At 28.5% G+C, this 72,089-nt stretch overlaps 4 protein-coding genes across 4 annotated transcripts in view; 3 read left to right on the top strand and 1 right to left on the bottom strand.

Annotated features, from left to right (window-relative positions):
- The first annotated feature begins 21,483 nt into the window (after positions 1–21,483).
- Positions 21,484–33,532, top strand: LOC129981983 (vascular non-inflammatory molecule 3-like). The gene is made up of 3 exons (XM_056093058.1): positions 21,484–21,962; positions 27,040–27,224; positions 32,019–33,532. The coding sequence occupies exons 1-3, from the start codon at positions 21,947–21,949 to the stop codon at positions 33,402–33,404; spliced, it is 1,587 nt and encodes a 528-aa protein (XP_055949033.1). The 5' UTR covers positions 21,484–21,946; the 3' UTR covers positions 33,405–33,532.
- Positions 33,533–43,143: 9,611 nt separating this feature from the next.
- On the top strand, positions 43,144–54,990 carry LOC129981872 (pantetheinase-like). The gene is made up of 3 exons (XM_056092911.1): positions 43,144–43,271; positions 47,498–47,682; positions 51,896–54,990. The coding sequence occupies exons 1-3, from the start codon at positions 43,244–43,246 to the stop codon at positions 53,384–53,386; spliced, it is 1,704 nt and encodes a 567-aa protein (XP_055948886.1). The 5' UTR covers positions 43,144–43,243; the 3' UTR covers positions 53,387–54,990.
- Positions 54,991–58,676: 3,686 nt separating this feature from the next.
- Positions 58,677–68,184, bottom strand: LOC129981939 (10 kDa heat shock protein, mitochondrial-like). The gene is made up of 4 exons (XM_056093001.1): positions 68,026–68,184; positions 65,426–65,587; positions 63,510–63,599; positions 58,677–58,917 (listed from the first exon to the last, which is right to left on the bottom strand). The coding sequence occupies exons 1-4, from the start codon at positions 68,026–68,028 to the stop codon at positions 58,867–58,869; spliced, it is 306 nt and encodes a 101-aa protein (XP_055948976.1). The 5' UTR covers positions 68,029–68,184; the 3' UTR covers positions 58,677–58,866.
- Positions 68,185–68,920: 736 nt separating this feature from the next.
- LOC129981010 (heat shock protein 60A-like) overlaps positions 68,921–72,089 on the top strand; it is a 7,363-nt gene continuing 4,194 nt past the window's right edge. The window contains exons 1-5 of the mRNA XM_056091599.1: positions 68,921–69,075; positions 69,757–69,925; positions 70,011–70,263; positions 71,195–71,277; positions 71,372–71,467. Coding sequence (XP_055947574.1) covers positions 69,761–69,925; positions 70,011–70,263; positions 71,195–71,277; positions 71,372–71,467 — 597 coding nt within the window. The 5' untranslated portion in view covers positions 68,921–69,075; positions 69,757–69,760. The remainder of the gene's footprint in view (positions 69,076–69,756; positions 69,926–70,010; positions 70,264–71,194; positions 71,278–71,371; positions 71,468–72,089) is intronic.

Here is a 72,089-nt window from a genome sequence, read left to right as displayed (position 1 = left end):
GTGAAACAGATATAAAACATTAGAAAAAGGGGTTCTTTTCACAGAATTAATTCTCATTATGTGTCTTAAGAAGCAAGAGGTTGAAACAGAACAACAAGGAGAAGAAATCGGACAGTTTACGATCAAAATCGAAATAAGAAAACTCATTCTGTTATTCACAAATAAAAAAAAAATCTTATAAAGGTTCCTATAAAAGTATAAAATAACATTGATATTAGGGTTGAAGTGAAGATTAGTGTGCTACCAAAGTTTGTCGCCAATATGGCAACTCAACGGAACGATCTTCTAGCAACCCTAATGTTTTGTTTACTACTTTTTACAATGGTTGAGTTATACATGAACTACAACTATTTTATGAAAAATGTTAAATAAAAAATAAAATATATCGATTAAAAATTTTAATTTTGTTTTTTATTATAATTAAAAGTTTTTTTACAACTAATAACACATTGCAATTTAATTTTTAATGTGAATACGAGCAAAAAATATTTATTCTTTTGCCATTTTTAATTGATAGTATGCGCTTTAAAAATCGTCTGCATTCTTACTTCACGAAATCGTCTGCATTTTATTTTCAAAATCAGCTGCAATGAAATTCTTCGCAGTTGTAATTCTTTTGGTGCTCTAATGGTCTGTTCTCTTGATAATTTGTTATGTCGGCAATTGTGCAAGAATGGATGTTGTGTAAATGAGATGGAAGACGGTATTTCGAACCTTCAAAATGAATGAAGGGTGAGTGGAATTATATATTATATATATATATATATATATATATATATATATATATATATATATATATATATATATATATATATATATATATATATATTACGAGTTGATGAAAGGAAAGGATGCTTATTTGAAATTTTGTATCGAGAATAATTTGATTGTTTCTAAGTGCGTATTAAATTAATCAAGTAAGCGCATTAATTCTTTAAAATTCCCTCCGAAATCTGTTCCTATAACGTCCTTCATCCTTTCTTTTCTATTGATTATGTACTGTTCCTGTTATCCACACAGTCCTTACGTTCAATGTGCTAGCGAAGCTACTAGGTTCCCGCTCCCGCTACTAGCGAAGCTACTAGGTTCCCGCTCCCGCTACTAGCGAAGCTACTAGGTTCCCGCTCCCGCTACTAGCGAAGCCATACGATGTTTTTTTAAAATTAAAATAAATTTTGCCCGGTGTCTTCTACAGACGCCGAAGGCATCATATGCTCTAACTTTTGCTCTGCACGCAACAAACCGGCGCAGTCGGTCTGAAAAAAAATATACTTATCAGTAAAAAAAATCATTGCATTACGGAAAATGGTAACCGTAACTGTTACACAGAAGTGTGTTTACTTTGTCCGCCATCTTCATTGGCGACTTGACATTCTTGGCGCAGCAAGGGGCACACTAAACTTCACGTTTACCCATTTGTAGTGATGATAATGCTTTTACTTTTTGCAATTAAATATATCAAAATTCTTTGAAAAGCTAAATGGAATCCCTGCAAAATGACTAAAAAATTCAAAGTTTGGAATCCAATAAGAAAGTGGAACTAAATTTCATGTACATATGAAATGCAAGGCAAGATACATTTTGTAAAGTAAAATAAACGTCATCGATAATAGATTTTAGCAATACAGAATCTGAAAACGAATCGGTAATGATAATGAAAGCACTCAAAACGTATTATGTAAAATTTCCTTGGAAAAAATGCGCTTACAGAAATGAATACGTATAGTATGAAATTCACTGAAATATGATTTATTAATCTAAATTAGGAACCCTGAAAAGCAAAATTTTGAGCGTGTATGTTTACAAGCGTCTCGGCGACTAAGTGTCTTTTCATCAATGCCTTCCACAATTTATATGAAATTTAACTTCATTTCGCTCATTTATTTTAATTGCAAATACCTCCAAATAATTCTATTTTATGCACACTGAATTTTTATAACCATATATCATTCAAGAATTTGATAAAATGACAAAATTTCTAACTCTTCACAGTTTTCCGTTTTTGTCTTTTAAAAATACATCAAACAACCTTTGTTTTTTTTAGCACATATTATGCAGTTAAGTAATTTTAGAAAATTTAGGAATACAAACATGAAGCATTAGAAGCGTTAAAGTATTTAAACTTTTGATGAATTTCCACTTTTCTAGGAATAGCTCAATTGGAATGAACCAAAGTGGAAATTTTACGAGATTCATAACTCAAAATTTCTAGATTTCTACTCAATTTTAAACATATTCCATTCACAAGAAGTCTGTCTGTTCGTCTATGTATAAGAGAACAAAATAAATATATAAAACGTAGAGCAAAATAAGTAAAGCTCACATACTTTGCATCTAAGTTATATAACCACATCATATTTTGAACCTAATCCGTCAAGGCATTGACAGGTTTAATTTGCACATTCGTACTATAACTCGAAAATGCAAGGATTTAGATTAATCTGCATCGAATTTCATTGAACAACTAAAATGTAGATTCCTTGTCAGAGGGATCTTCTGTTTGCCTGCATAAAATTTTGTTCGAAAATCGCAAAAGACAATCGTTTTTTCTGTCCACGTATCAACTAAAAAAAACGCATACAAAAAGCGAGCCACTTAGTTGAATGGCATGCATTTCCACCCCCTCTCGAATACAGATTTTTAATTTTGAACTATATTCGTTTACTGTCTTGTCTGTCTGTGTGAGAATTATATCCAAGAAAATAATAATTAAGATAATTGAAATTTGGTATCTGGTGATGACAGCAAAATTGGAGAAATGCATCTAATTTGAGACTCAATAGATCGGAAGAAAGAGGCTCACAATGTTTAATTCCAATATATGATAAATCCAAGACACAAAATGCTCCTTGTTATTAAGTAGTATTAAACTGTCGAACTATGAACATTCTGCTTAGTTTCTTTTATGTCCAATTATAGTTCCAGAGTAAATTTGCTTCGACTGACAATATTATAAAGGCTTTTCCCTCACTATAAACTATCATTCAACACGATTCGATCTATATAGCTTTTCCGCGAATTTTCGTGATAAAAGATTCGGCTTAAAAAATAAGCTTCTTTTTATTAAATTTAAAAAACTTGCGTATTAACTAAAGGTCTTATACAAAAATTCTAATGAAAAAAGCCACTACTGATGTGCACTAGATTTTAACTCGACCACAGCTACTTGACGAGCCAGGTTTTTATGAACACAATAACAGCCTCAAATTCATTGGTATTTGAACCCTACGCTGGAAATAGATCTGTACCGTTTCTGCATTTAAATTAAAAACCTACTCGGCTGTCCTCAATTTTCTACAAACCATCAATTTATTTTGCATTACTTTTTAACTTGAAGAATTAGAAGTCAAGCTTTAATTTTCATATAGCATAAGCCAATAAAAACCCACTTCAACTTCTTATAAAACATCTGAATAAAAAATGACATTCACTAGTTTTGTGGGCTTAGAATTATATGGAAGTGAATAAAAAATTCGATTTCCGTGAGTATTCGACAACGTGAGTATAAAGATAAATTAAAATTGGTTAAAATAATTGGGAATTTTATTTCACCATTACTCAATACTATCATCTTCATTAAATGGATTTCAACATTTAAAATTATCAAATTTAAATAAATACAACAAGGAAAATTACTTACATCTTTGTTATTCTTGCTATTATCTAGAACATCATGTCATTGTGATAAAGGAGAAACTCTTCTGAATGTCGTCTAGGCATTGCACATAATCTTCATACAAAAACATGGAGCCACTAGCAACAAGTCAATAATTTTTCAGGAAAATTGTAAAATTAATACAATCTCTAAAATTTATGAAATGCATCTTAGGAACCATGCACACTTCAACATGAACAGTCACTGGAAAGTTAAGAATTTATTCACTTCCCAATATGATTCTGCCGAGGCAGAGGTTGCTGGATTGAGATGCCAATAGTGTACTGCTATTGCAATTTACAATAACCCGTGACAATTTTAAATGATGCCACAATACTTTGAAGCAAGAAAAAGCAACGGTGACTGGAAGTGGAATACAACTTTACTGGCATTTTGCTACTTGATTGGTTGGAAGTTGAAGTTTTACTGGTTAATGCTACAAGATAAAACATGCTTTCCCAGAGATCCTTTGAAAAAATAGATTGTTTTAAATAAATTGATGCTTTAGTAGAAAATTGATTGGCTGGAGTTATTTAATCAAAAAGTAATTGCTAACTTAAATTTATCTGTCGTCATTTTTTTTCTAAAGACATGTCCAAGCTAGCCATTCAGAAAGTACGAAAATAGATATTTGGATTCGAATCGAGATTTTTTTTTTTTAAATTGTTCATAGCTTCAAAGATAACTCCATTTCATAGATGTAAAACCATGGTTTTGTCTAACATTCTGATATAAATAGTTGTCCAAGAATAAATTTATTTCCCCCCTTTTGAAAACAATTCTGATTTATTAAATTAATACGATGGTTGAATCTTAGCTAGTGGTTTCGGAAACTAACCTCTAATTTTGAGCTGATAAGAAGGATACATCTTCCAGAATTCCATATCGCACCAACAGAAGGTCATATTATTATTTCGATTAATGTTATGCCTATGTACATCATAGATAACTTATAGAAACAGTCACAAAATCACTCTCTTCCATTTATTGATGCGTAGTCCCAGTTTGTTGCAGGCCACAGTAGTGGATTCAAACCCAGACAAAGTATACGTCAATAATCTTATAAACCTCGGAGAATTTTATTTTTCTGATTCAAACCCAGAATAAATATATGACAATGAACAGAAAGACCTTAGATAATTTCAATGTTCCGATTCGAATTCAGGCAAAGATCATATCAATAAATAGAAAGGCCTTGGATCATTTTTCTGGTTTGAATTTAGATTATTTTAATCTTTTGATTCGATACCAGAAAAATGTATATCAATAAAAGAACGTTAAGCGATTTCATACTCTTCATTCTAAAACAGAAGAAATATATGTAGTAAAGAGACATATAGTGATTGATATCTTTTTTAGAAATAAATAAAATATAATTCCTCCTACTCACAATGGTTATAATCATCTTTACTTTCTCGTGCACGGAATATGCGAAGATAAAGTATTGTAATCATCCAAAAATTTAAATTCTAGATTTTGACAAATCATCACATTTCAAAGTTCCTTAATTCGAGAAAAAAATTTTTTGACATTATGTCTGTCTATTGGTGAACATGAAAAATTAAAATTGCTAAATATTTATATGGACTTAATACGACATATTTTTGGCATTATGCCTTAATACTTTTGTATATGGACTTAAGAACAAGTTTGCAGATATTTATCGAATTGAAAAAATCCATTTAAAGGAAGTTGGGCTGGCTGTTCAAGGGCAAATGAATTCGGTAATTACAAAACTTAATAAGCCAGGTAGATAAAATTTGATGCACTAAGTTAAGATCTAGAGTAAGATTCTTTTCAAATTTTGAACGTTTGTCGATCTGTACTTGAAAACATAATATTTTGAATTTTAATATGATGTAAATATCATTTTTGTACCGCAATAATGTCGGAAGTTATTTTCGAAAAGTGCCGAAACTTCACTTAAATTTTAATTTGTTCAAAATTTTGAAAATTGCTCCGATATAGTCATTTCCATTCTGCAAAGCATATATGTATGTGCCAAGTTTGATAGCTCTAGGTCAAACTGTCTTGCTTACAGAGCATCAATGCCCAATCACACACACAGTCAATACACACGCACAAATATATTAATATTTATTATAAACAGATGAACTCATCTTTATTATAAAGTATTATTTAATTTTAAAATAATTTTTCTCAAATTCAATAATTGTTAGTCTACGAAATGAAATCAAAAAGTAACTAAAAGGGAGCAATGGATAATTAAATTCTCTAAATATAAAATTTTTGCACTCTCGTCTTAACTACTGCACAAAATTTTAGGAACGAAATTCATAAAGAAGTGAATGAAAAATCAATTACGCAATTTCATCTTTACAAATATAAAAAAAATCAAACGAAATTAAACAATAATTTTTTGTTTGTAGATTATAAAATAAATGTATAAAACTGCAATTATAAAACATTTATTTATTATTTATAACCATTTATAATGGTGCTGAATGTTCAAAATATAAATTGTACTGAATATTTTAGCTTTTGAAATTCCTTGATCATATATTGATAAGATATTCTTTTAAGTGAATTAGAATATGTTTTGTTATTTAATTTCCTTATACTTTGAAATATTCCAGTCATTCTATTATATTATATATTCTTTTGTTCATAAAAATTAGTTTGCTGGTAATGTTTTATCAAAATGACATTAAAAACATCTGCTAATAATAAAATGAAAGAATGTCTGGAATATTACAATAATATTATATATTCTTTTGTTCATAAAAATTAGTTTGCTGGTAATGTTCTATCAAAATGACATTAAAAACATCTGCTAAAAATCAAACGAATGTAATATACAATAATGAATAGTGAATGTAAGAATAATTTGAATATAATGAATGTGTCTCTGCTTCTATTGGCACTCTACAAATCAAAGTGTTTGACTTAGGAAAGAGCTGCCAAATTTGATATAAATATTCTTTAAAAGGAGAAAATATGATTAGGTATTTATACTTGAGTATTCAGTATTTTGTGCAAAGATATTATTGCATAAAAATTATTTTTACACCATGTTAAATTTCAAATAATTATTGTTTCAATAATACATAATCAATTGTAGTCCATACTCCTCTATATTTTTTTAACTAAAATCAACGACATCGCACTCTTTACATTGTTTTTGTGTGAAACATCTGTTTACTGAATAAAATGTTTCAAAAAATTATAATAAGCACTCACTATAATTTTCAGTTATAGGTTGGAAAATCTCAGCTTACAGAAAAAAAAGTATTCGTTTGTAAATTCTTCTAACCGATGTAAGGATTTATAGCTAAATGTTTTTACTTGTTGGGGAATATATATATAAAATACAAACTAAAAACACCCAATTATCGCTTTATTTCATTAATTTGATTTAGTTTGATTTTTTTATGGCAGAAAAACCAGATGCTCCCTATGCTGTGTGCCGAACAAGGAGATAAAATCGTAGCAATGTGAAAATTATTTCATTAATATATTAGTATAATGGTTAATTTAGTACAAAAATTGTATTAAGAAATTGCTATGAATTTTCTAATATTTCAATTTTTATCCTCTTTTAAACAGAGGCGAAAAGGTTTCATTAATCAGTTTGACACAAAGAAAATTTTCAGTATTAAATCTTACATCTATTTAGTATTTAAAATTTATATTATTTAATATATTAATTAAAAATTATTTTAATTATTAAAAATTTATAACATTTAATTTACATTTATTGAACAGCTTAAAAGACGTAACCACTGATCTTCGCAGTCATGTAGGCAATCAGTAAGATTATTTGCTCATTAATAAAAAATGTTTGTAATATATTAATTATTTCAATGTTCTATTACCAATTGTTTATTAAAAATCGTTTACATTGATTGAAATCACTGAGGGTTAACTGATCATAAGTACTAGGACATTTCAAATTTTTAACAAAATAAAACTTGGCAAAATTTAAATGAAAACATTTGCCCCAAAGTTTCAATTCTATAGATAAGAGAAATCAGTTTTTAGTAAAGCAAATATCAAATGAAAAAGCCAAACGCAGAAGTAAAAACCGTTAAAATTAATTATTAATTTAAATCAAATAATTTTATTTCAAGGGATACACTTATTGAGATATTGTTTAGAAAATTTTATTTAATACTGAATATACTATTCTAGCTAACCAGCTAACCTTTATCTGCCTAAGAAACATCACATATATATCTTAAAATTCAAAGCTCATCATTTCTTTATGAAGTTTTTTAGAAACTTCAAGAAAGCACCACAAATATCAGCAATAAAAAGAAAATGAAATTGAAGCTTCATAATCGACTTTTTTTGTTCTTAGAATCATTATTATCAATCTTTTATCCCTGTTATAGAGTCTTCCATTTAATCCAATAAACAAAAGAGGTTCCTTTTTCAAGTTCTTGTATCTAATTTGTGATTTTGCATTGAAATTACATTCATCTTTATAAGCCAATCGAAGTTCACTGTTTATAGCAAACGGATAAATATATTCAGTCTCAAACGAGCCAATAATTTCAACTGTTTCAAAAATGGTATCTGATTTTAACAAAAAGATTCAACATGGCTCACCGTTCAATGATTCACAACGTGCCAAGAAACAGTCTTGTATTCCAAACAAGTATGTATCATAGAAATTTAATCGATTCCCAGACTCTCCAAAATAAAATGTTTCATTTACAGACTGAGACTCATACTTCAATCTGCAGCAAAATTTATTTGAGCAAATGTTGATATTTCCTTTTGTTTCGTTTAGCTTCATAAAAGTATATTGATGAACTTCTGTTTGATGGCATCGATAATCAATCAAAGAACTATTTGTATTTCCAAGAACGTTGAAGCCACATTCGTTTTTCAAGTCTCGTGGTTCTTCTCCATTTAACTGAGAGGCCGCGGTGGCCTGGTGGTAAGGTCTCGGCTTGTGAGCCGTAGGGTTTTAGGTTCGAGACCCCATTCTGCCGAAGAACCGTCGTGTAAGGGGGTCTATTGCTCGTTAAATCCGTTTTGCCGAACGTCCTCCAGCTGGTGTGGTGTGGAGAGGGGGGTGCCAGCTCAGATGTCGTCCTCGTCATCTGACAGCGGTTCAAAATTACGAGGTCCGTCCCAAAATAGCCCTAGAGTTGCTTTACAACGGGACGTTAATATAACTAAATCAAACAAAACAAAATCCATTTAACTGAGTCACGATGTCATCATCTGTATAGTAAAATTTGGTATCAAAAGAATCACCCAATTACTAAAATTTTGTTTATAATGTAGAGAAAAAGTGCATCTGAGGAAAAAAAACTAATCTAATGTAGAGAAAAAGTGCAACTAGGAAAAACAATTTTATCAGTAAATGTTTTATTCCTCAATTCAGGCAGGGTTTAAAAATTAGAGAAATAATAAAGATAAACTGACATTTATTACAAAAATTATTAAAAAATTTAATATCAAAAATATTATTTATAAAGGTTTTTAGAAATTTTGTTAAAATTACAAAACATTACCGAAAAAAATCTATTGTTATTATCCAATCTTGAAAAAGCATAATTTTTAATCAATTTTCAAGATAGGAAAAGCATTCAACTTAAATATTTTATAAAATTCGAAATAAATGTAATTTTTCTCACTGAAATGCAAAATTTAAACGCTAAAATACAAATGTATTTTAGCGTTTTTTTAATTAAAAAAATGTACAGCAAATTAGCAGATATTGAAACGATAATTTTAGAAAAATGAAAATACTTCTGAAACAAATAATAATTAAATGTATGGTATACAAGTTATTTTTGCACGATAATGTTGTTGCGTTATGTAATAAAAAAATTAAATTAATTTCTTTAATTAAAATTTCAAAAAAGCTCATTCTTCAGAGTTTAAAGGTGTATTATATAGAGCACTGATAGACACACACATAGACAGACAGACAATCAGTTTTATTAGTAATAGTTTCTTCTAAAAACAAACGCAAAAATTTTGTTTTATTTTTCATAAAAATACTCTAAAAATGACGAATATCTTTCCAAATCTATAAATATAAATTTTCAATCAATTCCATGTACTTTAATTTAAAGATTTCATTTAAAAAATAAATTGCATTTATTTTAAAAATAGAGAATCTAAAATAACATTTTTGTTGTTTAATGTTATTTTTCCAATTTCTCCCTCATCTATATGTAAATGAAACTTTTTAATATACCATTACAACTAACCACCATCGTTCCAAACTAATATTTGTAAGATCGTGTCATAAAGTTTTAATCGAATGTAAGAATAACATTTTACAGGGATTTTTAGATGCATATCTTATTTTGCAATAGTATACATAATTTATCACTTAATTGCAAGTGAAAATTTAAAATTAATATTCTCTGTGCATCGTTATAATAGTTAAATAAGGAAATAAATTATATTTTGTAAATAAATATACCACAGATATAAAAAAATAGATGTGTGCTTATTTTTATTTAAATTAGCAGTGTGTAACTACCATTGTATTAACATAATAAAAAAAATATTATAAAAAATTAGAGAGATGGAAAAATTGGATATTTAAGCAAATCAGAAGTGCTGCATATGAAATTAAATTTTTAAATTAAAATATAGAAAAACATGACTCTAGCTTCATAAAATAATGATGAAGATTAGACATGGCATGCCAACTTATTAACTGACATTTGTTAGATGGAAAGTTATTAATAATAAATATATAAATTCACGATATTGCTTTGGTTCTGTTGTATTTCTATTCAAAAATTTAAATATAATAATAACATGTCGACAAAATTTTAGGCATTAATGGCTGATTCAGATTAGAGAAGTCATGTAATAGTTTTTATCATATGATATAAAATGATTTTTTCCAATATATTTGCTTATTTTTTTATAAATAATTAATTCAAAGAATAGATTTTGTGAATGCGAAGCATTTAGATTTCCAGAATAGAAAAATATTTTTAGAAAATTAGGCTGCTGCCAGTTCCTTCTTCAAATAATAATATTTAGTCTCTTTAAAAAAATGCTGTATTTTCCTTAAATAATTCGAAATTCGGATTGTACTTACAAGAGGGGACATAAGAAGAAAATATTTTAAAATTACAGCTTTAAAATTGGTGAAGATAAAATATCTTGAAAAAAAATAAAATGTATATGTAAAAGGACCAAAAAAATGTGCCTTTTTCTCGAATAAGTAGAAATTTTTTCAACTTATTTTCGTACTCATCCTTACATTGCCTTACATTCAAGATAAATACAGAACTATTACAAAAAAAAGAAGAAGAAGAAAGAATAGAAGTTTTTGGATACAGAAGGAATGATTGACATTGAGAACAGTAACTCGTAAAAAGATATTCGAAAGCTATGGTTTCAAAATTGTTGAAGATTAAATATCTTGATAAAAGTAAAATGTGTATGTAATAGGACCAACAAAATGTGTCTTTTTCTCGAATAAGTAGAAATTTTCTCAACTTATTTTCGTACTCATCCTTACATCGCTTTACATTCAAGATAAATACAGAATTATTACAAAAAAAAGAGAATAAAAGTTTTTGGATTCAAAAGGAATGATTGACATTGAGAACAGTAACTCATAAAAAGCTATTCGAAAGTTATAGCTTTAAAATTGTTGAAGACATTGAACAAAGTAAAATGTATATGTAAAAGGACCAACAAAATGTATTTTTTTCTCGAATAAGTAGAAATTTTTGCAACTTAGTACTCGTCCTAACATTGCTTTGCTTTCAAGATAAATGCATAGATATTATAAAAAGGAGAATGAAAGTACATAAGTAAGGCTTGGCATCGAGTATAGTAACTCATAAAAAGGATGTTCAAAAGTTATAGCTTCAAAAATTAATGAAGCAAAAAAAGAAGGCCTTGTAAAAAAGAAGGCATACAAAAAGAATGAATCAAGCATATTTTTTTCACGAATTAAATATTTTTTGCAATTGACTTGGGCTAACGTTTTAATATTGTTTTACCTTCAGATAGCTGCTTAGTTATTACATCCAGATAATAGATTTTGAATGCAGAAATAATCTTAAGCTTTCAAAACAGAATTCTTAATTAAATTTTAGTTTAGTAATTAAGTTTTTTTTAATATTGTTTTTGACAGATTCAGTTCTGTTTTTAGATAAATAGAATCAAATTCTTTTTTCAAATTTCGATTATATGGGAGAAATTGAGAATAAGCATGAACTGTAAAAATATGTTATCACCTGTTGAAATTAATCCAAACTTTCATCATATAACAAAAGTAAATCAGTACCAAATTGAAATTAAATACAAACGCAATCATTCTATTTCTCATTTTAATGGCTATGGATGTATGTGGAAAATTCTATCAATTTTAGGAATTGGTGTTGAGAACAAAAACAAATCGAAAAATAAAATTTCAAAGTGCCTAACGTTTTTCTTCATTGGACTTTGCTTTATTTCTTTCGTCTATACAATATCTGTAACCACTGTGGATCGGTTTGGGAGTGAAAGATTTTCGAAATTTAATTTGTTGATGATAGTAAATTCCTTTTTATCTTTTATTTTGTGGTTAGCTATGTTGAGGAGAAAACGTTCCCTCCAGGATATAATTGTTAATCTTAATTCCTTGTTCTTGAAAATCTTTTCTATGCCGTTTAACAAATCTATCGTTTTTAATATCATAAACTATTTGTTATGGTTTTCATCAATATTTTGTCCATTTTTATCTGCTGTAGGTAACTTAAATATAAAGGAAAATAATGATTTCATATTTGGATATCGAATTAAACCGGATTACTTTAAAAATGTGGTAATTTATTTCCGTTTCTATTTGGACATATTTCAGCCATTTGTAGTCCCGTGCTTTTTCACGTTGATTTTATCTGCTATTTATTATAATTGTGCTTTCATGTTGAGAGAATACCTTAAGAAATTAAAATGCATGGAAATCAGAAATATGCGGTTGAGATTTATGCTGTTTTATTTAGATATGCGAAAAATACTTGAAGAAATCAATGATATTCTTTCAATTCCAGTATTTTTTTGCATTCTTCTGAACTTCTTTCAGTTGAGTGTAGTATCAGGACTCGTCATTTATTTTGTAAAATATGGCATGTTTACGAAAAAGCTGTTTCTCTTCTGTTATATTTGCTGCATTTCGATGTTTTTCACGTTTTTGTTGCCACTCTCTGCCTCTCAGATACCTCTGAGAATGAAAGAAATAAAAACTTTGTTCGAAAGATTATACGACCAAGCCTTGTGTACCGAGAGTGTCGATAAAAGATTATTGAAATTTCTAAAAGTGCTGAAATGCAAAGATCCAATTGAGATGACAGCTTGGCACGTAGTGTACTTCAACCGAATGAGTTTTTTAGCTGCAGTAGGTACATTTATGACTTACGGATTATTATTTACGGCTGTGGAAATTGAAAGCGAATAAGCTACAATAAAATGATGTCATAGCAATTTGACTCATTTTTTCTTCCCTTGCTGCTTCTCGGATATTTCTAAGAATGTAAGAAACATACTTTATTTGAAATATGATGTGAACAGGCCCTGCATACCACGGATTAAATTAAGATCTAAAGGGATGAAATTAATATTTCTGACAATTAAGAAACTTCCCACATAATGTTCCCACATAGATTAATAAAGATTTTTCTATTAAGAATTGCTTTTATTTCAGCCAATAGATAATTTGATGAATATAATTTTGACTGCATTATTTAGTCAATGTAGTCCCCTAAACATGGAACAATAATTAGTGAAAATAATTAAAAATAATTAGCTTGACTAGCTGTGAAAATAATTAGCTTGAAGCTTAATGTTATCCAATTGTAAAACACTAATAGAATAGCATTTTTACAAAATTCTACCCTGGGGCTCCCACACCATGCCAGCTTTCTAAATGGTTCAAAATAGCAATAATTATGCTCATTATATTTGTAATTAATGATCGGATAAAGTTCAGTTTTGATTTATTTCATTTATCATTAAATAAGATGAAGGAATTCACTTCATTTGTATATCAAATCTAATAGTTTTTTAAAAATAAATTTAAGAAAACATGTGAAAAAATAAATAATTTACTTCAAAGCTTTTGACTTTTACGGTACAATCAAAATTGCAACCAATCATTAATTACAGAAATAACGGCTGCTTTATAAATATTGTCATTCTGAATTTTTTTTAAGGAAAGACTGGATGAAAATGAAAGCTCCAAGTGGGTTTCGGAATTTTTGTAAAATTATTTCTTTGGCAGTGATTTATCTTTCTGAAGAAATTCGATTTCAGAACTTTATTGACTATTCTAATATGTTTCTTCTGCTTCTAAGCAAGAACTATTTTCACATAATTACATATAGAGAAATAATCTTCCTAACAATGGAAGAGCTGGATGGTTATGGTTATCTGTATTTTTTAAATTCTATTAATGTACTTAAATCTCTGACAGTTGAAATAAGATCCATACATGATGACTGAGGCAATAAATCTTCTGAACACTTTTGCCATGTTTATATGTGTATGGAATTGTTTTCACTAAGCAATTATTTTCTTAGAATAAATAGCAATTAATAATATACTAATTGAGAAAATACATGAAATTTTAAAGAAAAGCAGCAAAACTGACTCTGAATTTATGTCATGGAAATATAATTCAAGTTATATATAATTTGATTTATATATATTTCACCTTCCCAGTAATGCAAATATTTCATCTTACCATTGATATAAAATCCACTGAATCCTTGATATCCATAAATGATATACTTAAGGATAACTTTGCAATGTCTGTATAAATATAAACTAAATGTACCATAGTTTTGCTTTTTCTAAAAGTGTAATATTCACACTGATTCTGAAAATGAATTTTTAACATGATACATATTATCTGTAAGCGTGAAGCAAAATACGTGATGAAAACGTTTTTAAAACTTTCTACAAGACAGTCATATTGAAACTACAAAAGAGTCATATTAAATTTTTGAAAAACAGTTTTTTATACTTAGAACTGCAAATTTGGCACTTAATTACTTTTGGATAATAAGCTCATTAAGAAATTGTTTTCCAAAGCTTTAATTAATTTTTTGATTAAAATTGAATCAAAATTTTAACATTTATTCCCCAAAACTTTATGATGTATTGATTGCTCAAAATCTATTTTTTTTTACAACTTTAAAATTCAAAAAATAAAACTCATGTCATTAGATTTATTACCTGTTTTTTTCTTTAATTTTTATAATTTCTTAAAAATATTTTAAATATATTTTTCTACAATAATTTTCATTGTTTTTGTTACTTAATTTATATTCACTCCCATTGTAAAGGTAATAAAGGCAAGATGTACGTTAGTGCTGTCGCTAATGTATCGTTTTTGCGTGTACGTTATCTCAGCTGCTTCATTATGTTAAGAAAGAAATCAAAGCTTGGCAAAAAAAGGCTTATGACATTATTCTCCTGTGATATTTCATATCTTCAGTTTTCTGGTTTTCGAATAATACTAGATATAAGCATAGCCAGTTAAAATGGATTAATATAAATAGAACGAATTCATCATTAAATGACATTTTTTTTGAAAAGGATAAATAGTTTACATTTCAACAAACTAAAAAAGAATTTTATAAAGTATGTCTACATAGCTTACATTATATCAAATGTGAAAACATGTCATCCTTTACATCTATGTTCGAATCTATGAGAAACAAACAAAAAAAAAAATACATAGGAGGCATACAGAATTATTTTTCAAATTTTTCTTGATGTTCTCGTTCCCGGAACAAAACTTTTCTTGGAATTGGAAGATTTTAAAAACTCCTGCGGTGTAGTAATCTTTTTGTTTTCTCATGCTTTTGAATGAAAGTAACAAAAATAACAAAGATGCATATTGATTTTGTATCTGAAAAAAATGATAGGATGACAAATTTCTAAAAATTAATGTTAAGATATGAATCCAATTAACTAAGTGTAAATAAGGCTTAAAAATCTCATTTTAACTTAATTGATGGTATTGGAATTAATATTGTTAAAGCAATTAGATTAACAATTTGATTTTAAACCCAGAATAAAATAAGTATCTGTTCAATAAATCCTATGAGAAGTAAATTAATATTCCTACATAATCAAATAAATAAATGAATTCTCGATTTAATCACAAAATTAATTTCCCCTTAATTATCAAAGAAAGTGCAACATTCATATTTTATTCCAGTTGCGGTTAAAGTTTATATCCTCAAAATATTTAAAAAAAAGATTATTAACATATAAAGTTAAAATTTACTTTGTAATTTATTAAACTATATTTATTCACTGCATTATATAAATTTTCACTTAATTATTCGCAAATAAGATTAATATCCCTACATCAATCAAGGAATAACGAATATTTACATTCCTTAAAATGCAGTTCGGTTGAATTCCATACACAGAATGTATTATTATTTTTCGTACTGGAAGTAAATAAATATGTAAATAATCATATAATCCTTAAATGATTTAAATTTTAAATCATCAAACCTTTTTACTAATTACAGTGTCTAAGGAGTAGGTGGCACTGTGTGTACTCGCTTTCATTTGTAAATATTACATACTCTTTCTTGTACATTGCTTCTGTAAATTCCTCGTGCAATATACTTATTTATGAAAGCTCTGGAGTTTTCTCTTAACAAAGAGTAATATGGTATGTAGGCCAGCTGCAGGTACTGAGTCCCCTACAAAATCTGTTATAAAATAACCTAAAATTTTTATATTTTTAGCTGTATTTTATAACTGTTTATAAGCTGAACACCATAAGTGTTTGTGGTTAATAGATGCAATATCTAATGAGGTCCTGTTAAATACATAATAAATTATTCATAATTCAACTATCAGTTTTGGGAAATGCACCACCTAATTTTGTTTTTCTTGTAATGCTTTAAGGTAACGGATATACTTCGAAATGGGTAATACCGAATAAGCTCTTAATCGTACTTTATTTTTTGGGGTGCATGCTTATAATATTATCAGCTTAGTAAGATGAAATATCTTACAAAATTGAAATTTGCAAAATAAAAATTATCGTCTATTTCAAGATAAAAATTTCATTTAGAACATAGAATATGTTATATTTATATTTCGCCTTTAAAAATGATATAAATTATATGCATTTCTCTCCCTTTCTAAAACAGGGTATAAGAATACGATTGAAAGTTTGAATGAATTTTGAAAAAAATTATATTTAATATTAATGCAAAGATTTCTTTTTTTTTACAGAATAAGGGGCTAAGAAGGTAGATTAGTAAAGTAGTAAAAATAACTGAAAATGATTAGAAATAGCAAACGGATAGCTATTTATTTGAAAGATATATAAAATAGAATAACCAATTTTTAAATGTAATTTAGAAAAACATGTGCGTAAAAATAAGTCTATTCACATTAAATATAATGATTTTCGTGTTTTCCGCCATCTGACAAGATGATCTGAGATAGATGCAAAATCAATTTGTAAGTATTACTTAGACTCTTTTATTTCCTCTTTTCAATTATGTTTTCCTCATGAATAAAACATGCAAACAATTGATGTCGTAATATAAAATAATGAATGAATATGTACTGTTCTAATAAGTAAATCAACTGTAGGAAAAAAAAAGTGTGTGCGTTTTCTCTTGAACAAGGAACTAACAAAAATCCACAATCTGCATTTAAATTGCTTTTTTCGATGACAAATAAATGTTTAACATTAGTTTAGGATACAATCATCGATCACAATTTTTTTTAATGTCAATCATTGGTGTTCCATTAGCTTTTAGAGATGATTTTTAATAATTTATATAATAAAGCATTTAATCAAAACAGCACCATGCCTTATATTTCTGGCCTTTTCCTTTATGAATGTTCCTTAAATAAAATATTAAATACTTGTGTATCATCAACCGTATATCATTGAGGTAACAATAGTTCCTGAAAACGCCAATTAGAGTGCGATCGTTGACGATTTTTCTGTACGATTAATCATCGGATAACGATTATTACATACGCATTAGAACACAGAATGTGTATATTGAATTTCAGTTTTCATACCGATTGAAACCAACAACTTCTTGGCATGCTGGAAGGAAAAAGTAGATTCCTTTCCATCTAATATTTCATGAATCTAATTTCAGGCAAAATTAGGACTTGAAAAATCACTTTTTAGCCTCTAACTTCTAAGATATCGCAGTTATCGAAAAAGTTGTTCTCTAATTGGGCACTAAAGGCGCTAATTTGAGTAACTGGATTTATTTTTTTGTCTTAATATTAAAAAAGTTATAGCGAAATGAAAATTTCACTCCCACACCATTACCATCCCCTTTGAGTTAGATAGGACATTTACCAATCATAAATTTTACATTTTTAGCAACATATTCCAAGTCAGTTAAAATCCAAACAAAATTACTCTAGTTATTCTCTTCACAAGATATCATGAGCAATACATATATAATATAATATATAGAGAGAACTTTTCCTGAAATCGTGTCATGAGAACCATTTCAATAGGAATCTTCCTATAAGAATCGACTTAAACTAACACAGAACTACAATTGCAATCACAAATTGCATACCAACTTTTATGTAATTAAGTCATCTAAATCATTACATATTTTAGTTATCACTTTTACATACAGGGTGTCTCACAAGGTATGGAGCGTCTAATATTTACAGATTCAGATAGAACACGTCAAGACGAGTATTTTCATGTGTAACATGGAGGGTCCCCGAATATAACGCCATAGTCTAATTAAACGAAGAACGTTAATTATGAATCCGACAGTTTTAATTCCAAATTATCATGCATACAACGATTGTCCAACATGGAAGGTTTTTTAGATGAGTATTGTCACCACAACATAAACGGAGGCACGATGATCAAAAGTATATATGAAAGATAAGCAATTATTGGTTTATGCAAGATGGTGCTAGACCTCACGGTACTCAGCAAAACTTCGATCTCTTAGCGGAATATTTTCACCGTAGATGGATCGGACTGGATTCCATTACAAAGTTGTCGTCCAATGTTATAGAGTGGCTACCTTACTCTCCAGATCTTAAACCATGCCACTTTTTTATGGGGACGTTTGAAAGACACCGTTATCTCACACGGGCCTCAAGATTGGACGACTTGAGAGCAACAATCGAAACCGAGATCAAGGAAATTGGAACACAGGTTTTGCAGGAAACAACTGCGAAATTTGATTTCAGACTTCGCCATGCCATTTTTTTCGAACGGCCTACATTTCGAAAATTTGTTGTATTGAAAGTTCACAATAAACATTGATTTTCACTTGTGTGTGTGTTGTGTGTGTGTGTGTGTGTGTGTGTGTGTGTGTGTGTGTGTGTGTGTGTGTGTGTGTGTGTGTGTGTGTGTGTGTGTGTGTGTGTGTGTGTGTGTGTGTGTGTGTGTTGGTCCCCCCCCCATTTCTTGAAGTTTTTTATAACACAAACTTGACACATTAATTTGACTATGAAGCTATATTCGGGGGCCCTGCATGTTATACATATGCCTCTTTAATAGAAGAACCGCTGTGCAAGTCCTCCGGAAAATTACCTGCTGTTGCTTCAGAAGGACACGAATAGCTAACTTCTAACAATGACTCATATTTACTTTACATATTTTAATATTACCCAAAATAATAATTGCAGTTAAATACTACATATATTTATTCAACATGCATTTTTATACATTTGAGCTAAATAATTTTTCCAGATTTTTTATTTAGATTGCCATGCAATTGAACAAAATTGCAATTTATTTATATTGTCAAATTTCCTTAATATTTTGTCTATTTTTATGTTCCATATTTTTTAAAATCAATAAATATTTTCCCACCAGGGAGCACCTCAAAAATGAGGATGAGAAGCTTCCTTTCCGCGATTGGTTCTCGCCGCCCTAGTGGGTACAGAAAGAGGTGGGGCGTGGCATATCTACGACCCAGGCGTACTTCACAAGGGAAGGGTTGTACCGTGACCGGTGATGGCCCTTAGGACTCAATGACAGTTCTCGCCAGTGTTACAGTTACGGTGGTCCAATCAATCAGTTTCATCCATGTGATTTCGTGCGGTTCGAGGTAGTTACTTTTAGATTATCAACAAATGTTTGATTTCCACACATTTTCTTTTTGTTTCTACATGTAAAAAATGCCAGTAAAGATTGTTTCCATCCACTGAGTTTTCTTTTCATTTCTATATATCTAAAAACAGCAATAAAGACTCTTTGCATTCTTCGATGAAACTTGAATCCTTTGGAAATCATGGCTTAGCAACACTTAAACTGCGGCATCTAAACCAATTCTTTAACTATTTGAAAAAAAAAAAAAACATGAGAGCAGTTTAACATTCCAAAGATACTCCAACTTTAATTTTATTTCATATCAAACATAAATATATAATTTTACAATTCGGAGTTTGAGATTAAAAGGAAAAAAAAAACTCTCTTCATTTTAGATGACTAAAACTGGTATTATATATGGAAAAAAAGCTATATCATTCTTATTATCATCATATAATTTGCCATTTTTAGAGTAACAAAATCATCCATCTATTGACCCACTCTCTATAAAGTTTTTATTGATTAATTACTTTAAAAAAACGTTAAGATTTTTTTTTAAAGAAAAGCTTATTGGTCTGGCCATAGAATATGCAATATCTGATCAAAAGTTTCGGACACTTTTAAATTTACATATTTTTACAAACTCCTCCAGAAAGGCAGGATAACTATTCTTCGATTTTGACCATGTAAAAAAATGCATAAACCCACATTTTATAGTGAAAATTTGGTCACGAAGGTATGTGGGAGAAAGATCAAAAATTGATGAAGGAGGAAATGATTCGTGCTTTTTTTTTTAATTTAATCTTCTTAATGTTTGAACAGGTTCTTTTATAAAACCGTTTAAATTTTGTTTCTAAGTCTATTTTTGAGAAGTGAAATGATTTTAACATCTGCATTTTACATACATTTTAGGGAAATTTTACATCTTTAGATGCTATTTTCTTAAATTCTAATCTTAGACAGAATTTTTTTTTTACGAAAAATCTCATGAACTAAAATGTAATGCATAATTTTTGTTCAAACTTGGTATAATAATTTCTCAACATATTTTACAGTTCCTGAACTAGAAGATAAGTAATCCATTCATTTAGAAATATTTTATAATTGTTTTAAGACTTCACAATGTAAAAAAAAAAAAATTGAAAATTCCATATTATTTATCGGTCGAACCTCAATAGTTAAAAAATGGATAAAAAATACACTTATTTTATAGCTCAGTAAATAGGTAGTTCATTTCTTAAGCTATCTGCATTATTTTAATCAAATCAGTTGATAAATCTCTAAACTTGAAGATTTTTGCCTTATATCTCTTCTAAGTAAAAAAAAAAAAAAGTGTTTTTTTTAAATCAATTTTGCCATTTAACTAGTATTTTGGTTTCATGAGATGTGTTTTCAATCTTTTATATGCAAATATTTAAAAACATAACTATTTTCGAAGATTTTTTCAAAAAATTCATCCCGAACATAGTCACAAACAAGAATTTCTTATAACTTTTTATATTTCATTAACAACCTTTTATATAACAACTGAGAATCTTTTTTTAAATTTAGATATATCAGTGCATTTTTGCACCATTCAATTTACATTTCAAAAATGCCATATTTACAAAAAAAAATATCAAGAACCCTTTTAGATTCGTCATTCAAAACTTTAGATTTATTAGGTTTATAAAAATGTCTTAATTTTAATGAAGATGTCACCACTAATCAAATGAAAGAAAGAAATATCAACGAAAACGACTGTTCCACTCTGAGGTCGGATTTTTTTTTAATTTTGTTTTCGGGAGCTGTTAAAAATAAACTTTCCTGCTATAGAGGAAAGTTTATGCTTCTGTGCTCTAAAATATATCCTTCTGTAATCTTCCTCCTCTACATCTGAATTAATTTAAACTGCTAAATACCTTAATAATCACTCATTGATGTAAATTTTACTTTTTACTTTTCATAGAATATAGCTTCATAGAAATTCTGCGGTTAATTTATGTGAACATCAGTTGAATCGGTTTCTTAAAAAAGAAAGGAAATAAACTTCAATCAGTGAAACTACAAAGGACACCGAAAGTAATTTATACCCTTCCATCACTCTTAAAAGTCACGATCTGACATTTTTCTGTTCTTAATGGCTGCGATAAAACTCTTATTCAAGCGAAGAGTGATTTGATAAGATAGTGACTCCTACACTATTCCAGTTGGGATGTTCCATTGAATGGAAAATTTGGCGGCGATCAGGAAAATTTTGGCTTTTAAAAGCAGTCACTGCGTCTTCTAACTCAATGGAAAGGATATTAAGTAAGCTTGTTTTTATTACACTTATATTTAACTTGATTTGTTCCATGTTAATAAAAATAATATTTTGTAATCGATTCGGTATATTGACAACTAGGCAACTGTCTAGAACTGTTGGACTGAAAGGTGTCGCAGGCAGATCGATTCAAAAATATTTTTGGCTAGTTGCCAAATAAACAAATTTTAAACCATGCATACAAATTCTTTGAATTGAGAATATTAGATTACAATTTGTTTATTTATTGAGTTTGTGACTTATTGACCAAGAACTTGAACATTAACTTATTAAATTGATTGATTGCTTTTATGACAGAAAAGTCAGTATTAAAGGTTAAGTTGCGCCATGACTTAGTAAAATTATTATTAAATAATTAGAAATATAATTAACGATCCATGTATAATTACTGGAATCATAATTATTCATTTTATTTTTTATGTTATATTCTATTTGACAAATAAGTTAAAATAATTTTTGCGTCAAGCCATTCTTTAAATTTATTTTTATTTTAAATTACTATTCTTAGTGTTGACTTAACTTATTCTTTTTAAAGTTCATACTTGTTTAAAGTTTATTATTTTCATATAATTTACCACAATAATTAAATGCATTCATTTGTAAGTAATCATTCATTAAAACATTAAATATTAATTATGCTTAATTTTTGAAGAATTTCTTTGCTTTAGACATTTTTTTCTATTATATATGAATTAATAGATACTTATAAAAAAAGCATACAATTCAAACAGTTGCTAAAATAAAAAAAAAAAGAATTTTTTACAATAATTATTATACTAAAAATATGCAGCCAAATTGGCTTGTTATTAAAAGAAGTTGTCTTCATCATGTACATTTATTAAGATTAGGGAAACATGATGCCTAAACCTTGACCTAAAGCCTTTGGTCATTTCTCTTTCACTTTCAATGTGTTTGAATTTTTAAATTTTGTTTACTCGTGGAATTTTTGGGAATAATAACTTTTTAAATATTATCAGAACTGAATTCATTTTAATTAATAAATTTAATAAAATTAATAAATTAAATTTAAGTAATAAATTTTAATTCATAACAACAACATCATCTGATACTGAACTTGAGAAAAAAATAATTTTTAATTTCATAATATTTAAATAATGAATTATATATTTAAGACTTCAAAAATAGAAAAATATTAAAATCAAAATATATACTTTTTAGTGTACTAATAAAAACATGTTTTTATTTTCTCGTACATCAAGTATAGATAAGGTATTGAAATCAATTAAAAATACGAGCTCGAGATTTTGATGAATCTCCACCTTTCAAACCTCCCTGGATTTTTGAAAAACTCATTTTTGACATTATTCCTATCTGTCTGGGGCAAGGATAACTCAAAAACGTTTCGAGCTACGTGGATGAAATTTGGTATTTTGTTTTTACACTAAATTTTTAGTTTTTCGTCAAATTTTGAGCTAACTCCATTCAGAAGAAATCTCTGTCCATTTCTCCAAATATGAGTTAATATTGCAACTACAAAATGAAGAGAGCTAAATGAATATAATTTTGTATACAGATATAACCTCTAAAATGTAGCTACCTATCGTATTTCGAACCAAATCCGTCTGGAGATAGAATTTCTGCCTGCCTGTACTTTTACCTTATCTTGTACTTATTTAAATAATGTACTATTAATAAATTATAACTGAAAAAAGTATTATTCCTCTATATAATTATATATAAATTAATTATTATTAATATTAATTATTATTAATAATTATATATTATATTAATTATATATCAATCCATCATTCAAATTACAAAGTGAAGCTTTGTGATAAACGTTTTTAAAGATTTTCATTTGTTTCGAAATATAAAGATCGAACTCTTAACTGATAGAGCTGGGAATAAGCTTAAATATATGCTAATGCTGTTAGTGCAAAAGGAAGCAAAAGGAAGTTTTTACAGTTTGATGAGGGTTATTATTTTCTAGTCGTGCCTATATAACACCCTATGAACAACATACTGTCTTTAAAGAGTTATAAAACAATGCATTAAATAGATCCATTGTTTAGTATAGTTTATAAAACTGATAAGCAATTTGATTTGAAACAGATGTCAAAGCATTAAGATGCAATTTCAAAATTATGTCAATCGCTGATTAGATGTCATTGAAAAGCTGATTATCATTGTTGATCATCAGAGAAAGAAAAGGCCTTGATAATAAATAATGTAACTTTTGGAAGACAGAATGAAGTTATAGGGTGAACTGCTTACAATAAGAATTCACAATAATAAGATAACTTTTTCGACATTTTATTGAGGTTGACTTCAAAAATCCCGTATAACTTTAGTGAGAGTTCTTTGAAAAATTCTTTTAATAAATTATCAAAATTAAATCAAAAATTTAAATGTAATTCTTTAATAGTTTTTTTACTCTATTTACTTAGAAGAATCTTCTGTTTTGGAATTGCTTAGTCCTATTAATTATGCTAAAAGCGCATAGGACACTTAAGATATTTATTGAATTCACAATTTTTGCAACGGATTATAAAGTACATCAATGACATTTATCTATAAATTTAAAAATATCACGACGTATATAATGCTTGAGAATGACAATTAAGTGTTTAAAGCTGAAATATTTATATTAAGTGGTAACTCTCGCTAGATATTCAAGCTAATAATAATTATAAATTTATGTTCATAATTCCTTTAGCACCATTAGTTCAAAAGCACTTTTCAAGAAAAAAAAGCACTTGATTAGTTCAAAGGCACTTTACCAAAAAAAAAGAACTTTGCAAGGCAAAAAATGGATTTTATAAGAAACAAAGCACTGTATTAGTTCTAGCGCGCCAAGAATATTTAATGGATTTGTTTTCACAAATCAAAGAGATTCTTTCATACAAATATTATCGAAATTACGGTTCTTTCAATTTTTTACAAAACCTTTTCTATTCATTAGATCACTATTTATTAAATTTACATGATTAATAGTAAATATGAGTTTTTAAGATGTTTGATTAGAAAAAGAAGAGTCACAACTCATTACCATTGCTTGAATCCAAAGAGGCAAATTCCAAAATAGGATGCACATTTTTAAATAGTATTTTTTTAGTAATGCAAATTCTTCTTCTTGATCAATTCATTCAATGGCAATATTAAATATATTTATTTAAATGCATCGTATTGTGTATTTGCTTAGGGTTCATCGTATTGTGGAAAAAAATTTTAATATGTAATTGACTTGGACAGAAAATTTTGAATGTTAAGATTGTGCAATAAGACAAAGATATTGTTTTCTTCGGTTATTTGTTTCCTATTTTAATATCGAAAAACGTCAAAATTGCGCAATTAAAAAAAATTAACCAGAAACTTTTATTAAGTTAATCGTAATATTCGATTCTTTTTAGAATATATTCATTAATTCTGTTCCAAAACTTTTGATTGTATAACACAGAGGCAATATCATCTTTTAATACTGTTGTACAAAAGCTCTCATTATTAGGGGGCATTCAGAAAAATAAAGGACACATAAAGTAACTCTTATCGGTTTTTCGGTCTCGAGAAGATGTGAAACATAAAAATTCATTTAATTCTCTTTGTTAAAAATTTTTGCAGATTTCAACCTTTCTCTCAGTAAAATTTAGTTGAAAGTAAACTGATAAAATATAAGAAATGTTATTATATTTGTCAACATACCTGGAAGACTGAGTTTCGCTAGGCAGTTTTTTTAATCATGTTTTTCGGAGAAAATATTTAGATACATAAACATACTGATTACACATGAATATTTTTCAATCTTATTTACATATAAACCAGTTATTTAAATAAAATAAAAAATCATGAATGCACTTAGTTCAGCATGTTATTCGAAACAATATATGCTATATTACAGTATTCATTTTACAGTTTATCTGTATCTTTGATTTTGCACTCAGTTTTACAAAAGTGAAATCGGGTCCGAGATGGCGTTATATGGCATAATCATCATGAGAGCAAACAGAAAAAAGCACTAATAGTTAGTTATAAAAAATGTTTTTTGTGTGAGTGTGAAATCACGTTTTCTCAAGTACGACACCAATATAGATAAACTTAAAAAGCAAAACTTTGTTTAATTATAAAATTTGATCCAAATCGTAAGAGCCATTTCCGAGATACAAGAAATAAATTTATATATATATATATATATATATATATATATATATATATATATATATATATATATATATAAGCATTATTTTGTTTGAAAGAGAAGGCAGGTTTTAAGATATAGATGAGACATTTTACATTTTAAAATTCATTTTATTCATAAAAATCCTTTTATTCATTCGGGAAAGCATAATTATTTACAAGCAGAGACGCGGACAAGGCATGTCCGCCACATTGCGTCACAGAAGCAGAAGTGGGGAAAAAGAGAGAATAAATTATCCCTCTTCTTATATAACCTGAGATTTTGATAGGGAAAATATTTCTTTACAGTGCTAATATATTATTAAGATTTCGATAGGGATTTTTGTTACACACGTCGACGAGGTAAGAGAAACACAGGGATCTTTTAAAAAAGAAGTGTCTCGTCAGCAGTATTTTGTCCCTTCACTCGGAGTGTGAGAAAGCTAGGCTTTTAGCCGATTCAGCAATTTTACAAATCTCTCTTGAATTAATTAAGTAGAGAAAGTGGAATTGGATCCCGAAATAAGAAAATATTTTAGAATAAAGTTACTATGGGCTAAATTAAGATAAAACCTTGGAAATTAATTAAATAATTAAATTTAAATTAAAGTGTTAAAATTATCATTTTATCATTATATATATATATATATATATATATATATAATATAAAGAATTGCTCTTTTAAAATTATAAGATAAGGAAGTTACTCATCAGTATAAACTTAACATAAAACCTTTTGCTTTTTATATAAAAATTTAGCTGTTGTTTCTTTCCTAAATGTTTTGATTTTTAAAAAGATTATTTTTTTTGTCTTAATTTCTTTTTAAATTCCTCTAATATTCCATGGTTTAAATAAACTTTTGCCCGGTTTTGTTTTCAGTAAAGATAAATTAATGCACAATGTTTATGATTAAACAATTGCTTTACTTCTAGGTCTTCAATTGCAGTTGACTGCAAATGTGTGTCTTTTCTTCTACGCTTTGGCAGCAGGTGACAGCTATTACAGAGCAGCTGTTTTGGAGCCGGTTCAATTCTCAGACGTGACTTATTCACCTACATATGTTGTGAAACGAAATCTGGAATTATACGAAACAGCCGTTAAAACAGCAGCGATTAATGTAAGAGGCTTTTGCGAATTATTAGTTTAAAAGATTTCTTCTTTTTTTGTGATAATTTATTCATCAAGAAATAAAATTAGCTTCCTGTTTCCTTTGCAAGTGCCACAAATTGTTCCAGAATTCCAAAAATTCGGCAAAAATCTGCCATTTTGAATAGCTATAAGATGCAGAAACAAATTGCTTTCAGGATTATAATAAACTTTCAGAATTTCATTTGGCAAAACATTTAATTTTGGCGAATGAATATTAAGTCGAGCCATTTATTCTCATTATGTATGAATTTGAAGACATTTTTAAGTAATTGAAGTATTAAGATGATATTTGATTAATTCTTTTTCTCGATTATGCTTGAGAGTATTATCGAAATCATAAAGAATTGCTATCATCTTTGAAACACTAATGCGGTAATTGATTTCAAAATTTAAATTTTAATTTAAGTCACCTTTTATAAATCCTCAATCTCTTTTAGTTTATCAAGAGCGCCACTGTAGCCTGTTGGTAAGAAACTTGAATTCCATGTTCAAAATCTGATTTGACCAAAAATCAGATTTTGAATGGTATATGGGTTTTTGCTTTTGTTTTTTCCGGACCAAAATATATCTTGTATTGTTTAAAAATGGGTTAACCAACAAAATAGCGACTGCCAAAATTCTGAAGAAAAAAAAAATAGTATGGAATCCGAAAGGAGAAAATTTTTAAAGTGAAAACTTGCACAGTTGATTTTATATTTTTATTGTTTAAAGATAACAAATATCATACATTATCATATGATGAAAAGCTCAACTATCGCATATTTACATCCATAATGAAAGCTTATTTTTTTTTTCATAGCCAAATTGAGATCTTCGAAAATGCATTTAATTTTGTGTGATAATCAACAGATGTAACAAGAATGATTTAAAAATCTAATTAAAATTGAAGAAACTGTGATCGGAATCTCTGGAATATAAGGATGAACGATAATACAATTCATAATTGGCTGTTATGATAGGACGACGAGCTGTTTTTCTTGTGAATGCTTATATTGTTTTTTTATAGATACATTACTTATTTATATGTAAATTTTTAAAGGTCGGGATAGCCTGCTTGGTAGGGCGTTGGATTCGCATCCCTTGAGCTGTGAGTTCGAACCCCGTCGACCGAAGACTCTCCGTGTGTGTGTGTGGTGGCTGGCTCACGTATAAATCTGCCGTGATCACAAAGTTTTCCATGTCGAGAGTAATACCCATTGGGGGTACTGGTTCAGAGGTGATCGTTCTCTGATTCAGATCTAAATTAGGATCTGCGGATGAGTGAATGAAATGCATGGATGAAGTCCGCCCGTGAAAAGGGTTGTGACGCGCGAGTAACTAAGACGTACTCTTGGCCTTAGATGGCGCTACTAAAAAAACAAAAGACGCTCTCTCGGCTTAAAATCGCTGATTTCGTCAACGGGCTTGTCTATAACAAGGGCCATTAGAAACAACAACAACATTTGTAAAATTTAATAGATTTTTTATCTATATTTTTCCTCTCTTAATCTTTATTTTAATGAAATAAAGATTTTGTTTTGGAGTTAAAGTTGAATTATAATATCGAGTTCCTGCTTCTGTTTTCTTTTGTTTTTTTTTTAAGAATTTAATTTGGTTATGAATTCTATTTTTGAGGCTATGTGGACTTTTAATCTTTTGAAATTTATTTATAAGGCAAACCAATCTCAAATTTAATTTTTACAGGAATCAAGGTTTCCGTATGAAATGTATGATGCAAATCTTTTGTATGAGATAAATCGTAATTTGTGCATTTTTAGAAACTTTTAAAAGGATACTTATTATTGCTCCAGGGGTTAATAAGCCACTCAATTTAAATATTCCATTTTTTGTTGAAGAAGGCATTCAAAAAGCAGCAGCAGAATAATATAGGGTTGGTAAAATATGCTCTGCTATAATTTGATTTTTTTTTCTCTTTCATTTGGCATCAAGGCTTCACAAATATTTATGGGACCCTGGGAATTTTCGGTTATGTTTCACTATCTATGTTAAGAATTCAGTTAACCATGTGTTCTTCTTGAGCGGAGCCAGCTGTCAATCATGTAAATACCACGTGGTCTCACTATTGATGTTAGTATATTTTCTTTTCTAGCAGAAGATGACTATCTTGGAATATGTTGTGTGTGATCTCGGCTCTTTGCCAAATATTGTGTGTAGTTCTATAGGCCTACTACACTATGGCGTAATATTTTCTTGAATACTATAACGTAATCATGTGCCTTTTGTCTATCAAGTATTATATAAATTATTATTAGAAATTTTCAGTCTAAATTTGGTGATGTAACCAATAAACCACAAAAAGACAAACCTGTCTCTTCAAATTATTTAAAACCCAGTCACCAATCTTCACTATCAAATAAATTATTGCGAATCAAGAAAGCAATAATTTTTCAATCTAGTCACTAATTGTCGCCAAGCTAAAATTTTAACGCTAGTTAGTCGCCAATCACTATATTGTCGTTAAATATCGGCGATTACTTGGTAATATAAATGAATAGAATCGAAATATTGGCCTCGTATTGTTAGCATTAATATTGTTTTTAATGAAAAATATCGTTTCTGTTCGTTTTCTTATCATACTTAGCTTTAAAAAAATTCCATAAATGCACTATAGACATGTCTGCTTGACTCTCCCTAAAAAGACTATCACTTGCGAAATCTTTACTTTTTTACTCCCCATCGCTACGTCGCTGCAGGAAAAAATAAACAGAAGTGTATTGAATATCCAAATACAGAAAGCGGAAATGAACTAGAAGGAGTTCTCTTTAATGAATAAAAATTCCAAAAGAAGTACAGTCGCGGGTAATAAAACCTCCCCCCCCCTGATTTATTTTACAATCCATCAGCCTATGTGGAAACTAAAAACACCATCTTAAAGGTAGTAATGAATATTAAAAGCTGATGCACATACAATTTTCTTAGGGGGGTTGTCTACATATTTAAAATTGTACAAATTTTGTAATCTCCTTTGGTAACATCCTTTTTGATGTAATAAATAGATTTCCCATTGAAAAATACCCGGAGTACAACTTTTCATTAATATACCATGATTAAATCGGGATATATTTGACATTTTCTCTTAAGGGGATGTTTATATATTTAGATGTTTAGATATTACATACATTTTAGAGTTTTTATACTTAGATTAAAATTTAAAAAATTTAATTCAAACATTAAAAGAGTCAAAATTTTGTTTACTCATAAATTCCGAAATGAATTTATCCTAACTAATGAAACTTGGTTTCCATGAATAAATTTTGATAAGAAAAATGAGTATTGCTATTGGAAATTTTGAAATTTACTCTTATTTAAATATATAGACGGCTCCTTACGAAATTTTTAAATCAAAAATCTTTAAGAGTATGTTAAATGACCCCTTTCAAATGACACCTTTTAATAATTGTACGATGAACGATACCAGAATGAAGATGGGTAGCTTCTTTTTACCCGCTACTTTGGAAGGGAAGTATTTAATTAAATAAACAATTTGACAAGATGTTAACGAATTTACCTATAGAAATATAGTGTTTATATAAGGACATATTTAATGAAATCATAAATTTTTTTTAATTAACAAAATATTTGAGAAAAAGTAATTATTTTTCAGTACAATAGCTTTTCTATGAAACAATTTATACAACTAAAATTATTAAATTCATAATTTATGCAACAAAATGAAAATTGATGAGAAAACTCTGAAGGGATTCCCTTAAAATCTTAACGATAATGCCAATTCATTGGAAGTCTCTTTCAATTTGGAAAACCGTTTACAAGCGAATTTTAGAAGAAAAAAATAAATGATATGAGATGTTTGATAATTAAAGAGTTAAATTTCTATCCTGTTTGTATATTTGATAGAAAAAAATAATCATTAAACTGATGATATGACAGATCAAAAATATCCAACTTGTTTCCTCTTAGCAAAATGCATGAGAAAGTATGCGACTGACGAAAGAATTGTTTTGAAATCTCTAAGATTTTCTTTTATCGATTTTTGATGTTGTAGAATCAATATATGATTTTTAGAACTCTTGTCACTAAATATATCCGTATTTAAGAAGTTCTTAAGGAATGATGTTCCTATTAGAAGACAGTTTTATTTCAGCCATGTAAACTACAATTAAGAACGTACTAAATCTTTTCATTTGTCTTCATCCAGAAGAAGGCAAATATATGAAATTAGAAGGCAAGAAATTTATAGGCAGTTAGTTATACACTGTTTAAACAATGAAGAAAGAGTGCGCTATATTTTAGAATGTTTTCAATTTACAATGAAAAAAAAATGATTTAATAGTTTCTGGAAGAAACTACAAAATCAGGTTCTGCTATTGTTTGAATGTTCCCTGTCTTTTATTTCTGAAATCCTACAATAGCTCTAAATTTTTTTTAATCGACTTGTTTTGATACCAGAAAAATTTATGGTCATACTCCATTGTATTATAAATATTTTATGTCTTTTTAAAGTTAAAAAAATGACTTCCTATGAGACAAAGATTTTTGTGAAAAACATATCAACATCGAGTCATTGTGGCATCAATGCCATAATTAAACGAATGTATAATGCAATGCTCATATATTTGCTAATATTTCTTCAGATAGAACGGACAAACAAAAGGAAAGAAAATCACATTACACACGTTAGTCTGCAGACAGTATAATCATATATTTGAGATCTAATTCATGACTACCATAATGGTCTTATTAGTTACTTTACTTATTTTAAAATGAATCATATCTATTAATAATATTGATTTTTCTTTTACAGGAAGTGGACATTATCGTATTTCCAGAGTGTGGTTTATTTCCTTGTGAAAAAGTCGAAAGAAAACTATTAAAAACCTTTGTGGAAGATATTCCTGATCCTCGACTTGGATATGTCAATCCTTGTGTTCAAAAAGAGAAGTTTCATAATCATCCAATTCTATCCACCTTAAGTTGCTTGGCACAAGAATACAGACTTTATATAGTGGCTAATACAGTCGATATGAAAAAATGTAAGTTGTCTGAAGCATGTGATGCGGATGGCATAGATGATTGTGAATTGAAAGATACCAAATGTCCAGATGACGGATTCTACCTTTATAACACTAATATAGTTTTTGACAGAAAGGGTACACTAGTGACCAGATATTACAAAAAGCATCTTTATTTTGAAAAGACTATGAATACACCAGATTTTCCCCAAGATGCCACATTTACCACAGATTTCGGAAAATTTACCACTGTCATTTGTTTCGACTTAATATTCAAAGAATCAGTTGAGGATGTTGAAAAGCCAGAGGTTGCCAACCTTGCTTATCCTACATATTGGTATGACCATATTCCCTTCATGTTTTTTGCCACAGCGTATCAACAAGCATGGGCAATAACTAATAAAGTTAATCTTTTAGCGGCAAATGCTCACATGCCTGGTACAGGAACTCTGGGTAGTGGCATTTTCTCTGCCACTAAAGGAGCTTTAATATACACGCACAATCCAGATTTTCGGACAAAGCTTTTAATTTCTAATGTTCCAAAATCTGTTGAGAAAGAAAATGACATTGAGTTGAATTCAAAGAGGTTCTTTTTAGAAAATGGCCTTGTTATTGAAGCAGACGGAGAAGAAGATCGTAATTTTGGAACTGAATGCACCACAGATGTTCTTGGTGAACCAAGAAACACATTTAATAATTATCGATGCCATCCTTACAGTATGGATAATTATGAATTTTCTAAGCTTGATGGAAAAGAAGATACAAAAGAATTATGCTCGAACGGATTCTGTTGTTCTCTTACCTATAAAGCTGATACCATGGATGAAAATTACTACTTCGCGGTCGCAGGGAAACCGTTGGGATTTTATAACGCATTCTTTTATGGCGTCGAATCATGCCTTTTAGTTCGTTGTGAAACAGAAGGTGGAAAATCTTGCAAACATTTTATTCTTCAATCTCATACAATTTTCGAAAAAGTAGAAATCAAGGCAAAATTTTCTACTAAATATATTTATCCTTTTGCCCTGGATAGTGATGTCAGACTGACAAATAAAACCCACTGGTCTTTCGATAGAAAAACTAGTATTGTATATGAAAATCTTGGCAAAAAATCTTCTCTTTTGTTCATTGGTTTACACGGAAGACTTTATAACGAAGATAAAATTGTAAGCAGTTGAAATGTTAAAAATATAAGGTGAAATTCTGTACTTCCTCAGAATAAGACACTGTAGACTTGTAAAAGAAGTTTTCCTACTTAAATGCTTCAAGGTTTTGTAAATGTTCTATTCATTATTTTATAATAAAAATTTGAAATATTCGCATTAAATGCCATTCTTCTTGTTTCATGTCATCTAAATATATTTTATAAAAAAAAATCAATGATTTTTTTCTTTAATTTTGGTATAAGAAATTTTTTCCTGTTGTATTTTTTAGGATAATTAATTATTTTGTTGCTTTTTTCAATTAAAATCCCATTTGGTAATTTTTGAAGTGTCTTTAGCTCAATCTTTTAATGAGTTTGTAAGCATTCTAAAAATTATTATTTAATACTCTTGCTTTTTCGCTTATTAAATATCAATAATGAGGTAACCAGAAAGATTTATATTTCCTTTATTACTTATTATTCCTTAAAGTTTTCTTTTAATCTTTACGTCCTATTGGGCTATTTTGAATTAAACTAAATGCGCTACCAACTGTAGCACTCATTAAGACTGGCGTCTATGCTCTTTAAATCCCCTCTCCAGTGAGCTCCATGGTCAAGTACTAAACTCTTAATTATCTTTATTTGAAGTGACACTTGGGATAATATTATAATCATAAATGTAAATTAGATACTCAATTTTCTAATAACACATGTATCCATAAATAATACTCATGTCAATAATTTCAAAACTCTTATGGACAATAACTATGTTCAACATGTGACAAGATAGCTCATAAAGTTTTTTTTGTTGTTGTTGTTGTTCATTTGTTTTTGTTTTTCTTATGACACATATTTAACTAAAAATGTGCACGCCACAGAAGACAGCTCAGTCTGTAGACTTGTTCAGGGAGACAAAGTACGTCACCCAAATGCAACGAAACTTTCGGGCCAATATGAAAGTGAGTCAATCCTAACTGACTATTCGGATTTGGTATACGAAACACACCTTCACAAACCTACAGAACTTGAAGGCGTTGCGTTTGAAAATGTCACTTTGTAGGTGCTGGATAGGAATTGAATATCTATTGCACATTGTCTGTGCAACTAAAAGTTCATACTCCGTCGTATATGAATAAAAGAACCAAAGGTTACAAGTTACTTTATTATATTTTGAAAACCGTTTCTTTTTATATAACACAAAGTTATTAAAGTTTAAAATTGTAAAGATAGTTTATGGACACTCGGTATATATATGCCAATGTCTAGCACGAAACCATTAATTAGTTTTGTGATTGAAACAGCTACTTTAATAATATTGTAATAGGGGAAATTTTAGGGAAAAATAGTGAAAATTTTAGGGAAAAAAATAAGGGAAATACGAAAAATGTTAGGAAAAACTCTTAAGAAACATAGTGAAAATTTTAGGAAAAAAAATAAGGGAAATACGAAAAATGTTAGGGAAAATAGGGAAAATTCTTAAGAAACATAGTGAAAATTTTAGGGTAAAATAGAGGAAATTTTAGGGAAAGATTGCGAAAATTTTAGAGAAAAATAGGTAAAATGTTAGCGAAATTAGAAATAAATCTCAAGGAAAATTTTGGGAAAAAAATAGGTAAAATGTTAGCAAAAATAAAACTCTTGAAAAATAGGGGAAATTTTAGGGAAAAATAATAAAAATTTTAGGGAAAAATAAGGAAAATTGTAAGGAAAAATAGGGAGAAATCTTAAGAAACATATGGAAAATTTTAGGGAAAAACAGGGGAAATTTTTAGTAAAAAATAGTGGAAATTTTAAGGAAAAATAGGGGACATTTTAGGGAAAAATAGGAGAAATTTTAAAGAAAAAATAAGAAACATTTTAGATGTACTTGTGGTAAATCTAAGATAACTATAATTCAACTATAGTTCAAGAATAAACCTTTAATTATTCTTTTAACTAAGTGACCCCTGAGATGATATTGTATTTTAAGAAAGACTTCTTGATAATATACATATATTCAAAGCTCAAATACAGATATTGACTTAATGTCAATAACTGCAGCAAACTTAGAGGGATAATTTTTAATTTGAAATTTTCTTTGATCTTTAATTATTAATCTATTGGATCTTTCACAACACATGCAATGAACCTTCTATCTTTGTATTCTTAGATTACTTTATAGTGTGCTGCTTTGTTATTCATACATCTCTGCTATTTATCATATCGCGTATTAATATCATAAAATAAAAAACGCATTATAAACTGAAGCATTTTATAAAATCCGCAATGCAAAGTTTAAACAAAAGACGCGCAGAAGTGTTTTTAATCTTTCCCGTGTGACTAAATAAATATTGGCATATTTTGTTTTTAAAATTCCTTTTTAACTTTATTCGAAATATCATCCAATCGACAATGACAAACGAATCTTATCCAAAAGATACCTTATCGTTTTCACAAATTGCAAGCTGAATTTTTTCATCTTATCACTGAACGTATTTTATCTTTCAGCACTTTAAATAAAAATAACAGAGAATGTAAAAAGTAAAAGTTATTCTCTTAGCCCATAATTTATCTCAACTGTTCAAAGATATAAACATTTGGAATATTTATTTCTGCAAATATATATATCTCTGCGAAAAGAATTATCAGTGACCTTGTACGAAATGTGATTTTGGGTATTAATTTTGGAGAAACGTGGAGATTCGTCAAAATGTTATTTTCGAATTTTTTGACGATTTCAATACATTCTCCATACTTCGTTAATGAGAGAGGAAATGTAACGTCTAAAATCTGAGAAAATATAAAATTATGAATCGCGCTTTACATGATTTTATAAAAACGATCGATGAAAGATATATGACCTTTTACCAAAAATCGTTGATTTATTACAAATTCACTGAACTTAAAATAGAGAAATATCTTGATTGAAGTCAGCTGATTTGTATTCACATCAACTTATAAAAAAAATCATAACATTTACCCAGGTATGGCATAGCATTAAATTATTGTTGGTGATTTTCAATTGTTTAGTTTTATTTTTAAAAAATTACACTATTTTCCCATTTTACAGTGATACGATTCAAGTATTGGTGACAGTTTAATTTATGTATTTTTATTTATTCTAAAGTAGTCACTTTTTTTTTTTGCTATTAAATGGTTTGTCAGTAAAATTGTTTATATTAATTTTCAATAATTATCTTACACATGACTTAATATTCTTGAATGCATCAGCATAGGATTTCAAGCGTCAAATTGTGGCAGACTATAATGTTTAGCTATCTATTTTGATAGCATTATCATCAATCAATAGTAACTTGTTAATTATATTCGTTTCATGACGTCATAGTGTATCAAAAACTTAAGTGCCGGAATAATCTATTTCAATTCGCACATTTCCTTTTGTAATAATGTATTTTCACTTCTGATTCCTCGTGTAAATTGCATGGGTACAATGATAAATATAATATTTATCTAAAACAATACTTAAAGACTGATCTTATTTTTTAATATTCTTCAATTTCCCTTAACTTCGTTCCTGTTGGTATATAAAGAACTGTTTTCTCCTTATGCAATGGGATTTTGAAATTTTTTATTAATATGTTTCTTGATAATAATATGATATTTTAGTATTTTCAAAAATTATTTTCAGTTAATCGATTAATGAAATTAAATTTTGATTCTAAGCGCGTGGCGACTCCAAGTAGTGAATTTGACAATACTGATTCCTAGATCTCACATTATTTGTAATAATGAATTATAAATTTAAAAAAGTAGCAAAAAACCAAATTAATCATCTTTTAGATCACTAATAATAGTGTATATTAAAAATCTATTTTTATTAAATTTATTGAATAACAAAATCAAGAAGTACATCACCCTTTACTATCCCATAACAAGTGATAAGTAATATCTCGCACGAAAATCTTCTTTTTGTTCACAATCAAATGCTTTACGGCAGGAACACCCATGATTTGATATTAATATAGCTTAAAATCACACGAAGCAATTTCAAAAGTAGAAGAGTTCTAATCTAAAATAATTGTCTTTTGCGGTCCACATTCTGGCGTGACTTGTAAGTAAATTTTAGAGAAATTTGCAATTTATTGGTGATTTTAGCACAAACTTTTCTGGTTAAAATGTAGCTTGTGGTTTACTGGTTGCTATTGAAAGCACATCCGAATCGTGCAGTCAGATGCCATTTACAACAATAATCGTGTCTGAAACATATCCGATTTTTGACAGATTGAGGAATGTTGTTTGTACGATCCTATTGCAGTCTTCAGCTACATGAGAAACCCCATAAACCACAAAGGAAACTGTTTGAACCACAATGCGTTACCAAAAGAAGCTCAATCGAATGTAATCATGAATCATCAATGATTTGAGACTTCCAGAGAATTAATAAAATAGCGTAATTCTGGCACCAATGTGTGTTTTAAAAAAATAAAATAAAATTGGAACCTTTCTTCCATGATTCAAAATTCCAAAATGACACAAAATCATTTTTCCTCTGATAATTATTTCTGAAATTATCACTGGAAACAGCAAACTTTAACAGCAAGTCGAAAAGTTATTTATAATGTTTCCTGTATCGTAATGTCTAGAAAAATGGAAAATAAAACAATTCTAATTTTAATATGATAATATTTTTAGGTTGTCGTACAATCCATAAATCGCACCATACAACATATATGATGTTTGATGATAAAAAATCGTACAAACGCTCTACAGATAATCTAGAACTACCATATCTGACATGTATTTACTGATCGGAAGCAGATGCTCCTAAAGAAAGTGTGTTTTTAGAATTTTAATTAGATTTTTAATTACAAATTAATTTCAATTTCTCTTTTTCCTCAATAACTGCTTTATATTTATTTACATTTTAAGCCATTTTGGAAAAAAAAAATTCAGTGATATCAATTTTACTTCAGGGCAATTTTTATCTTATTTAAATATGGATTAAAAGATATTTTTAAACATATTTCACAACAATACTTTCCATTGCTTTAGTTCCTGAATTTATATTCTTAATATTGCAATGGTATTAAATATATTTTGTGTGCGCACGTTACCGCTGCGATGTAATTGACAGCAAGTTTTTAAATTAAAAAAAGACGTTTAAAAAAATCAAGCCCTAATCAACCTATTATCATTCTAAGATGTTTCGAATTAATGGTTGGAATGCTCTTTAATGTTTTAATACACACAATAATGTATTTTATACCAGTTAATTTGGTTTGGTTTAGTTGTATTAACGTCCCATTTTAAATTAACACTAAGGCTATTTTGGGACGGACCTCGTAATAATGAACCGCTGTCAGATGACGAGGGCAAAACCTGAGATGGCACCCCCCTCTCCACACCATGCCACGCCAGCAGAAGGACGTTTGGCCCGGTCGGATTTAACGTGCAAAAGACTCGCTTACACGACGGTTCTTCGGTGGAATCGGGTCTCGAACCTGAAACTCTCCGGTCCCGAAGCCGAGATTCATACTAGTTAAGAAAGTTTGATTGCACAAAACATAGATGCAATCATTCATTGCGTCCCTTATAAATTGTACTCTTATGTTATTGTAATAAAGAAAATCGAAGAGAGAACGCTTCGCCTGATTTTATGTACACCAAGCATATTTTAATGAAAATAAATCAGTAATTGTAATGTATGTAGAGACATGTTAACTCTGCTCGAAAAACAGGCCTCTACTAACCGGATTATGTATCAAATCAAATATCTCTCAGGCACCCTCGGGGCAAGCCCGGTTGAGATGAATGCTTAGAGATGGCTCATATTACACGAATCACACACTAATTTAACATAAACGAATTTAATGAACTGAACGAACGACTGGGCCGCTTTACATCGATGAACACTATAATATTATTGAATACAGTTTTAATGGCGGGAATCAGATAGCTTCTTATTGGCTGTTGAGTGATGACGCGAGCGCCGCTAGGTGAAGCTCTGTACACCGCATGTATGATGTAAAACATTCTTACAAGAGAAGTTTTTAAGTTGAGAAACGAATCTTTTTATTTAATCTTACGAATATTATATTTTAACATCATGGAACAGCACTTCATTTTGTAATTTTTTAATGCCTTCTCAAAAACTATCTTAAATTAGCAATTATAGACCTATCGTGATCCCTCAAAGTAGTGAATACATGATAAACGTGATTATTTAATATGAATACCCGAGGACTGTGATTGTCTTAAATACCCTTTTATATTAAGCTACCAAATACTTTTAATAACAGGCTTTGATAAATAGGCCATTCTATAAGAATCTTGACAATTCTGTATCTGCATAGTAAATCCACAGCTGATTTCTTTCCTCTACAGAGTCGCGGAATAAGTGTCATATAAGCTCACATGGATCATGCAACACCAATATGCTTTTGTCTTAATTCTTGCTGGCGCTGTCCTACTTCAAACGCACAAAATTATCTGCGGAGTATGAATTCAAAAACAGACTGGCTGAGGGCAGCTTATGTGGAAAATATTACTTCTTTTAAAGAACAAAGGTTCCATAAGAAAATAAAGCTTATTATGTATTTATTCAACTCATTTTCCGTCTTATTCTTAAATTGTTTCAATGATAACAGGAACAAGAAGGATTGTCCTCCGACTATAACCAGAGCTACTTTTTTTTTGGAGGGGGATTCAAATCCTGGATATTTAGATATGTGAAAAGCAACCTTATTATCTTTCCTACATTTCACTTTTATGAATTATATTATGATAGAATCTTGAACATCGAAGATTTAGATGTGTGCAGACAATGAAATGGGGCCTTAGTATCTTTGCATATTTTATTTATATGAGTGATATAATAATACAATCTTGAATATCGTTCAACATCGGAAGTTAAAAATTTTTCTGCCAGTGAAATACAGCCTTATTATCTTTCCTACATTTCACTTTTACGGTTGATATTATTACAGAATTTTGAACGTCGTTGAATATCGAATATTTAGATGCGTGCAGACAATGAAATGGGGCCTCATTACCTTTCTCATATTTTATTTATATGAATGCTATAATCTTGAATATCGTTCACCATCGGAAACTTGGATATTTCCTATCAATGATATCGAACCTTATTATCGTTTCCGTATTTCATTTGTATGGGTGAATCTCTAATACATTTAGACATTAGAAATTTAAATAATATGCAGACTATGAAATAAAATTCAGTTTTATTGGGAAATTTTGAATTATTTAAATGAAACTTCGCCAACTTAGAGATATGAAAAACACTTTTTTTTTTTAAATTCAATTTATATGAAATTTGAACAAGCGTTTAGAAGATGAGAGCGCCATTTGTTAAATGAAAAGTTAATACAGAAAATTCTTTTAAAAAATTATTAAAAAAAAAAAGAAAAACGATAATTTTGCGGTAAGCCATGCTTATTAAAAAGTCACAAAACCAAAAATCACAAAAAGAAAGACCAGGTTGGAGAGTCGATCAAACTATTGAGAAATTACGGTTCATTTGTAAAAATCAGTCGTAACAAATATTGAATAGTTTGAATTATGTGATATCACATTCTGTTCTGTATATTTTATTACTATTACTATTCTGTTCTGTATATTTTGTTCGGTGATCACAAAACATGCAGACATTTATACCATAGTCGGGTGTCGGAACAGGTTTGAATCCCTTTTAAAGTCAACTCTTCAAAAGAATAAGGCCCAAAATTTCACAGTTTTTTTTCTTTAAATCTCTGAAGTCATTTCTATCTTATATATAAAAGTACAGAGTTGCAGCAGTAAAAATATTGTAAATGCAGTTTAGTAAAATTCGTACAATAGAGTGTTACATATCGACGAAGCTCTTCAAATTAAAAACTGTGTTTCGTATAGTCAGGGAAGAAACGTGTACCTATAGTAAAGTGACTATGGTGAATTTACTGAGTTAAAATTTTAATTCTTCTTGGTGCAGTTAGTATATCGATTCTGGGAATTATTTGCCTCCAGTAATATAAAATATTTTTGCTGTTTTATGTATTGATATAACGTTTTCAGAATTATTGCATAGCATGTAGAAACACTGTGAACTATATAGCATATAAAATTTCGAATGATTTGTCACAAATATACAAATGCAATATGTAATCTGCTATTGAAAAATTAGCATCACCAAATCTATGAATACTGAATGTGAAGATAATCATCATGAACTTTGAAAGGTTTTATTGTTACAGAAATAAGATCATATAGACACAACTAATGAGAATTCAGATTTTCTATGCATTTTTTCACCATTAAAAATATAATATGCAATGAAATCGTTAATCCGTGATAAAGTTAGCATTAACATTATTAGTTAGCAACAAACATTTTACATAATTTCGTTTTTTGGAATTAGTTTTCGGCTTTGTAGTTTTTAAAAAGCATTAAATCCATTTTATAGAATACGTCCTTCTCTGTACAAAATGACCTTCAATTCTTTTCTTTTCTTTTTTTTTTTTTTTGTTATTAACTGTTGTAACTATTTGGAGTTACTTATAAATCGCGGCAATTTTGGCTTTCACCCGATCATTACCTTTTGTCTGTGAATAGTCAATTACATTTCCATATGTCAAGAGTTCATTGCTTGGGAAAGGTATTAGTTACTGTTATTTAGCGATTCAATTACTGCAAAAGAGGTATTGACTTCCAATATTCTTTACAAACTTCTATCCGTAACCTTTTATATTAATGCTTAACTAAAATCATTCATATAAAGGTCGTCTCGTCTCCCTTAGCAACTTTGTTGTATAAAATAAACTACAAAAAGAGGGCTAGTAACCACCTATGTGATTTTGCCAAACTCATATTCAAGATTAGCAAGATTACAGAGATACATCAAGTTTGGCTACGAGAAATTTCAAATATTTCATATATTTTTTTTAATTTAAGATTTTTTTAAAAATTGAAGAGTTTTCGTATAAATAATTCTTTATTTTTCAGCATCACAGTCATTAATTACTTCCAGTAATTTGTGACAAAGTTATCAGATTTTCATTCCAAGAATTACAGCTTTTAAGCAAAATTAGGCTGCTTATTTTTCAGGGAATAATTGTTTTCGTACTAAATATAATTATTTTCTATAATTATTTACGAAGTTATGGATTTTTCATTGCAAGAATAGTAAATTTTTGCGAAATTCGATTTCAAAAAAATAATTGAAACTACAATAGAAGTTAATAAAAAAATTTATATGATATCTTTGCTCTTAAATTAATTATGCGTTAAGATTAAATTAATCCCTATACCTTTCACTTAAAACGTTCTAATAAAATTATAAATACTATATATCCTTATCAATTTTGCTTTTTCATTTTAAAAACAAAATAAAAATCTCTCATTTGCAGTCATTAACATTTCCCAAATTCATTTGGTATCGTTGCATAAAACATTCTAATAAAATAATAAATGTTATATATCACTAGATATTACCAATTTCGCCTTTTCATATTAAAAAAACAAAATAAAAATCTCTAATTCGCAGTCATTAACACTTCCCAAATTCAGTTGGTGTCATTGCATAATATTTTAATCCTAATATAACAGCTTGTCATCTATTCATCGCTAAAAGTAACTTCCGTCCTTATTTTTATAATGACCACTAGTAACCCCTAACAATAATTTCTGCGGTTTCTTAATTCATTACCAACCACTTCCACTGAATGAATTGGGACATAATAAAAACATATAAAATCTTTTGTTTATTGACATTCGTATCTGTCGTGAGACAGGGATACTCGCAAATAAAAAGATAACAAACAAAAGAAACTGATAAAGACATAAATGATGGTTCCCGTAATTCATTGCAAGAGGCTGGTTGATTAAGAGCTGTTACTTCATCCTGGAATGCATTAGCGCTTGCTTTCAGGAGACAACATCATGCTTAGCGCTATGAAGATCCCGTTAAGTAAGTGGTTTTATGTATTATCTATTAATTTTTAATGGATTATCATCTCTAAAGAAATTGTAATGAGATTTTTTGAATAGCAGCATTTAAAGTGATAAACGCTGCTTATTGTATATTCATTCAAACAAAAGTTCCTTTTTTATAATTATCAGTTTCGCTTTTATGCAGTTGTGAATCTAGAGCTATCCATTTTTTTTTTGTTTTTTTTTTGCTTTCTATATTTAATATATTGTCTATGTGAGTTTAGTCACCTGTGAAAAACAAGTCAACGTTAATTTGTCATAAAAGAAATTGCTTAGAAAGCAACAAATTTTGTAATAAAACTTCTTTTCTACTTTTTCTGTCGTTTAGTGAAAACAACTTTATTTCAAAGAATGGTAGCTGAAGTTAGGTCCACAATGCATGACAATGTACAAATTTTATATATTTTTTTATTCATTCTTTGACAAAAATAATTCTTTTGATATGCTGAGTTCTAAACCTCTCTTTAATATTATTTGATCATTTTATCTCTAAAATTACATTTTACAACTATTTAATCTGCGTTTGTTACTGAATATAAAGAATACATTAAAAAATGAAATTAGGATGAAAAACGGGTACATATGCATTATGATTACTTAAGTGCATAATCTCTCTCTCTCTCTCTCTCTCTCTCTCTGTGTGTGTGTGTGTGTGTGTGTGTGTGTGTGTGTGTGTGTGTGTGTGTGTGTGTGTGTGTGTGTGTGTGTGTGTGTGTGTGTGTGTGTGTGTGCGTGCGTGAGTGCGTGTGTGAAAAAGAAGCTGTTGAAGGAAACCGTGCATCTGTCTCTCTGCTGGAGCTTCGGGAATAAACTTAAACTACGAAATATGGCACATGCTTTGAAAAATGAGAATGTATTTCTTGGGATTTTTTTATCCTAATTTTATCATTTTTTATTTTAAAGTATGAGAAATTAAGCAAAATGTGATCATCTTTTCTTAATAATTTTCAAAATTATTGTAAAAAATGTTTTTTTACACTATTTGAAAAATAAAAAATTTATACTTTTCTCTGGTAACAATTGAGTAAACGAGCAATCTTTTCTCTAGTTTCAATAAATTTTGAAAATACTTTAGGTATAATTTACAACAATAATTTTCGTTGTTATAATGAAATTCAAATCGTTATCATTGCTATTGCAAGTATTGGGATTTGTAGTAGCAATAGAAATCTGTATTTTTCTACCATTGCTTGTATGCGGATGCATTATGATTAATGCATTATGAATTATGAAAAATGGCATTTTTTCCCATATTGTAAACGTTTTTTGTAAAGAACAGTATTCTTTTTTTAACAAATTTTTTTTTAGTCCTGTAGAAATTAGGATAAGACTTAACTTCAAAAGTAAGTAATAGCGTACATGTTTTTAAAGTTTATACCTTTTAAACACTAATACTTTTTTCATGTTGTGTAACTGGATGTAAAACCAGCGGGAGTGGTCACACCGAAGCTTTGTCGCATACTCTCAAATAAAGGTCTTACCCCTCTCCCCCACTCCCCTTGGCCAGTATAAAATTGTGCACTGGTTAAGACCGCGAATGCCTTGCATGCCATTTATGAAAAACAGTTACGATCTTTGGCTTAAATCGAATATTTTTACTGAAACTATCGTATAATATATATCTCGGATGTCTTCTTTCCAACTGATTATAACCAAGAGTTGACACAAAACTATAATTGTAATCACAAGATCACAAACTGAATTTTATGGAATTAAATCATTGCTTTTATGACTTACAGCGTACATGCATGTGTGTGACTGACAGACGGTTAAATCTTCGACAGATTTAGTTCAATATTTGATAAGAATCAACATTTCAGATGCTAAATCTGTGTACCAAATTTTATTTATCTAGCTCAAATTCACTTACATTCGCAAAGGTAAATAGAAAACTTACTCTGAATGTATTTCGTTCAAAAATTGATAGAAGTCTATTATTGTGACTTTAAGTCCATATACTACATTTCCTTCGTTTAGCTCAAAGTATTTGTGAGTTCTCATGTTTACAGACAGACGGACATAATCCTAAAATTGTGTTCTTTGAACTCAAGGAGGTCTGAAAAGTGGAGATTTATCAAAATCTCGAGTCCAAATTTGTACAATACTTGTATATCCTTGAGTACAATACTTGTATACGAGAGTTTTTGATGATTACATTCTTCTATACGGGAAAGTAAAAACATATTATCATTCTTTAAGGTTAGTGTTTTGCTTTTTTAATTTAATTCATTTTTTTTATTGAATCGGTAAACAAAAGTTCCTTATTACCTAAGTATGAAGCATATTTGTTATTAGATAGAAAATTCCAATACTGAATGGTGTTGTTGTTGTTTCTTATGGCACTTGCCATGGACAAGCCCGCTGTACGTAGACAGCGATTTTAAGCCGGTAGGGGAGCGTCTCTTGTTTTTATAGTAGCACCATCTGGGGCCAAGAGATCGACTTAGCTACACACACGTCACAACCTTTTTTACGGGGCGGACTTCATTCATGCATTTCATTCACTTATCCACAGATCGTAATTTAGACCTGAATCAGAGAACGATCACCCCTGATCCAGTACCCTAAGTGGTATTACTCTCGACATGGAGAACTCTGTGACCACGACAGATTTATACGCGCATCAGCCACCAAGCACGCGGGGAATCTTCGGCCGGCGGATTGCGAACCTAAGGGACGCGAATCCAACGCTCTACCAACCAGGCTATCGCGGCCTACAGCTTAAATTTAGATGACATGAATGATAGAAAAGAATTCAGCAAGTGCATAGTGCAATAAACAGAATAGATCTAACAAGGGGAGGGCACGAAGTTGAAAATTCAGTACAGAATGAGGTTTAGTATAATGGTAGTATACATTTAGAATGTTCCCTCATGAAAATATACTACCATACGACGAATATATACAACCATTATGCTAAATCTCAACCCGAATTGAATTTTCAACCTCGTGGACTTATAACAATAGTAGGTGTTATATGTTCATTAAAATTTAAAACTACCTTACTGAAGGTATCATTAAGATCATAAATAAGCACAAAAGGATTTATCGAAACATTTTCGCAATCAGTAATCTTGGCGAACTTGCTAATTGCCAAACGTGCCCAGTGTTTAAATATAGTCATGAATCGTAGCTAACAAAAAGTTTTGTTCCATTGCAGTTCATTTATATGCTTGACGCAGTTAAGTCAGTACTGGCTCTTGTGCCACAAACCTCAACAAACCATTGCATTTTGAGTTTTTACTTTCTAGAATAAGAAACGCAAAAAAAGTATTTTAGTCATCAAAAAATATTATATCAAAAATTATAAATCAATTAAATATTTCGAGATTTTAACATCTCTGAATTCGAAATACATAATTTTGACATTATGCATTTCTATTTGTGAACACGATAACTTAAAAACGCTTCGGTCTAGACGGATGGAATTTACAAGCGGCTTTGAGACCAAATACGTAGATTTCTATCAAAGTTTGAATGAAATAACTCGATGATTACAAAATGCGAAGTTCGGAAACAATTGAACTCGATAGTTATAAAATGTAAAGTCCGAATACAATTGAACTTGACAATTTCAAAATGCAAAGTTCGAGTACATTTGAACTCGTTAGCTAAAAAAGTCTGAGTACAAATGAACTCGACAGGTACATTTTAGATGCTATATACAGGTATAGCATCTAAAATATACATGCTTATCTTATTTTGAACTAAATCTGTCAAAGGGTTGTCCGTCTGTCGATCTGTACTTTCGCATTAAAAGCCCATTTACTTATAAACATGATGACTTTGATCAATGAAATTCCATAATGATCATGTGATTACAATTGTAATTCCATGTCAAATATTGACTTTAGTCGCGTCTAAAAGGCATATATTTCGATATATAAAGACATATGTGCATATTCGTTCAATATATAAAGTAAAAATGCTAGATTCAAGTCAAAGACTTATATTTCATGACTACAATTGAACAAATGCCATGAAAGGCACTCGCGATCTTATCCAAGGTTCACAATTTTTTGCGAAGAGAGAGATATAAGATCTTTAATGCAGAATATCCGAGAAAGTTTCTGGGAGACCTCTCTCACAAGTTTTCATAAGTCAATGGAACTTACTTTCTACATACTCTAAATAACCAAAAAATTGTAAATTCAATTACTGTACGATATTTCTTTGTTTCAGCATATATTTTTGTTTTCGCAGATTTACCGTCACTCTTATTCATCGTCCTTTTCCTTCACACTGCTGAATTAAATGCAGAAAAGAATTTTTACAGAGCAGCTGTCTTGGAGCTGTCACAATTCACAAATATTTCGTATCCAGCATCCAAAATTCTCGAAATCAATCTGAATGTTTATGAAATAGCAGCGAGAACAGCAGCAAAGCATGTAAGTAATTTGAAGATTTTCGGCAATCTGTCAATAAAAGCTACTGTAAATTCCAAATCATAAAGTTTAAATGATTTCTAACATGTTGCAACGTAGCATAATTGATATTGGCATCTATGTAATAGCCACAAAATTGATCCATTACATATTTTATCATTTTTTTCAGTATCATTTATGTAAAATATGTCTTCTCTATTAATTAAATATAATAATGGATCTACAGCTACGAAATTTCACACAAATATATTTTTACAAAAGAAAATGTACGCTTCAAGATAATTTTTAAAAAAATATTTGAAGGCGTTTTTAATTTATTAAAACTTTTCTTAGTTAGAAATTAAGTACAATTTGGACATTTTCTAAAAACAGAAATGCTCAAAAATTATTTTTACATCGTTTTAAAACTTAAAAAAATCGTTTGTCGTAAAATTTCTTAAATCATAATCGCAATAATAACTTTCTTTTATTTGCAATAATATTGTATTGTGAAATTCACAATACGCTTCGTTCCATCTTTAACAATACTTTTCATAAATTTTAACTAATATAGTATTAAAATTCGAGTAAAAAGGAATTAATTGCTTTTCCATTATGATTAAATTTTCATTTTCATTTTGGCTTAACATTTCACGTACTAATTAAAATTGTGTGGAGAGTTTTTTTTTTTTTTTTTTTAATTTAGAGATATTTTTCTAACTTTGTTATTTTAAGAAAAAATTTGGTATTTTACGATCTCTATAGTTTTGTTTTTCCGTTTTGGTTTAAAACGAGTAATATATAAAAAAAATTAAATTAGATTAAATTTTTACTTAGGTCAACAAAGAAAAATTTTATTTGTTACTTTTTATTAAATAATTATCAAAAAATAAGTATCAAAAATTATTGATTTTCGCAAGAATTGAGCTCGCATTCTTGACCTTCACGTGAAAAATATTGAAATCCTTGCATTTTGCCGATTGAGCTACTGCTTGTTGATTTCAATTGTCCTTACAAACTGCTAAAACTCTATTTAAAGTATTAAAAATTATCTAATATATTGACTATTTTAAATTTCTTATATTTTAGTATTTCATTGTTGGATTCTAGTTCGTTTTAAAATTTTCAGGTTGAATTTCTGTTTTTTTTTTTTTTTTTTTTTTTGTGTGTGTGTGTGTGTGTGTGTGTGTGTGTGTGTGTGTGATTATATATATATATTTTTTTTATTTTTAGCTTTGCTACTTTTGCATTATGTTTTTTTTTTTTTTTTTTTTTTTCCGAAACCTCTTCTTGGGATTTTCAAGTCACTCCAGGTTAATTTTTAGCTGATTACCATGGTCCTCGCAGAAAAAACTTCCTAGTTCGAAAGCGACCCTTGATTAAGTCTTCGAGCGCCGGATTCATTTTTCATCAATCTTTTTTTTTTTAGTCGTTAGTTATTATTATTATTTAGTTATTATTATTTTTTTAACACTATAGCCTTCAAGCGTTTTCTTCTAGGAATAAATTGCACATATTTGCTAAGTAAAGCAAATGTTTTTAACCACTGGATTTTTTTTAATCTTTATAAAAAAAAAATGCGCTTTCTATCTTAAGTAGGTGAAATCTCTTCTTATTTTTCAGTATCCTTTGCAGTTATTTTCAAACTCAAAAATCGTCTGCATTACATATTGGATACAATCACAAAATTTCTATTTTTTAATAGTTTTTAAATTGAAAAGCTTAGACATTTTGATTTTTATAAAATAATTGCTTTCTTTGTTCTTGACTCTCTTACTCATCTTTTCACGAACGATGAATGAAAAAAAAAATCTTTGTCCGCTTCTGAATCCTGGACAGTAATTTAATGAATGAAAATATATCATTATTTTGTTAAGAGTTTTGCTTTCTTAACTGCAGTGCATCGAATTTTTTATAGAATTTATAAACAAAACCTCTGTATTATATTAAGTAAATAATGAAACATATTTGTTAGTATATCCATAATTCTGATCCTAAACTATTCTCTTTTTTTTTCTGATTAACTTTTTATCAATTCTATTGTCACATAAAATCTGAAATTATTCTTAAAACTGCAGAATCGTAAAGGAATCGGTATACATGTGGTGCAATAAGTTCATTTTCGAATTCATTGAATATCTTACAGGATGAAAACGAGCCGGAAATCTTAACAATCATATTGGAAATCAAAATAAAAATCAAGCGCAATTAGAAAACAGACACAGTTATGTTTTTGTGTGTCTGTCTCTCCACTCGAATTGATTTCACTGTGAGACAAGATTAAGGATATAAGAATGTACAGATTAGCTGCTTTTTATAATTAGAAGTATTTTGCTGAGAAATCTATGAAATTCAAATTAGCAAGAGATATTTAATTGAAATTAGATATTAATATTCCTGACGAATCAGTGTGTTGCCAAAGATAGCTAGTTAAAAATAAATTGTCTGCTCACAATCACTACTTTTTCCTTTTTAAAATGGATTGGTTTCCAAAGATCTAGTGAAATTCTAGAGGCTGTTCCCCAATGGAATACATATTTAAATATTATTCATTATACATGTCATTCAAAAAGCAGTAAACGGATTTTCCAGAAGGAGAAACGTCGAAACAGTCAGCCGATCTTTCATGTATGTCATCTTTTTTCTTGTCAAAATCTGCAATGACTGTCCCTGCTCTTAAAGGGTTATTATACAAAAGATAACCCCAGTTAGTCGAAGGCTAATAAGCAAACATACCGTCGGATATCTTTTGAGAATTTTCAGTCCCCTAAACCCATCTTGTATGATACTCTAACGAACAAAACACACACCCAATCAATCGCATTTAATGAAAGGAGAAGCTCATTTTGCAGCGATATCCAGGTGTTCTGGGCACCCGCCGTAGTTTCGATGAGTAGGTATTTGGTGTGGGGGTGGCTTTTAGTACTGATAGAATTAAATATAGAAATAGCTGACTAAGATAGCCGAGTTCTGGGCAGCAATTGCAGCAGACAAGAGTAAAGTACTGTCAGCAAAATCGATTTTAGATATGTCCCTCCCTCACCATACATCCAATATTTCTCCAATATCTCACCATTCTTGTCAGTTAGGACCTTAATCGAGAAGATGCCCTAAAGATCTTTATGCCTCCTGTCTTTTCCCCTTTCTTGGTGGACCTGCTGATGCTTATAACTTTTCATTATATTAGTTCCACCAAGCATTGTTTGATTATTAATGCTATTCATGATGTTGTGCTCTTAAACCATTCAAAATTCATACGAAGAGATTTGAAACTATCATTATAAATCTTTCGAATATGAATAAAGAAATTTCATAGTGCCTTTAAATGTAAATAAGAATATTTTTCATTGTTTTAATAATAAATGAGCCATAAGATCTTTCCCATATTATAATAGAAAATAAGAGCAAAGATTCGGTAGTTTCTAATGTCTCGCCTTATAGTATAACAAACTAGTGATAGTTCTAGGGGTGTAATGGAGCCGGGATGCCATCACTATTCTGTTTCTAAAGGCAATTAAATAATAATAAATTGTAAGATACCTCCATAAACAGTTAATCTTTATCTAACGTTTGCTTACCCTTATTCATATTATTGACATTTTAAATTAATTAATATAAAAAGACTCTGCCAAAGTGTGGCAGGAAGAGAATGAAAATATAAAGGTTTCAAATACTTAAATGTAATTTATATTTTCATTCTGTAAACCCGTGATAATTTCTATATTACCAATCGACATCATGACTCAGTTCTGAAATTACTTTATCATAGTACCCCTTAAAACATCTTTAAAAAAACAAAGTTTCAAAAATTATTCTTTAAAATTTTCGCCAAAATGATACTTTGAACTATAATATGCATTATGTGAACGCTTAGTCAAAAATAAAAAATCAATTAATAACTATAAAGTATACATTGTTTCATTGATTGTAAAGTAATAATAATTTAAAAATAATCCTCTTTTTACCTTCCCGACTTTCCACTTCCTAACAATGCAACTCAGCTCATTATGATCCGGCACTGCTTAATTTACTACCACATCACTGGTTAGTTTAGTCATAATATGACTCGCATTTACTTGTGATAGTTCAACTATAATATGCTTCAGGGGTAACTAAAAAAAGGAATATTTTCAATGCATTAATGAGCTGAAGATATTTTTTTTAGTCTGTCAATACTACTTTTTTTTAGAAGTTTAAAAAATTCTTATATATATTTCTTTTCCTTTAATGTTTCTAGAGAGCAGATATTCTTGTATTTCCCGAGAGTGGATTACTGCCATTTGAGAAACCCGACCGAGATTGGTTGTTAGATTTTATAGAAGACATCCCTGATCCGAAAGAAGTTGTCGCTAACCCTTGCACACAAAGAGACGAGTTTCAAGATCGACCTATTTTACAAAAATTGAGCTGTTTAGCACAGTTTAACAACATTTATATAGTGGCCAATACGGCAGATTTTAAGAAATGCGATGTAAATACAAGATGTGATAAAGATAAAACTAATTCTATCACCGATAACTGTACTTCATGTCCAGAGGATGGCCACTTTTTCTACAACACAAACATAGTTTTTAGCAGAGATGGAACGTTGATATCAAAATATTACAAAAGGCATCTTTACTTCGAGCCAGAAATGAATACTCCTGATCATCCGGAAAATGCATATTTTGACACGGAATTCGGAAAATTTACTACCATTATCTGCTTCGATTTGATGTTCAAAGAAGCTGTAGGAGCCCTTGATAAACCAGATATTCTCAATGTTGCGTATCCGACATATTGGTTTGACCATACCCCCATGATATTCTTTGCTCCACCCTACCAGCAAGCTTGGGCGATGACTAACAAGGTAAATCTTCTAGCAGCCAACGGCCATCATCCTCCAACAGGATCTTTAGGTAGTGGCATATACTCGTCCGATAAAGGTGCTTTGATATATACACATAATCCAGATGGTTATAATAAACTTCTCATTTCAAATGTCCCCATTTCTCCAAATGATGAGACAGTTGCCACCAACAACTTAGAAGCTATAAGATTCTTTATAGGAAATGGTACGGCCATTTTACAACATGGTGAAGAAAAACGTAATTTTAAAAAAGACTGCGATGCTCTTATCATTGGGAAAGCTGATCCGGAATCTGGAGAATACCGTTGCAGTCCTACTGATGTTGATCAATATAAATTCAAAAAACTGCATGGAAAGGAAGGGTCTTTGACAGTTTGTTCTAATAGATTTTGCTGCACACTTTCCTACCAAGCTCATTCCATGGATGAAGACTTTTACTTCGGAGTATCTGGACATCCCCTCAATTTTTACGGCGAATTTTCATTTGGAACCGAGTCTTGCATTCTGGCTCGTTGTGAATCAGTTAAAGGCAAGCCATGCAGAAATTACCTTTTGAAATCTAGTACTATTTTTCGATCAGTTGAAATAACAGGCAATTTTTCAACCAAATACATTCTCCCTTTCGCAGTGGATAGTGATGTCCGTCTCACCGATAAGGATAAGTGGCATTTCGATCACAAATCTCAAATAATATACCATAATTCGTACACAAAATCTCCCCTGCTATTTTTTGGCATGTATGGAAGGATTTTTGACCAAGATAAAGATTTATATAATCAACCTGACAGTGCGAGACGAATTTCATCGACCGAAACCTGGTTAATTTCTGTACTTTTGTTGGGTGTTATGTTAACCTTTTCAAGGCACATGAATATTTAAAACAGTCGTCATTATGTTTAAATAAGGTTACAATTTCAGCATTAAGAAAGAAAATGATTCGTATTCAGTAAATATGAAACAAAAGGTCTCTATACATCACGAGACGTTTTGAAAAATTTTCCAGCAGACAAACAATTGCACATCAGGTCTTTTGATACGAATATGAACTATTTACCCAAATCTTCTCATCAAATAAAAATAGAACATGACAAGACCATTTTGGAGAACCCATAATTTGCATTATTTTCCTATATATCCCATTTTGAATAGATTCACAATTTTTTGCCACCATGGGCACAAATTATCTGGAGAAAGTTGTCCTGTTTTAAAAACATTTCGTTTAATTGTTGTTTTCTGGCTTCAGCTTTATCTTGCATTTTCAAAGCCATTTTTTTAAAACTATAATCAAAACCAGAGGTAGCATCAGAAATGTTCCAGCAGAGGCTAAACACTTCAACAGAGGAAAATGCAAAATTTGTGTCCAATTTACTTTTAAAATAACATACACTAATTAATTCCCCATCTAAATCAAAATAATTAATAAAAATTTAATTATAATAAATAATTATTTTCAATAATTTACTATTTTTAAAAATAAAATAAAATTTGTACAGTCGAAAAACGAAGAATAATAGAAAATGATGAAGGAGTAACAATTTTAAATGAAATGTATTGGACTCGTATAGTATAGGAAACAGATCTCCACCTTATTATTTAACTTTTATAACAAAAAATAGCCATTACTAGTGAAAATAATTATTAATTTCTTACTAAACAGTTAATGATCGATATTATTTGAAGAATTAAGTAAATGGATTCTATATAAAATGAAACCAATTTGGTTTGTTCAACAAAATATAAATTATCGTTATTGCTTTTATTTTTGGAGAAATAAATAAATATTCATTTAGCATAAAATTATAATTTCTCACTAAAAATGTATTTTATTAAAAAAAATTTTAAGAAAAAGTTTCTAAAGTAGATATTTTTTTGAATAAAATGTTTTTGTTTTTTAATTCCTCAAACTAAATCAGCTATAGTTCTTTTAAAAATGAGAACTATAGCAAATAACATGAAGAAGTATTCATATGCTGTATAATTCATGCCAAACTCTAAAAAACTCTTATTCCAGCTGTTTAAAAAACTCTTTCCATAAGTTTCACTTATGTAAATGAAGAAAATGCTAAATTCAAAAACTAAATTTACAGAACTCAAATTAAATTATAAAATAAAAATATTGAATTTCAAAATATAAATGTTGAAGAAACTTAACATTCAGCCTTAATACTATATTTCTATGTTATTAATTTTCCTCAGTTTTCACTTTAGCATTTTCATATTAAAATGAAGCAGTTATTTATTCCAGCTAACAAACTGATCACTAGATAATAATAGATCAAATACCAAAAGTATACAAATTTTATCTCTTAAATCTAAGTTACTAGAAAATAATTTGGCTCACCACCAATAAAAAGCAATTATTTTAATTCACTTGGAATTAAAGCTTTTGTAGTGATGAATTATTATCTATTAATCATTTTATAGTATTAAGAAAAAATATGTTGTTATTGAAGTATTATTTTTTTACAACTGAAATGTCAATTTCTTTTCTCTCTGTTATATTATTTTGTATATAGATAATGTAAATTTTCATTAGCAATAAAAAAATTTAAACTGGCAATTACTTTTTTTCCATTTTAAAGCAATTAAATTCAACATTCATATACACATACACAATGCATAGATAATTATCTATGAAATAAGAAACCTTCATTATCTTACCTATATATGAAAATTGTTTTTATTCATTAAAAACCATTTTTATCATTTATTCACAAAATAATGTATCTACTCAGACACTTTTATAAATGTAAGCAATTTCCAAAACATTTTCTACATAGGCCTTAAAAATATCAGTGCCTACTAATAGCAATGATTATTCTGCTTTATGCCCCCCCCCCCATATGAAACATTTTATTACTTCAAACATGTTTGCATTAGAAAACTTTCACTAAAATTTTCATTTCAAACGGGTACTTAAAAAATAACTGTATTTCATTGATCACAAAACAAAAAATTCCAATTGGCAAAACTTTTTTTAAAAATGAGAATCCCCATGTCAAAATGTGAATGTATTATCCAAGTTCATCAGATTAGACAATGCATATGGCAGCTTTTTTAAACCAAAAATATCCTCTTTTCATGTTAAAAACCTACAAACCAACATTTGCTGGCAAAAGTGTATTTTTATCAGCATTCTTACAAAAATTATTATTCTTCTCCATTAACTAAAAATTAAGGATTAAGAAACAGGAAGAAAAATTAAAGTGATTTTTTAAAAAATAAAACGTTTAAATTTTGAGAGTTTGATACCAGGTTTTGACAACAGTAAAAAGAATCAAGCAGTTTAAATAATTTCCTCTATGAAATTAAATACTAGCTTTACAATAACATTAAATACAAGATGAACAACAAAAAAAAAAAGTAACAAAATGGTAGAATAATATACAGAATAATCTATTTTGGTTCCTGTAACTGTATTTTTACTTCATTACCTTAGTACTAAATTACTCAGTACTTCATTATCTTAGTACCTGTTTTTTTACTTCATTATCTCTGTACTAAACTTCATTTATAAAATAACTTAAGACAACAGCACATCAATAAAAACATTTCTTTCATTTAAAAAAATACTTGGTATTCATTCAAAAAATTTTAACAGAAATCATTATACAATGAGAAATATTTAAAATTGATACAGAAATGCATTTTTAATTCTAAAAGGTCAAGAGGTGCTTCCATGAACTATACTGAGTCACCCAAAAAAGAGGAACAAGCTTTTACTTCCCTAATTATTGCATCTAGATCTATACTTCTTACTATAAAGCTTCATTGAATAAAATGGGCAACTTTATTAAAAGAATTTTACTTTCATAGAAATTAATAGTAAAAAACTATATAACCCCTTAATAGAAAAGGGTCAATGAATAAAATGCTTTTTCTTATATATTTATTCATCTTTGCAAACACAAAGTTTCACATTTGCATCTATAATCTTTGCAGATATGCTTACTTTTAAATTTAGAGGAATTAATCATAAATTTAGACAATTATTTCGGAAATGCAAATTTATTCAGTACAGAAACACTGCCCTATATAGATATTTGTCTATTAGTACATCATCATGATTTCAAAAAAAAAAAAAAAAAAAGTCCTAATCATGTATAATGCAATTCAGTCTTATTAAATCAATGTTTGAACTGTCAATCAAATAAACCAAACAGTTAAGATATTCGAGAAAAATAATGGAATGCTCAGCAAGAAAATAATGTTGTGTACTTGCACATGCACTATCTAATAGAATGGCAAATTTCAACAGCAAGGAATGTTTGAATATGTTGATCTAGTTGTAGAAAAAAAAAAACTTTTTTCAAAACCCCAGCAACCTTTAAAGAAGTGCTTCATTAATTCACAGAAAAATAAAGGATTATAAATTTTACTTTTCTTTAGATTTTTATTTTCCCATAGAAGAACGTGGGAAATAAGATATATACATGATGCAAAAATTAGCACTTTGCTTCATGCTAGTTTATGAGGAGTTGGTCCAGAACTTAACATAAAAACTAATATTCATACAGCATACAATAAACTATATGGCAACTAAATTTACACAACTAGTCCTTACCTTGATTAAAATATCCTTCCAAGAAATACAATTTAGACAAATGATGCTTTAATAAAAAAAAAAAAAACTTAAACTATCACTTTTGGAATGGTAAAAATCTATTCTTACAAGAGATTCATCATATGTGAAAATTTTCTAAACATATATATTGTGTGGTACTTTTATAAATTCTGGTTGTTCCACTTTGTATAATAGTAGTTTAATGGTGACCAATACATTAAGTGGATTTTAATTCGTACAGTGTCCGAATTGGCTTTGGCAGTATACAATCTGAAGAGTTTTACGTAAGATTCAAATAACCTATCTTTAAATCACAAGTGATGAACTTGGTCGTATATAGGCAAATACTGCTAAAAGAATCCAACTTTGTCACGATGTTCATTTAAAAAGTTTTTTTAAATACTTCAATCAATATATATGTTTTTTTAATATAATGAAAGTTAATAAATGCATTACAATTTTTATTCTGCCTTTAATGATTTTTCGCGATATGCATATCATCTCAGAAAATTACAACAGATGTCTTGCTCAAATAGTCAAATCAATAAATTTTCTATACAGATGAGGGCAAGATTTTATGGATTATCACTTTCAATACGGAAGATATATAAAAAAAAGTTAAATTTTTAACCTCCTGCCCCCTTCTTGTCCAAAGAAGTCAAAGTAATTTAATATATTTAGTTGCTTTTATCAGGGGTGTTTGTGGGACCCCAAAAAATCCCCGGAAACTTTTACGGACTTACTACCGACATTTTGGAGTTTCGAGAAGGGGGGGGGGGAGAAATGAAAAATTACGATTATGAAGTATTGAATGACCTAATTATAAAAGTTCAATGAATTACTTTTTTTGCAAAATTAATAACCATTAATTTTGCAAAATTAAGACCTTTGAACCCAGGTCACGTGATCGCACATCTGGTCGAACGAAGTCTCTCCCTTTTTTTTCTGCCGCGCCTACTTGCCGAAAAGAATCCAGAAGAGAATGTCCGAGAACCGGGGAAATGAGTCATAACTCGCAATAAGGAAAGAACAAAAAAGAAGTTTTTTCCCCCTTTTCACGCATTATCACTGCCTTTGGAGAAAGAAAGGAAAAGTTTTCACCACACACACTGACCTTGCGTTTTCTGCTTTCAAAGCAAACAAAATTACCCAGATCAAAATAAATAATTCATTATTATTCCTACTTCCTTTTGAACGACGATCCCCGGAATTTCCGACACTGACCTTGCGTTTTCTGCTTTCAAAGCAAACAAAATTACCCAGATCAAAATAAATAATTCATTATTATTCCTACTTCCTTTTGAACGACGATCCCCGGAATTTCCGGGTATCGAAGTTCAAAATCCCCGGAATTCCGGGGTTTCCCCGGAGCACAAACACCCCCGTTTTATTAAGTATGCAATAGATGCGTTTAAATCCATCGACAGAACACAAAATTATAAATTAATAAAGGTTAATTTCAATAAAATTATTTTCAAATTATGGTTTTTATATGGTAATGTAATGGAAATTAATACTAGGATAGTATCTGAATTCCTAGTAGTATTTGATTGGTAGTAATAAAAATTTTTTTAATACAAATAACTATATGAACAAAAGCCAAAATTTCAAAAAAATTTCTTTATTTGCAAAATTATAAAACATCTAGATGAAATTGTAACATACATCTAATGGTTTGAATTAAATGCATTTTACGAAGCCTTCAAATGTAACAATAAATGATAACTCTACTCTGAAGTGATTTATTTTCAGATCAATCTGATCCAATTTGACAGTGAAATTTCTAAATTATCAATTATTCACTCCATTTGCCAAGAATATCGCTATCTCTGAAAATATACATTTCCTGTAAAAGAAAAGAAAAAAAAAAAAAGCTCATTAACAGTTTAATGCATTCAACATGTCACAATAAAACAGTATTTAACTGAATGCAGAATAATCTAATCAATCTATAACTAGCAATCAAATTTACTTTTTCACATTCAGTTCAAAACCAAATTCCATTCATTTATTAAATTTCTTATATAAAATATTCTTGAGATTTTCCAAGCTTAGATTATATATCAAAACACATTGTATGTCAATTTTGAAACACAAAGTCTTGATCAGAAAAACTGGATTCTTATTCTTATTATTTTTTTTTTCATTATTGTATTTATATGCAAAATTTAAAACATTCTGCTTCAAATACTTTTTTTATGAATGATAAAAATAGGCACAAGACATACTTATTAAAAATATATATCATACAGTATTCGCAAACACATAAATATCCAACACACACTAAGTCAAATCAGTTCTGTATACTAAATATTGTATATGCAGATCTAGTGCACTTATTAACATAAGCCTTCCAATATTAGTTGCCCAATCATCAGTAGCACTTCTTACTGACATTACTTGCAACATATCAATAATGATTGAAGAGATTTCTAATAATTTCAATTAAATTATTTAATCAAAAGTATTTGACAGATTTTTACTGATTATTAGCAAATGATTTTTTAAATCATAAATATGAATTAAGCAATTTAATACCATTAAATACCTACATTTTTTTTTTTTAACATTAACCTTCCGACTCCCAATTCGGCTGACAGTTCTGATCATTCAGACATCCATAGAATAGCTAAAATACCACATGCTTATTTCCTTCCTCTTTTTAAAACAGTCATAAAATGGTGAATGATCTTATCTCTTTGATAATTGTTGCTTCCTCTCCCACTATCATTGTTGATTAACAACCAACAAAACTTTCTGAAGGCAGATGCTTAATTTATAACAAGCTTTTTGTGTGCTAACTACTAAAATCTCATGCTATTACCTGAATAGTATAATAAAATTAGACACTTTTTTTTTGGTGATTATATACTTTTTTTTTACTTCTTACGCTCAGCAACAATTCAAGGCTTCCAAAAGAGAAAGGAAATGCTTTGACTCTGTTACATGGGCAATATACCTACAATATTTGTGAATGTTGGTTAATGAGAGAATATTTTGTCCAAGTAGATATTTTCTATCCTATGTTGAATCTTGTGCTATTCTGTCATTTTAAATTCCGAAATTCATAAATTTTTATAATTTACATTGGAAATGAAGTTATTTTTTAATGTACCTACATATATCTTACAAAGTTTTCCACTTCATTCTCTTTAAATATTGATAAATTTAAGTAATTGCATTGGAAAGAAATTGAAAATTCTCTTAAGTTTCAATAATATATTGAATGTATATAGTGAGTTATCTCAATTAATAATTCTTGAAATGGAAAAAGACTTGAATGATTAAATTTTATGATCAGCTATGATTTTTAGTTTCAATGAGAATGCAAGTACCATTTTAAATTATGTCTCCACATCAAATATGCCTTTTGGCAAATAATAAGTAGGTAAAAAGATTAAACAATATACGGCAGTAAAAAATAAAACTTTTAGAAATTATAAAGTGTTATCATGATTTGTACTTGACACCCCATTAGTCAACAGCAATTTGGATGTTAGAAACATAGTGACACAAGAACCTCCACAGTGTAAATAAAGACTTAATTGCCAGAAAATGGAAAGAAATGTTTATCTTCTATCATGTTTACTTTAGGGATTTTAAAAGAACTACATTTTAAAGAAAGTTATTCAGAGGGATAAATAACAAGAACTTATTATTTAGGTCATCATTGCTCAGTTTATTATTATAACTCACTCCTACATTTATTTTTGTTATGAAAAGAGACTAGTAGTTTTATATTCATGATGGAACAAGATTCTTCCCCTCCCAATAACCATGCTGAAACTGAAAGAACCATTTTTGGGGGGGAGAAGAGGCAATGTTAAATTTTGAATTACCACTATTTTTGATTCAAGAAATTGTATAACAGGCAACATCAAATCTATCAGCTTCTAAATTTTTAATGACAGATTATTAGCTTGGAAATTAGTTAATATCAATTTGAACTGATCACTGCCAACACAGTAATCAAATAAAGATGGAAAATATTTGATTGAAAATCAGCAGTCTGTCCTTTAAGAAGTTTGCCTCTGAAACATTTAGTCTTTTGACAGATATGAGTGCATACATACATCCAGCAAAGGCTATCATATAGATTACAGATGTAATTGCGTACTCTACAAAGGCTTTAGATGTTTACTTCATGTATATGATTGGCAACTACATCATATAGGTTTAGCACTTGCAAAAACCACACACCTCATAGCTTAGCAACAAGAAGAAACAAAGCCTTGTTTATTTCATCAGTTATTTTCTGTATTTTAAACTCATTCCACTTGCAGCCAGACAGTATGATTGTTATATAAGCATACTGCAGTAGTGCATTGATGGTTCATGTGATTTTTATATTATTTGCTGTTAATACCTTAAAAATGTGTAGCAATCAAATGACTAAAAAATCTACCTTGCGCAGAAATATTAATGTTATTCACAAGCAGTAGCAAAAGTTTTTCAAACAGATTAAAATAACTTTCCTCCACTTACAAGTTGGAGTCATATAATCAACTTTCTCTTTTTGAAATTAATATTTAAGAAGGAATTAGATTTAGTTACAGAGACAGCATTTATAAACTGAAAAGAAGTTCATAGTGCAAGCTCATTAAGTCATCTATCAAAATATGAACTTATAATTATTCTTTTAGAAGTGCAACATTGACTTTAATAAATGACGACAGGATTATTTAACTTCTGATAACTTCCGAGATTCAAACAAAGAAAATTTTTGTTACCTCACAAAACATTTGGATTTGAAAAAACAAAAAATACAATGGATTCCTTATTCTATCAGACTAGCAAAGAACATTTTCAAATGACAACCAATTAATGCTGACATGTTAAAATTCATAAGTTTTCACATCAGATGAATTTTTTTAATTCACTTTCTCTTTTACTTTTTAAGTAGAACACTTGCATGAGAATTCTTTCCACATCAACTGCAAGAGAATTAGTTGCCTTTTGAGCTGCAAAATGAATAAGGTAAAGGCATCCAATAAATTTCAGGTTTGGTTATTTCTTTTTAATTGTAACCAAAGCACCTTATTACATGCATCCATTGTATTTATATTGTAAGCAAGCACCAAAAGCAATACAGCTTTCTTATTTTATTCCAAACTTCTTGAATTCAGCATCAATGAGATGAAAAATCCTTTTTATCAGTGCTGTTTGAAGTCTTACAGCACTACATTATAACTTTTAAATGTTATAATGTAACTTAAATGTAAATGTTAATGTTAAAATATAACTTTTAAACTACATTAACATTATACATTATAACTTTAACTACATAATAACTACAAAATACATTATAACTTTTTTTTTCCCTTCACAAAAAGCAATGTCACTTATTAGAATACACCAATCATGACTTGATTATTCCTTCTTTGTTCATTAGCAGAATGTCTGATTAGTTGTTTTAAATAACAATTCATCACAATACTGAACTCTTGAACACATTCACATGATTAATGAGATACAAACTTTGCAATTACGATTAGTTTCTCAAAAAATCTTATTTTATTTCATCAAGGAATATTCTATTCAATCACAAAAAGAAATAAAAAATTTCCTAGATAAGACATTTTCAAAGTCATTTCCATAATACAATATGGTGGTGGGGAAGGGGAGAATAAAAAAAAAAAAAAAAAGACAGGTGAAAGAGCAAAGTAAAAATTCATTTAAAAAAAAAATAACTTTTTTTAGTACAAGATTCATAGTTTTTCCTACTGTATATCCACAACTCTGTAGTTTTAACATCATTTCCATAGTTCTTGAGGATATGCATATCCAAATAAATAAATGACCTTGTTATACAGTATAAACCATTATAATAATATTAGCTCTACCAGCTTCAAATAATTTTACTTCTAAGATTACCTTTTAGAATAATTTCTTACTAAAACAGATAGTATATAGTATGTTGAAAATGAATGAATCATGGCTACTTTTATAAGAAAATAATATTTTCCAACTAAGCCTAGCATTTTATTAAAAACTATTGGCAATATGTGTAAGTGTGAAATATTATATATGCATGTTACTGAAAATATACATATACAGACTTTAATTTCAGAACATTAAGATAAAGTTATATCAGATAATGAAATGTTCATTTTAAGAGCATTCTTTGTTGTGAGATATTAAAATGCAATTTATCAATGAACTACCAAACAAATAATTACTAAAAAAAGCAATTAAGGTAAAAAAAAAAAAAAAAACTGAGGACGAATATTTAAAATACATAACATTTTTGTAATTCATGTCCCTAACACAAAGTGCAATTAAAATGATTAGGCAAGATGAGTTCTTTAATTTCTATATCCCAATCCTAAAAAACTTCAAATAATACATCATTCATACATAAATATTTTTGAAATTATTTTCCCAATTAAAATATTTCTATGTGCTACCAAAACAAATATTTAAAAATAAATATAATACCTTTTCATTTACTTCTATTTTAGTACCTCCATATTCAGGTAATAAAACTTTGTCGCCTTCTTTCACACTAGGAGGAATATGGTCACCTTTCTACAAAAGGAAATAAAATTAATAATTAAGATCATATAGAAAATTGAGAATATATTTATTATGGATATTTACATCATCAAATAAGAATTCAAAACTTTAACAAAAATATACAAGAGTAAAAGAAATTACCTTTTCTCACTTCTACATAAAATTATAAAAAATAGTTCCAAATTTTATACAACATTGGATAAATCTCAACAAAGCAGCAAATTTCTAATTGCATATGCTTTATAAACACAACTTTAACAAAAATCACACTACTTCAAAAGAGAAATTGCATAACTTAAAAAAAAAAAAAAAAAAAAAATACATCAGTCCTACACCAAACAGAAAAATATTTTCATCACAAAATCAACCATCTTGCAAAAAATGAAGGCTTGCAATACACAAACTCAAAACAAGAAATAAAATATGGCTGCTTAAATGTTATATACAGCATTAGATAACTATATAATTAATTAACTGCATTTTTATACTAAACTAATAAAAAATCTTCGACAACTCAAAACAAAACAAAAAAAAAATACGAATAAAATCCAAGAGCCCCAGTTTAATTTATAAAGAACTTTAAAGAAAGGGAATACAATTAAAAAAATTTTAAAATTTTAAACAATATAATTTAATAATACCAAAAGATTTTAAGCCAATAAAATTTATGCATTTTGGCCATCACTACTATTATACCTTATTTAAAAACATCTTTTACTCAATATACTTTAAAAAAGTTTTTTAAGCTAAGAAACTGAACTAGAATAAAGATGTTTTCTAAATCAGCAAATGTAAAACCTAATGTCAAAGAAAAGAACTCAAATCGAACAGTAAAATTTTGCTCATTCTGAATTTCAAGTATTTGAAATTTAGTTTCTTAAACATACTTCATTCTGACACTTATCTAGTTTTAAAAATTGTTTCAAAATTCTAGGATATGTTAACAAATTCTACAAAATTTTTATTTTATAAACAAGAGCTAATTATCAATGTTTCTTTAAAAAATTAATTATTTTCCAATTTATCATATTTCAATTTAAAATTTTTTTTAAATTTTGGAAAATTTTTCACCATAATAAAATTACGTAAAAACCATTTCATTGCATTAACAGTTGGCAATATTTTTTTTAAGAATCAAATTCTATAATGTATTAAATATAATGCATACAACTCAAATACACTAGAAAATATATGCTAATGTATTAAATATAATGCCTTTAAAGAATATATACACAATTAAAATATGTTAGGAAAAATAAATACATGCAAAAATCTTAGTTTCTTATTCAGATATTGATATTCCAGACTCTTAAAATAATTCAGAACAAGCCAATTTTCTATATATCCAACAGAAACTTGATTGCGATTTTTAATTTTAAACCAATAATTATCGACAACCACGTAACCATGGTACTTGTTCGATGCTTGCATGTTGTATATTTTTCAAAAAAGTCAACATTAAAGTATCAATTTTGACATCATAACAGAATCAACTTTCTAAACTAAATGTCAATTTAATAGAGAAAAACTAGACAAAGACATCAAGATCCATAATATATATAATTTAAAAATAATAAAAAGTAACAAATTAAGCTCATAAGAATCAATCTTTGGATTCCAACTATACAAAGCGAATTAAATGCTGATTATGCATAATTTATGAAAAAAACATTACTTAAATACTGGATAGACTGATCCTAAATTAGTAATAATTAAGAAAAAGCATATGCTCATTCATTAATGTATTTGGTATAAAATAGTTTGAGGAATAGGCATATAAAAGATGATACAGCATTGTGTGTATTTAGTTATTTTTTTGAAATTTTTTTTTAACTAACATCATTTCTTGCCCCAGGACCAACAGCTACAACTGTGGCACTCTGAACTTTTCCTTGAGCTTTCTCGGGTATCATAATACCACCTTTTGTTCTTGTTTCTGGCACAAATCGTTCAACTAAAATTCTATCTAATAAAGGAATCAAACGTTTTCCAGCACCAGCCTGTAGAGAAAAAGAAAAAAAAAAAACATTAGAACTAAAAATAAAATTTATATAATATTTACATATTGGTTTAACTATATACATCACATTCAAGATATATATATATATATTTTAAAGATGGCTTGAGCTTGTTAATATACAAAATATATTAAAATCCAGAAGTTACTAAATAATTTCAAAGCAACATACAGTAAAAATACTAAATTCCAGTATCCCCTAAAATAAATCAATCTTGTAAAGTAATCCCTTTAATATTTAAAAATTACTTTAAAAATATCTACTATGCCTTTTAGATAATAGTTTTTATGCTCTCCAGTGTAATAGTTAGATAATGTTTTAAGTAGTGTTTACACATTAGACTCTTTGATGGACTCTTTACTTTATTTTCAAATAGATATTGACATAGATAATTTTTAGAACTATATTATCAAATTTCCCCTTAATCAAAATAAACAAATAAAAAGGATTTAAGACCACAGGCTATGCCTGTTGCCAAGAGAATATTAATATTAATAAGACTCATTAAAAAAATTAAAACTAAAAGTAAATTAAGAAAGAAATATGGACAAACCAGTTAATAAGGTAATGTATTCAAAGAAACTAAGATCTTCCATATTCTTTAAATATATAAGGTATTTAAAAAAAATTAAAATAAAGATATCAAATAAATATCCTATTCCAAAGAAATAACAGAATAAAAAAATTATAAATAATGATATCAAAAACTGAATATCTATAATGAATTAAAGTACTTATAATTTTATAAATTAATAATCACTATTAAAATTGAATGCTATTAACAAAAGTCAGCACACATGAACTTTCAATTTTTCAAAATTTTACAACCCCAAGAGAAAAATATTAAAAGAACTAATATAAAAAGTTATCTACTCATAATACGAATATTTCAATTTCAAAAACTTAATTCACTTTTTCTTTAATTCCAAAAAAAAAATCATAATTGATTATTTTTAATAAAATTCTTAGATAAATAAGACCAGGAATAATATTTTAGTTTCAACTTTGAAAATTATTAGAGTCTGTTTTAGACTAATATCTTATTTAAAAAGGAAACTAGGACTACATTGGAATTTGGAAACAAATAATGCCCAAGCTAGAACCTCCCTCTGATGTTTTACCTTACACAAGCTTCAGAATATTTTATTACATTGGATTACACAGCAACTTTGCATATTTTTATATGAAATTTGATCTTAAACCTACAAATCTATCATTATTCTGCCAAAAAGCCAGAACAGCTATTATTTAATGGAAAAACTTATTATTCATTCAAAAATCAATATTTTTTTAATTATTAAATGAATAAATCTTATTATATACTCCAAGACATCAAAAGACTGGTAAAAGAACAATCTTGAGTTTAAGTCTACCAACAGATTTTACGGACAACTCAACTAATAAAACAGTCTTAAATGAAGAATACTTTGTTTATTAGAAAATTATCACTTACTATTAGCTTTAATTGGAAAATTAACAAATACGAAATGAATGAAATTAATATGAATTCTTCCAATACTGCAATTCTTTAATAAAATATAAAAACTACTGAAGGGGAATTTCAAAAAATACAGAATTATCAGTAACAAAAACACTATTTTATTGAAAGTAACTACATGATGATTATGATCAACTGATCATTAATAATCAGTTATATACAATTTTCCAGTCTTAAAGACAAATATAACTTGTTCTAGAAATTTAATAGGCATTATTAGTCAGACAGCAGTATAACAAGGACAAAAAATATAACATTGTAATGTCTTTTTACAAGCCGTCATTTATTTTCCTTAGAGCATTTAAAAAGAAAAAGATACAAGCAGAAATGATATTTGCTATATCTAAAACTAGATTATTAAAGAGGGGACTACTCAGAGGATAGCTGCTCCCCTAACTCAAGTTCTTTTTTCAAAATAATTTAATTTTATACTCTTCTTAAATTTACAAAGGTCATACACTCAAGCTTTACCAATTTTAAAACGAACTATTATTAGAATTTTGAAACAATATTTTAAAAATATTCCTAAGTAATTTTTAAAATTCATAGCAATAAACGGTTTTTTAATAAAACTATCCAGATCTACAAATGGTGCTCAATGTATTTTCTGTACGTAATTTTTAATATGATAAGCGAGGAAACACTTTTTTTTCACACCAAGATTTAAATTGATGAAAATAGTTCAAATGATTACAGCAAAAATCTGCGCTTAACCTTCAAGGGTCAATAAAATTGAAATACAATTTTTGCAGCCTTTACTATAGCATCAGTTAAGCAATTAACAGCGCCTCCTTAAATCGAACCTTAGCCATGAGCAATAAAATGTTTTTCGTACATTATGTTAAGTTTAACTCTCAATGAGCTTTAACTGATGATTAAAACTGAAGTAGAAAAATGGGAAGAAAATTAAAAGCAATCTTACCATATTTTTTTTATAACGTAACAAAACGGTACCAAATAGACACAAGGTCAAAACCGGCAACTATTATTTATTTTCGCTCTGCGAAACTTAACCGGCTTCGATTAGATTCTAGACACAATTTGGGATAACCTATACGCCGCTAGAGGCACGCATGTGGAGCACGTGGATTATTAAAAAAATGAAATTATTAAAATTAAACAATATTAAATTCTAAGGAAAATGTTTTATTAATTTTTCAAAAACTGTATACTGAAAAAAATGCTGAAAACGATTTTAAAATCTTAAATTATATTACATCATTATCCAGAATATTCTAGATTTGTTTATGTAATACCAAATAGAAAAAAAAAATTATCATTAGAATTTGACTTGGCTTTGGCCGAACATCTAGCTCAAACCCGAGTTTAACTAAAAATATTTTTGTTTAATTTATATATTTACAACTATGTAGAAAACTGATTTTCTGGACAAAATATATAGCTTATATTTGTTAGGTTTTGGTTTCTTTTTTGTAAGCTGAAAAATAGTCAACGAAGTAAAATGTCATCCTTTTAAGTCCAATGAAAAAATAAAGAGTTCCTTTACAAAAATTACTCTTTTATTTTGTGACATTTTCCGATCTAAATAATTAAAAAATTTTCATGATTCGTAGATTTGAATTAATTCTAAAACATCATTTATTTTAATGAAGAATCAAGAATGCAATGTTGTAACAATTATACAAAGCGAAACTAAAACTTGTTTCGCTTTCATTATTGAATTTTTCTTCTACAAAGTGTTCAGAAATTGTGCACAAATTTCTTCCTTTTCTCCTGAACACAAAAAAATGATGTAATTTTCTTTGCTAATCGGCTCGCTCACTAAACAATTGGCTCATTGTATACCTTCTCAAGGACATCTTGCCGGTTTTACTGCGGGATTGCAATTAGTAGTTCAGTAACGCACATGGTTTTCTGACGCCCTTGCTCTTCGTTGTTACTGTATCGCTAAGCATCTCTTACTATTTACGTAATCTTTTCCTTGTTGCTTCTGAGATATATTTTATAAAAAGTAAGTATGTATTTTTTTTTTTTTTGCAAGGATCTATCTCAATTTTGTTTATAGAAATATGCAGTTATTGACAATCTTTTCAGAATGTTAATTACCGCAAAAATTAAGTAAGGAGAAATTGCTTTTAGTAATATTGACGCATTTTCTATTACATTAAAAAAAGTTGTTAAACATTTGACTTGAACCTTTTTAAGTTTTTTTTTTTTAAATTTCGATATTGATGTTGCTTTATGTAACATTAAGTAGCGTTATGCTTTCAATTCTTGCATCATATTTTAGGGGTTCTTAATGATTGGTGCAAATCTTTGTATAATAAATCTTTAAGGTGAACAAAAATATAAATGATGAATTGAAAATGTAAACATTATTACCTTTACTCAAAACTCCTTTCTCTAGTTACGGCAATTAAGGAAGTTGTCGAACTTCTCTGACATTTATAGAAATATGCTGATTAATAATCAGTTATTGACAATCTAGAACTATATTGCTAATAAAATTTGTGAAATATAATGTAGCTTAACAGTTTCAGCTTTTTTGCTGTGTTACATATTTCGGATACTACTTATCAGGTAGAAATTAAATAATAAATATTGGGTAATTTTATTTTTATTAACGTCCTTACTTATATTTATCTCTCTGTAATTGTATAAAAACTTTTTGAGATGAATATTTCATTTCTAGAAATATGAATTTCCTATCTGTTCTCCGACCCTTGATGACCCGCCGCATTGCTGTGAACATCAGAAGAAATTATGCAAAAGACATAAAATTTGGGCCAGAAGTGCGGGCTCTGATGTTGCAAGGCGTTGATGTGTTAGCTGATGCAGTTGCAGTCACAATGGGTCCCAAGGTAGGAATTTTTCATGATTAAATTTTCTTTAAGATTACTTTGATTAAATAATTGTGAATATTTATAATTCTATTAATAATTTCAGGGAAGAAATGTTATTATTGAACAATCTTGGGGATCTCCTAAAATTACTAAAGATGGTGTTACTGTTGCAAAAGCCATAGAATTAAAAGATAAATTTCAAAATATTGGTGCCAAACTTGTTCAAGATGTTGCAAATAATACCAATGAAGAAGCAGGAGATGGTACTACTACAGCAACTGTTTTGGCCCGAGCTATTGCAAAGGAAGGATTCGAAAAAATAAGTAAAGGAACAAATCCTATTGAATTCAGAAAAGGTAAAAATAATTTGTATTCTTGATTCATTTTGAGAATTTTTTTTTTTCTGCTTTGTCAATTTGTGATGTTAAATATTAGTTTAACTGATGTGATAAATAAAATTTGACCTCTTATGTGTATGTTTATTTAACATGGAACATTGAAGATGTATTTCAGTCTTTAAACTTAATAAGTGAAATGTTTTTAAAGTTATCATCAATTATAAGAATTTAAATTTTATCATTTAAGATTATTTTACATTGTTATATATTAGAGTATTTTAAACTATGTTAAGTTATTTTTTCTCTTTATGTATTACTAAATATCATAAAGATTATATATTTTGAATTCAAGTATTTTGATCTGATCAACTCTATATTTCTTATTTTCATATCTATATACCGGTTGAAGTATAGTTTAGTGTGCCCTCGTGTTGTTGCCAATATAGTAACTCAACAAAATGAATTTACAGTAATCCTAACGCTGCTTTCTTTATTACTTTTTACAGTAGTTGAGTTGTACATGAACTACAACTATTTTATGAAAAATGTTAAATAAAAAATGACAAAGATTTTAATTTAGTTTGTATTAAAATTAAAAGTTTTTATTGCTAATAAGGCACTGTAATTGTATTTTTAATGTGAATACGAACATAAAATATTTATTTTGCAATACTTGAGTATCGGTATGCATTTTAGAAATATTTTATGTTTAAAAAAATTCTGCTTGGTGCCTTCTTCAGATGCCGAAGGCATCGCATGCTCTAAATTTTACTTTCTACATCAGCCGGTTGATTAATGCAGAAAGTGGTAACTGTTTTGCAAAAGTCTTTATTTATTTTGTCTGCCATCTTAATTGGCGATTTGGCATCCTTGGTGCAGCAAGTGGCACATTAAATTACACTTTTACACTATAAACCTTCAGTGCCTGATATGTCCTTTTGATATTTAGGTGTTATGATGGCTGTTGAAAAGATTGTAGATGAATTGAAGAAGAATTCTAAGCCTGTTACAACACCTGAAGAGATTGCTCAAGTATGTAATAACTTCATATTTGTATAATAAGCATTGATATATCGAGAAAAATATATGTAAAATATTAAATATTAAACTATGAAATTAATTTTAGGTTGCTACAATATCAGCAAATGGTGATAGGGCTATTGGAGATTTAATTTCTAATGCAATGAAAAAGGTTGGAAATGATGGCGTTATTACTGTCAAAGTAAGTATTCTTTGAATTTAAGAAAAAAATTGCTAAGCTAAAGAATACAATATATTTGATAGACTGCAGTTTTCATAATTTGATGAGGTTTTTGCAGTTTAACATAGATTAGTGAAAATTTGTATTGTGTTCTTTAATTTTATTTTAAAAAATGTAAGGCAAATTAATATTAAAGTTCTTTAATGGTATAGAAGCTTATAATATAATAAAAGTGATACATTAAATATTAACTTAATTTTTAAAAAAACAATGTGTGAATTATCAAATGTGTCTTAGGAATTGTCTAGGAGAATTTGCCTATATTAAATCATCTAAAACTCATTATTGATTATTTGTGAACATATTTAAAAATGCAATTTATGTTTATAACATTAGAACTACCTTATCTGTCAGCATGACAAAGTAATCTAGTATTTCTAGTGTTAAAAATTATTTTTTGCATAAAATTGTTAGACTTCATTATCATTTAAGTTTATGAAGCATTATGGACCATAACACTAAACTTCTATAAATTTAAATAAATGTGTAGAAGTTAGTAATACTATAGAAAAATAGAAGTAGAAATGTTTTCTAACATAAGTAGAAATGTTAGTAATAGTATAAAGTTTTTCAAGAAATTCTA

The sequence above is a fragment of the Argiope bruennichi genome, chromosome 8 (genome assembly GCF_947563725.1).
Source record: "Argiope bruennichi chromosome 8, qqArgBrue1.1, whole genome shotgun sequence".
Lineage (NCBI taxonomy): Eukaryota > Metazoa > Arthropoda > Arachnida > Araneae > Araneidae > Argiope > Argiope bruennichi.
The sequence above is the reverse complement of the archived record's forward strand: the minus strand, read 5'-3'. Positions and strand labels throughout refer to the sequence as shown.

Excerpts from the sequence above, each read along its gene's own strand:
- LOC129981983 (XM_056093058.1), top strand. Across the intron at positions 27,225-32,018 it reads TTAAAACAGCAGCGATTAAT|GAAGTGGACATTATCGTATT; the intron begins GTAAGAGGCTTT and ends TTTCTTTTACAG.
- LOC129981872 (XM_056092911.1), top strand. The coding sequence starts at position 43,244 with ATGCTTAGCGCTATGAAGATCCCGTTAA. Across the intron at positions 43,272-47,497 it reads CGCTATGAAGATCCCGTTAA|ATTTACCGTCACTCTTATTC; the intron begins GTAAGTGGTTTT and ends TTGTTTTCGCAG. Across the intron at positions 47,683-51,895 it reads CGAGAACAGCAGCAAAGCAT|AGAGCAGATATTCTTGTATT; the intron begins GTAAGTAATTTG and ends TAATGTTTCTAG.
- LOC129981939 (XM_056093001.1), bottom strand. Across the intron at positions 63,600-65,425 it reads GTCCTGGGGCAAGAAATGAT|AAAGGTGACCATATTCCTCC; the intron begins GTTAGTTAAAAA and ends TTCCTTTTGTAG. Across the intron at positions 58,918-63,509 it reads AAATAGAAGTAAATGAAAAG|GAAATGTATATTTTCAGAGA; the intron begins GTATTATATTTA and ends TTTCTTTTACAG.